This window comes from Mus musculus, chromosome 11, assembly GCF_000001635.26.
Source record: "Mus musculus strain C57BL/6J chromosome 11, GRCm38.p6 C57BL/6J".
NCBI classification, from domain to species: Eukaryota; Metazoa; Chordata; class Mammalia; order Rodentia; family Muridae; genus Mus; species Mus musculus.
The window spans coordinates 3,512,258-3,581,817 of record NC_000077.6 but is presented as its reverse complement, the minus strand read 5'-3'; the positions used below and the strand labels follow the sequence as shown (position 1 = coordinate 3,581,817).

Below are 69,560 nucleotides of genomic sequence, written 5' to 3'. Positions count from 1 at the left end.
ATTAAAACAAAAACAAAACAAAACCTTATGTGTTTGGTTAGCCCAATAGGTACTACATTAGTCTCATAAAAAAAACTTATCCTTTGGGGGGGGTAGTATTTGGGGGGTAGTATTTGGGAGGGCAGTACTTGGGGGGTAATATTTGGAGGGTAGTGCTTGGGAAGGTAGTATTTGGGGGATAGTTTTTGAGAGGGTAGTATTTGGGAGGGTAGTATTTGGGGGAGTAGAATTTGGGAAAATTGAAAGTGACTCATCTGTGAAGCCTGGAGCTCTGGGTTTCCATTCCTGGGCTTTGTCCTCAAAACTGCAAAAATAAATAAATAAAATGTTGTATAAACGTTGCTCTTGTCATTTTCCCTAAACAATATAATTTGACAACTATTTGCACAACACCTGCACTGTTTTAGGTAGAATCAGAAATGATCGCAGTGTTGAGAACAACGTGTGTAGGTAGTTTGCAAATACACATCTCTGTACCTGAGGGACTTTGGTGCCCACAGGTTTTGTTATCCATGTGGTTTGGAGGGATCCTGGAACTAGACTCTCATAGATGAGAGACAACCATATTTGCTGTGCTACTTCCCTCTGGGGAAACTGAGGTACAGGGAGACCCACTGACTCCTGGGGCTACATGAAAGTAGAGGGTCCCTGAACATCAGGCCCAGGGTTCTGACTCACGTGCCTCAGTTTGCCCATATGTAAGTACACTGTAGCTGTCTTCAGACACTCCAGAAGAGGGCATCAGATCTCTTTACAGATGGTTGTGAGCCACCATGTGGTTGCTGGGATTTGAACTCAGGACCTTTGGAAGAGCAGTCAGTGCTCTTAACCACTGTGCCATCTCTCCAGCCCTGCCCATAGATTTTTCAAATGGACTCTTCACCCAGCGGCAGCTTCTTAGAGAGCTGGGTGTGACAGCACTGGGTGGATAAAAGGCCACTGGGGGGACACCCTGTCCTCTTAGCTGCCTCCTGTGACCTCCTACAGCTTGGCCTCGGCCTTGAGCAGCCCATACAAATCAACTCAGCCACAGAAAAAGGTTGGTTTGATGTTGCTCTTCTTTGACCGTTATTTGTTGCTGTTGATTTTGAGAAACAGTTAGATCTCAGGATTAACGGATTTTCTTCCCTAGAAATTTTTATACCATGGAAAAAAAAGTTCCCTTTTCCCCTGAGCTGTATTTCCCATGTATTAAAGCTCAGACTCATCTGGAAATTGTGAAGGCCCCTTTAAAAGACAACAGTCCTACTGAAAGGCCCATTCACCCAGAGGGACAGACTAGGTGACTCAGGACTAAGTAAGATACTTGTGGCTTAGAAAGTGTCACGTAGAAAGATGCTGTCATCTGGGTTACGTGATAGAAGAGCATCAAGAAAGGCCTTAAAGGGACAGTGCCCTGGGAGCTAAGTATAGTGGGGTAAAGGGTCAGGACCCATGTCCATGCCTGGGGCAAGAGGAGGAGGCAGAGCCTACGGCTGAGCCTCTCACCTTCCTCCACATTTCTGCAGTCTGATTTTAATCTGAGGCAAACAAAAAATCCCAAGTTGAAAAAAAATCCTGGGTTCAGTCTGTACATGGAAAAAATAAAACCCAGCGAGCAGCAGAAGGAGAAGACGGCCTTGGTGGTGGTGTGGGTTTCCCTTCCAAGTGCCAGAGACCTGAGCCTGGTCCCCAGCACACAGGGGAAGGTCTAGATTTGTTTCTCAGAACATTTGAATCCCATCTCAGCCACTCACAGGCTGTGCAGCCTCAAAAGAGTTCCCGTACATCTCTGAACATCCTTATAGGAATAGTGAAGGGTTAGAATAAAGGTGTGCTCTCATCCCTTCCAGAGCTCCTATGATTAAAAATGCCTGCGGACTTACTTGTTAAAGAACTACTAAGTATTCATCTGGGACTCCAGTCCATCCCACTCCAGTCTACAAACAATACTATCTGATACCAGGTAGAAGTTGTCTTCCATTACTATTTAAAAGTTTGATTAAATTTAGAAAAAGAAGAGATGCCAGATGGTGGGCGGTGGCTCATGCCTTTAATCCCAACACTGAGGAGGCAGAGGCAGACAGATCTCTGACTTTGAAGCCAGTATAATCTACAGAGCAAGTTTCAGGACAGCCAAGACTACTAAACTGAGAAACCCCATCTCAAAATTAATTAATAATTAGTATTGAAATTAATTAACTAATTACTTAATTATTAAAACAAGAAAAGTAAAAGAGATTTACTTTGGCTGCCCTGTGGTAGTTGGTGGTGTCAATTTGTCAGGGTCTAGACAGCAGGCTTCCAGAGACACTCACAAGAGGTTATCTAGATTAAGGCTAGGCTCTGAGAACGTCTGTGAGGGATTGTCTTGATTATAAGAATTGATACGCCGGGCGTGGTGGCGCACGCCTTTAATCCCAGCACTTGGGAGGCAGAGGCAGGAGTATTTCTGAGTTCGAGGCCAGCCTGGTCTACAAAGTGAGTTACAGGACAGCCAGGACTATACAGAGAAACCCTGTCTTGAAAAAAAAAATTGATACAGTCTGACACATCTAAAGCACAGGCAGGACCGTTGCCTGGGCAGCAAGCAAATCCTGGACTGTGTAAAATGGAGAAAACAATCTAGGCACAGGCAGGCATTGCTTTCTTCTTCCAAGCTGCGGCTGCAATGTGCCCAGCTACTTCAAGCTCTTGCCTCTTCTACCTTAAACTGCTTTTGCCAGAGTGTTTTATCACTGCAACAAAAAAGCAACTGTCCTTGTTAGGTTTTTTTTTTGTTTTTTGTTTTGTTTTGTTTTTTTTTTTCGAGACAGAGTTTCTCTGTGTAGCCCTGGCTGTCCTGGAACTCACTCTGTAGACCAGGCTGGCCTTGAACTCAGAAATACGCCTGCCTCTGCCTCCCAAGTGCTGGGATTAAAGGCGTGCGCCACCATGCCCTGCTTAATGTCCCCTTCAAGAGCACTTCCACAATGGCCCAAAGACCTCCTAATGGTACCACCATTTTTAAATTTTTTATTGATTCTTTCTGAGTTTCACATCATGTACCCCAACTCCACTCATCTCCTTATCCCTTCATATCTGCCCTTGCACCCTCCCCCTCCAAAAATAAAAATATAAATATAAAAAACCCAAACCAAACAAACAAACAAACCCATGGAAGCTGCAGCTCAGTATGTCACAGTGTGTCACGCAGTATACCATTTTGCTCAAACAGCTTTCCTTGCAAATGTGCATTGCAATGAATCCTTGGTCTGGTTCAAGGATTCTGCTACACTATCAATCCTGGATCCTCCCCAGGACTCTTCCGGACATCCTGCTGTCACCCTGTGTCATGGAGATCCTGCAGCTTTGGGTCTGCGAGGGGGGGGGGGGAACGGGACACGACAGCCCTTTCGCGTACTCCAGGAGTTCATAAAAGGGTGTAGATGTTGGGGTGAGCCTATTCAGAACCCTGGATCTGGACCTGAGTCGAAGCTGAGTTGGTCAGCCCTGCAGCTCTCCTGTGCCCACGCCACCAGGGCCAGCTCTACTATGCTGCCCAGGCAAGGTGTGGGGCTACCTCTCTGGCTCTCTGAACCAGCTCAACCTGCCTGCTACAGGTGTGGGTGAGTGGGTAGAGGCATCTCTCTGGCACTCAAGCCATTGTATGACAGATGGGGGGTGGTAACCCCCACTACTTAAAGGTACCCACCACCTCCCAATTGTGCCACAGGACCAAGTCCTTAACACACAAGCCTTCGGAGAATGTTTACCATCCAAACCCAAGTACTGGGGCATGTTCAGAGTAAAATGCATCTCAGTGGTAGTCTTTGCTCAACATACATGAGTTGGGTTCAATCTCCGGCCACCCTGCATATCAACCATGGAGGGACCTGGCTCGAGCCCCAGCTTTGCCTTTTCATAGCTCTGTGACACTGGACAAGTGAGTTCCTTGTCCCAGCCTCAGATCTTTCAGGTGTAGGAAGGAGATATAACTTTACCTCCCATTTTTACAGACTCCCTCTTCAGTGCAGGGGATGGAAACCAGCACAAGGGGGTCCACATGCTAGAGGAGTGTTCTACTAGCTGCACTTCTCCTGGTCTCTGGGAGAGGTTAATGATACCCTACAGATAGGGCCTCAGTGTTTAGGTCATGACTGTGGCTCCTTTAGTTCCAAAGAATTTGCTGTCTGGGGGAGCCCCGGCATTTGGCACCAACAGCTAGTGATGTTCCCCAATGCCCTCCCCTAGGTTGCCCTGGGTTTCCCATGGCACTCACACCCAACAGTCATGGTAATGATCTCACATGACTGTGAAGCTTCAGTTGCATAGTAATAGTGGCTCAGTTCCAGCAGTTCACCTCCAGCGGCTCACCTATGGGTCACCTCCAGCGGCTCACCTATGGGTCACCTCCAGCGGCTCACCTCCAGCGGCTCACCTATGGGTCACCTCCAGCGGCTCACCTATGGGTCACCTCCAGTGGCTCACCTATGGGTCACCTCCAGTGGCTCACCTCCAGCGGCTCACCTATGGGTCACCTCCAGTGGCTCACCTATGGGTCACCTCCAGCGGCTCACCTATGGGTCACCTCCAGCGGCTCACCTATGGGTCACCTCCAGCGGCTCACCTATGGGTCACCTCCAGCGGCTCACCTATGGGTCACCTCCAGCGGCTCACCTATGGGTCACCTCCAGCGGCTCACCTATGGGTCACCTCCAGCGGCTCACCTATGGGTCACCTCCAGCGGCTCACCTATGGGTCACCTCCAGCGGCTCACCTATGGGTCACCTCCAGCGGCTCACCTATGGGTCACCTCCAGCGGCTCACCTATGGGTCACCTCCAGGGGCTCACCTATGGGTCACCTCCAGTGGCTCACCTATGGGTCACCTCCAGTGGCTCACCTATGGGTCACCTCCAGTGGCTCACCTATGGGTCACCTCCAGTGGCTCACCTATGGGTCACCTCCAGTGGCTCACCTATGGGTCACCTCCAGTGGCTCACCTATGGCTCACCTCCAGGGGCTCACCTATGGCTCACCTCCAGGGGCTCACCTATGGGTCACCTCCAGGGGCTCACCTATGGGTCACCTCCAGTGGCTCACCTATGGGTCACCTCCAGGGGTTCTCCTATACTGGCTCACCTAAAGGACATTTCCCTTTTCTGCTGTAAGAGAAGCTCAGCTGAGCTGAGGATGGCGGTTCACATCTACAACCCTCATCCTTTGCAGAAGGAATGAGAGTGTTGTATCTGTGGGACCTCAATTCTGGAGGCTGAGACAAAAAGGATGGCATGAGTTTGAGGCCAGCCTGGGATACAGTCTGAGGCCCTGTCTTAAAACAAAACGAATTTGGATGGCTGTAATGGCCACATCACATTACTAACTTGTGGAAAGTCATTGTTATTGGACTCTACTCTCATAATGTGCTTTATAACGTGTGACATACACCTCAAAGCATTGTCTATGAAAAGATGAAGTTGATATGGAAAAAACAGAAAATTAAAAAATAAAATAAAATGAATGAAAACCCTTCACACAGACCTGAATGTATAATGATAGATCTGCCCAGGATTCCTCCCCACATTCTTGACACCTGATAATTATGGTTTTTTTGTTTTTGTTTTTGTTTTTGTTTTTTTGTTTTTTTTCCAGACAGGGTTTCTCTGTGTAGCCCTGGCTGTCCTGGAACTCACTTTGTAGACCAGGCTGGCCTCGAACTCAGAAATCCGCCTGCCTCTGCCTCCCAATTAAAGGCGTGTGCCACCATGCCCGGTTGATAATTATGTTTTTAAAGGCAGGGTCTTAGACTACCTAACAAGACCTGTCTCAAGAATGTATAGATTCTGGTGATGTAGGCCAGAATTAGAGCCCTAAAGACAAAGACCCCAGTTCTGTTCTTAGCAGCCCAGGACAAAATACAAAATACGGGAGAGTCACAGCAGCTTGTGGAGATCAGAAGACAACTTCGTGGAGTTGGGTTTTTCCCCATTGGCACATGGGTTACAGGGTGGCCAGAATGGAAGAGCAGAAGCCCTATCGACCACTGAGCCATCCCATCACCTGCCCCCACCCTCTTTTACGGTTATTAGATCAGTGGGTCTAGGGAGTTGGCATTTAAAGCAGTAAATTGGATCTGTCTAAATTAGAAAGACTTAGGAAATAATCTTGTTCAATCCCTCTGCTCTTATGAATGGGGAAACTGAGGCCCTGGGGGTGGGGGTGGGGGTGGAGCTCAGTGGACCCCAGGCCTAAGACTGAAGTCCAGGCCTAGCCAAAGCTCCCAGCTCCACCCCCACACTGCGCTCTGAACAAATTGTTTCATGTCTCCAGGAAAGGGGAGTTTATAAATTTGGCCACATTTTGGAACAACAGAGCCATAAATGGCCATGACTGAGGGAGGCTGGGACGTACCTGACCTTTGAGGCTGGGGAATGGGGGCAGGGAGAACTGAGCAGGCAAGGCTCCACCACAGCCCAACTCCTTCACCAAGGGAAAAGAAAAGCAGAGAGAATGGAGGTGGGGGGAGGCTGTGTGGAGTCAGAAGCACGGAGGAGCCAAGGAGCTGAGTTCCAGAGCTCTCTCTGCTGCTTCTCAGAGCCTCCACAGTTCCCAAACCAACAGAGAAGAAAAGTTACAAGAGTATTAAAAAAACAAACAAACAAACAAAAAATTTTCAGGCAGGAGACATGGCTCAGCTGTTAAAAGCTAAGCTTGCAACATAGACAGACAGACAGACAGACAGACAGACAGACAGACAGACAGAGAAATAGCCATTTTCAAGTTACAATCAGATTCTCCCCAGAACTGTTACAAGCAGCTGTGCTTTCCAGAAACAACCAGTACTAGCCTGGAGAGCAGTGGCCAGTACCGTTGAACTTCAACCGGCTCCCAAGAATCAAGATTCGCTGCTCTGACCTGGGATAACAAGCCCAGACCACCTAGCCTGGCATACAAGGCTTCCATCCACACATCCTCTTGAATAACTGCTTTCCCTGCAGCTGTTGCTCATGTCTGCCCCTCCATTGCTACAGACAGGGAGTGTCCTTCCTGCTCCCCACCCAAGAGCAGACCCTAAATTCTACTCTGCAGTTCTCTTCCAGTCTCACAGACGGACACACGTCTGTCTTTATGAAGCTTCTGGGTGTCTGCCCACCCAGACTGCATCAACATTTCCTCTGAGATCCGCAATCCTGGCTAACTGAACTTCGACCCTGATAGTCAGTTCACTGTTCACCGGCATGCAGTGAAGCCAGGATTTTCTGAGACAGTTTGGTTTGTGTTTTGGTTGTGGATTTTTGTTGTTGGTCATGATGGTGCTGAAGGTGGAGGGTTGTGTTTGTTTTGAGGTTGGTTTTTTTTTGGGGGGGGGTGTTGTTGTTTGGTTTAGTTTGTGTTTTCGAGACAGGTTCTAACTCTGAAGCTCAGGCTAGCCTTGAACTCTCTAAATAGTACAGGCTACCCTCTAACTCAGATTCTCCTGCCTCTGTCTCTCAAGTGTTAATATGACAACTATGCACTACCTGACTCTTATTTTGTTTAGAGACAGAGTCTCATTTTGTAGTCCAGACTAGCCTCAATCTCATAATCCTCCTGCCTCAGCCTTCCGAGTCATGGGTATATTACAGACATATACCACCACACCTGGCTCTTCTGAGTCGTTTTGGTCTGAATGTAAGCATTGAACAAGTCAGCCAACAAATGTACACTGAGAACCTACTATGTGCAGACACACCAGATCATTCCATGGGTAGTAAAGAAAGTGAGATTATGTGGCACCGTTCCATATGAAGCAGTTGTGTCAGCCCCTTGTAGGAGGTGGCACTTGAGCTGGGATCGGGCTGCTTGCAGAGCCCAGAGAGGGGGACTTGACTTGGATTTAAGAAACTCTGCGGCCAGACTTAGCGATGCAGTCCTGTGGTCCCAGCTCCAGGAGGCAAGAGGGGGAGCCTGAGCTGAAGGCCTGGAAGAGAGTCCCAGGCCACCAGAGCTGTATTCCAAGACTTTGCCTCAAAAAAGGAGGTTTCTCTGTAGGGAGTGCCATGGTGGTTGCAGTACAGAGAACAATGACCAGCGTAGGTGACAGGATCAGAAAGAGTGGCTAGAGAGATGAGACCAGACCTTATGAATACAGAAGCCACGGTGGGGGGCTTTCGCTTGAACCAGACTGATTCTCTGAGTCTTACCTGTCTACACACACATACACACACACACACACACACACACACACACACACACACACACACACACCACATACCACACAAAGCCTTCAGAGACCCCCGAGTTTAGCTAACACCCAAAGAATGTTTATTTATCTTTTTAAAGGCTATGTTTTCCCACTGACTCTTCAATCTTGAGTTTCTAGCAGCTGGAATCCACCCCAGGGAGCAAGTTAGCTGGGACAAACAGCCTTCCGGCCCCTGTCATTGTCCTCTGGCTCACAGCTCGTGCCTGTTGGAGGCTCATTTCCTGTGGCCTCAGCTGGGGCAGTCAGGGCGAGGTGTGGGGGCTAGATCTTCCCACGGATGCAGCTGGGTCAGCCTACTTCCCGGGAGGCCACTTCACTGGGGGAGGGAAGTGAGGGAGAAGCCGTCCCTCCCATCGCTCAGGCCAGCAGCTGGCCTAGCAGGTTTGTTCCAGGGTCGAGCCCACAAGAAGCGCTCACTGCACTGAGAAGGCAGGGTTTGCCTGGCCTGACAGACACATAGCCCACCAGAAGCCTAGGCTGCCTGGCTTCAAAACTTACCAAAGTTCAGGCCACCTGATCTGAGAGTGAGTCGAGGCTGGGCTGTAACTGAGGGGACAAATGTCCTTCCCACTTCAGATGAATGTGGTGGCCTGACCTCTAAGGCAGAAGGCTCTAGGCATGGGGACCAAGAATCCATATATTTATGACATACACACATTTTCTGCTGTCTCTAGACTTGACCCCTTCTGGTTTCTCTCAGTGACTTTACTGAGGGATCTCCCAACCCCCAGGGCAAATTTATCACCTTTCCATCAGGATTCCATACAGCAGGTTCTTCCTACTGCCTCCCTCAGAATCTTTGAATCGTTTCCCTGCTCCAGGGCCTTTGCTTATAAGGATCCCTCCCTGGGTCACAAAGGCAGAGTGCCCAAGGTACCCTGTGCTTCCCTCTTTACGACAATGGCAGCAAGCAGTGATGTTTGCATGGTAATGTGTGTGGTGGTGTCTTCTCTCAACAGTCTGTCAGAGATGCTCCGAGACTGCCATAGAACCGGAAGAGTCAAGCCAGGAAGCACCACACACCCTTGAAGTTTTCATCTCATTTCGATGCCTGGAATCAGTCCCGAGGCCCTTCCCAACCGCAAGGCATGTTGGGAAGTAGAACCTAGATGTGTGTGAAGAATACTGATATTCAGTCCTAGGGACAATGTGGACTCCCCTAGAAGGAAAAGGTAATGGAGCCCTGGCAGGGAAAAAATATTCTTGCCTGACCCGGCACATGACCTCTGTACCGGACCTGAGGAATAAGAGGCATTTTCCCTGGGCCCGGAGCCTCCATTTCCTGTAAATGTAAAAAGAATTAGTGGCCAGCCCCTGGAGCCAAATGGCCTTTATCTCCCTGATAATCACCTCTACCTATCAGAGGCTGTCTTGATACACAGGATGGCTTGACTGCCCCACAACTGCAAGTGTTGGGATGAAGGATGAAGACCTCTATAGATGCTCTGACCTCCTTGGCCAGCTTATGGCTCTGACAGCTCCCTAGTGTAGGTGAGCACAGGGCCCTGAGCGACAGCCATCACTGTTTACTCTACTTCTGCTTGTTTGGTTTAGTTTGGTTTTGGTTTGGAGGGTGGTTCTCTGTGTAGCCCTGACTGTCCTGGAACTCACATTGTAGACCAGGCTAGCCTGCCATTTAAGAGATCCTCCTGCCTCTGCCTCCTCAGTGCTGGGATTAAAAGCACACACCACCACACCCTGCTTGCTGTACTCCTTACATGAAACCCACTTTCTTACAAGAAAGCCGTGGGGTCACCTCCAGGAGATGACTTGCTCATGCAGATCTTTGAACACTAGGATACTAGGAGTGCACCTCAGTGCAGCTCAGTCATCAGAGTGTGGTATGTCGAGTCTCTAACTCACTATGTAGTCAAAGATGACCTTGACTTTGTGGGTGTGTGTCTGTGTGTGTCACTGCCTGAGCACAGTTAGGTGTGGGTTCTCTCTGTCCACCATGTGGGTCCCGGGAATCAAACTGGGGTCATCAGGCTTTGGGAGGGTCACCACCCTCTGCTTCGTTTATTTTTTAAAGATTTTATTTAATTGTACATATATGAATGTATTTGTTTGTATGTGCACAAGAGTGCGGGTGCCCATGGAGGCCAGAAGAGGGCATCAGATCCCCAGGAGCTGGAGTTACTGTGGTCAAAAGCTGCCTGATGTGGGTGCTGGAAACCAAACTTTTGTCCTCTGGTGTTGGGGGTTGGTCTGATTCTGCGATGTATTCAAATGCAAAACACTGGCCCCCAAGATCTGGTTGCCCCCCCCCCACATTTGCAGATAGTCATGTACACCAAGTGATGCTATGTAAACCTTGCTCCCCAATTTAAAACTACTGGTGGAATAAAACTGGCAACAGAAAATTACTGGGGAGAATAGAAAGAGGTGAAGTTTGAGCTAGCAGGCTGGAGGGTCCCAGGTAAGGATCATAAGAGGAAGAAAGGAGGGAGAGAGGAGAAGATGAGCAAATAAGAAGTCTCCATTAGTAACATTGTTATAGCAAGTAACAAGGCACAAATGGCTGGGATGTAAATCAGTATAGCTCTAAAACCTGCCCAATCTAGGTTTACAGCTTGTGAATAAAATACCTGGATTATGTGTCTTCTATATGGGATAGACACACTGAGCCATCTCTCCAGTCCATTCTTAACTTTTTGAGACATGGTTTCTCTCTTACCCTAGACTAGCTAGTAAGACCGGGGGATTTGTCTCTGTCTGCCCAGCACTGGGGTTAAGTAGACATCACTGTGCTTGGCTTATTTTATGTGGGCACTGGGGATCTTGACTCTCATGATTCTGCCTCCTAAGTGTTGAGATTATGGGCATGACCCTGTGTGTGCTGCTGGGGACAGAACTCTTGTGCATGCTAGACAGGCACTCTAGCCAGTGAGCTCCATCTCTAGCCTCAGTCATCCTTAACATTTCTGAACATCAACGACTGTTCAGAAACACATAAAGCATGTGTCCTGGTGGAAGCTCGTGGCCAAGGCACTACCAACTCACCCAGGAGAAAGTTTCACACACTCGGGAAAGGACGCCGTAGGACTTATCTGCTTCTCCCGTCTTTCCCCCACACAGGAAATCCTGGACAGGTCCTGAGCAGAAGGAGCTCCCAGGAGCCAAGCCTCAGGAACCACCTCCCCATGAACTGAAACATCTGGGCACTTTGAAGGAGCCGAGGAAAATTTCTCAGTGCCTAGAGATGGGGAAGGCTCAGTGTTCAGCTCACAGGCCCTGCTGAGCTGTCCTGTCTTAGGTTCTCTCCATTATCCCAGATAGAATGAACGCTTTGGGGTACCCTTTGTTAAGTTTCAAACCCCACCAAGAAGCTGTAGTATCTATCTAACATATCAAATTGGACTTGATTTTCCCAGCATCCCTCAGCCCCTACCCGTTATAAGGTATGGCTTGCACACCACACCTCTACCCTGAATCCTCCTGCCCAGGGGCTAGGCTGCCCTTCCCCCCAAAGCTCTTCCCTCCATAATCCAGACATTTTGGTTAGTCGCCCCTACTGGTACCTTTGGCTTCTTGGCTGTTTCATTCGGCTCCCTCTCCCCTTCTCCCTTTCCCTTTCCTTCTCCCCACACACCCCAGTCAGTCTAGCCACATCCACTCTGGGCTCTCCCAGATGTGCCTGCCTCTGGCTATGCTCTCACTTTTACCTGCAATAAACTTCCTCCTCCACCCTACCCAAGAGCAGCCATGTCCCTTTCTTTCCTTTATATTTCTTTTTTTCAATCACCTTTGAATCCTTACCCCCTCCTCCACATCACATAGCACACAGTTTCACTTTGAAAGTGAAAATTTTCAAGGGATTCAGGAATCCAAAGTCATCAAGGCGTGCAGGAAGCCAGTGTTAGTAGCCATTAAGAATTGTCCTATGGTTCAAGCCTGAGCACTACAAAATCCGCTAGAAACAACAGTGAGCATTTCATTTTTCTCAAGCCTCTTTCAGGTCAGATATCCAGAGATAGCTTGGTATTTCTGGGTCATACCATCTATTAGTTGATTTGTGCCCAGATATTAACTTAGAAAGGTGACTGGATGACAAAACAGAAAGGTCAAATGACATTGAAAGACAAGTTTACTGTAGGCTTGGCATGGCATGCAGGGAACTGAGGGAAGTACAGGAAGCAAAAAGAGCCTCAGGAGGAGTAGGCCTCAGGAGGTGTAGGCCCCAGCCCTTATTGAGGGACTCTCAGGAAGGCAGTACAGGGTAAATCGTTTAGGACTGGCCTGACTGGATCTTTTCAGTGAGTTTGGACCATAAAGGGCTCTTCCTAGTTGTTGAGATTAGTGGAGAACAGACTGTAATTAGCTGTAAAAGAGATGAGGGAAGGTGGACACAGCATTGCAGGCCTGCAATCCAGCGTTCAGACAGCAGAGACAGAAGCTATATGGATTTGAGAATGGTAGCTCACATTTAAAATCCTAACAGTGGAGAGTCTGAGGCAGGAGGATTGCTATGAGTTCAAAGATAATCTGAGCTACAGATTGAGACTCTGTCTCAAAAGGAGGAGGAAGAGGGAGGAAAGGAAGGAAGGAAGAAAGGAAGGAAAGAAGGAAGGAAGGAAGGAAGGAAGGAAGGAAGGAAGGGAAGGAAGGAAGAAAGAAGGGGAAGAAAGAAAGAAAGAAAGAAAGAAAGAAAGAAAGAAAGAAAGAAAGAAAGAAAGAAAGAAAGAAGGAAGGGTGGGTAGGGAAGTTTACTAAGGGTTGGTTTATTACCAGCCTGGGCAACACAGCGACACTCTGTTAAAAATTAAGTTTTAAAAAAAAGTAAATTTAGAAGATTAATGTACTCAAATCCAGCACATGGCCATGACCTCAGCATTTGGAAAGCTCATAAATTTAATTTAGGAAGATGATAAATTTAAGATTAGCCTGGGCTTCATAGCACATTCTAAGTAAGCCTGAGCTATGTGGTATATCTGTATCTCAAGAGAGAAAAAGGAAGAGACAGAAAGAAAGGAAGGAGCGAGAGAAGGTGAGGGAAGGAGATAGAGGGGGAGGGAGGAGAGGGAAGGAGATAGAAGGGGAGGGAGGGAGGGAAGAAGGAGAGGGAAGGAGATAGAGGGGAAAGGAGGAGAGGGAAGGAGATAGAAGGGGAGAGAGGGAGGGAAGAAGGAGAGGGAGGGAGATAGAGGGGGAGGGAGGGAGGGAGGGAGGGAGGGAAGAAGGAGAGGGAAGGCGATAGAGGGGGAAGGAGGAGAGGGAAGGAAATAGAGGGGGAGGAGGCAGGGAGGGAAGAAGGAGGAAGCAGCAGTAGAAACAAATGACAGATTGCCAGATCATGGTAAAGTCAGAATGTTGGTCCATGATGCAGTCACCAAAAAGCCACTTCTGCAGTGGCCCAACTCTTATGCTAGGCAAGTCAGGGCTGGTTGTTGGTGGGTGGTTCTTTACTTCATAAGCCTCACTCAGTATCCTTACAGCATGGTGGCTGACAACCAACTTGTACGCCTCCCCTAGTGTGAATAAGAGAGTTGTGTGCTACTCTCAGAAGTCACTCTGTGAAGTGAGTCAGAGTCCAGCCTACATCCAAGGCAGGGGAGGAGGCTCTGTCACTGTCTGAAAGGAAAGATGTCAACAAACTTTAAAACCACTAGATCCTCCCTGATGACAGGGAGTATGCAAAGGCCAAGGAAACAGAATTGTAGCTTAAGCCTAGTGTGATTCAACACCTGGGGCACAGCAGCAAGCCAGAAAGAAGGAGGTGGCTGAGGACGTCCCACACTGGCCAGTGATCAACAGGAAAGAGAAGTGGTTGACAGACAAGTGTTCACCTGATATTCCACCAGACATATGATCCATGATTGTGAATCTGAAGCCACATTTAACTCTATATTTTTAAAACACTGTATTTTTAGATACGTGTGTGTGTGTGTGTGTGTGTGTGTGTGTGTGTGTGTGTGTGTGTGTCTATCTGGGTGGGGGTATGTGCACTTCACTTGAGTACAGGTGATCTCAGAGACTGGGGCACTGTATCTCCTGGAGTCAAGGTTACAGGCAGCTGTGAGCACCTGACATGGATCCTAGGAACCAAATTCAAGGCCTCTGCAAGAGCAGTACTTATTCTCATCCAGAGCCATCTCTCCAGTCCCTTAATTCTTATCTTTCTTTATTGGCTAAGTCTATTACCCCTGAGTGGATTATTGTCCTTCAGTGGTCATGACTGGGTTTCTTAGGAAAGGTCTGGGGAGATAGAGAGAACAGTCTCAAAGCCTCAAGGGTCAGAATCTAGGGTCAGAGAAGGAGAGGTGACATCATGTTTGGGTCAACTGAGATTTTTTTGGTCCCATTCACTCTTCTTTACTGCCACATTCACTCAGCATCCACTAGCGCCAGCCCTGCCATAACGACCATCTGGTCTACCTCCATTCACTGCTGCTGTTACCGCCCAGTGGTAGAGTGTATGCCTAGGAGTCTCTGGGTTCCATCCTAGTACTACAAATATATACATAAGTTAAAACAAACAGACAAGACTAGAGATGTAGCTGAGTCAGTAGAGTGCTTTCTCAGCATACTTGAAGCCCTCGGTTTGATTCCCAGTTGCATAAAGCAGACATGATACCACACCTATAATCCCTTACTCAAGAGACATGAGGATGAGAACATAGGTGGATCAGAAGTGCTGGGTTACCCTCAGCTACATAAGGAATTTAAAGCCAGCCTGAGCAGCATGAAACCCTGGGGAAAAAAAAAACTGCTTTTTCCATAATCTGTTTACTCTGCTTAAAAAGAAATTAATAATCATTGCACAGGCAAAACATTGTAAGCAGAAAATTCTCTCTCTTCAACTCCCTGAGGGTCATAATGCAAATGTCTCTGAGCCATATGGGAATGTGTGCATCCTTGGGGAGGGGTGTCCTTCCCCTCTCTGAACCTCCCATTCCTCACCAGCTAAGCACAGGTTTAGCTAAGCTGTGGACAAGAGCCCTTTTACTTGAGCTATGTGTTTTCCTCCCAAAAGGGAAAAAAAACCAAGAGAATATAAAGGCCTGGGTGATTCCCCCCATCCCATCTCCCAGCCAAGCCCAGATGAAAATGTCCAGTGTGATACAGATTTAATATAAACAGTGGTGCATTAATACTTACAAATACCCCAAAAGGAGTCCTAGATGGGTTATTCTTAGCCCTTAAAACACACACACACATTCGAACACACACTCCACATCACCCCCACTGGCTAAGTTTCTCCAGTTGGGTTTTTATAAGAAGACAGAGTTCCTGTTAACAGTGCTAACTGAACACCTTCAGCTTGAGGCAGAGGGCAGATGGTAAGACCCTCCTGGCTGGGCATGATGTCACCACAGTCCTGTGTTTCTCATGACCCAACAATGTGAGTGTTTGCATTGCACGCTGGAGTCGGTGATGCAAGCACACTGGTAAACAGGCCCCAGACAGGCAGGCCTTGTTGCTAGCCCTGGGCTGCAGAAGTCTGGCCAGGGCCCAGCTTCAACTTAACTCCTTCCTGGACCAACTCACTGATGAGCCATTGAGGTTTGTCTAAGGAACCTCCTCTCCCCAGGCCCTGCCCGGCTTCCAGACTCAGGCCTTAGTGGTGACAAGACTTGAATGAGGACTCACCCGGCCCTGTTTCTTACTCACTCCTACCTTCTGCTCACCCTGTAGGTCTTGAGTATGTGATACCCCCATACCCTGCACTGAGCCTCTGCTTCTCTTGGTCACCATGGGGGAAGGAACCAGGTCCTTAACCTTTCTTTTTTTGTTTTGTTTTGTTTTTTTCGAGACAGGGTTTCTCTGTGTAGCCCTGGCTGTCCTGGAACTCACTTTGTAGACCAGGCTGGCCTTGAACTCAGAAATCCGCCTGCCTCTGCCTCCCGAGTGCTGGGATTAAAGGCGTGCGCCACCACGCCCAGCTAACCTTTCTTTATACACCCACCATCCTGAATGAGCCAGGAGCTTCCCTATACACTCAAGGGATGCTCATCTGATGCAAAAGCCTGGCCTGAACCAGCTGAGGCCTCTTAAGAGTCATCATACTCTTAGAGCATGGTGGTACTTGTGTGGCCCCAGCTACTCAGGAGGCTGAGGCAGAAAGAACTTGTGTTTAAAATTAGCTGGGCAGCATAGTGAGATGCAGTCTCACAAAAAACAAAAACAAAAACAAAAACAAAAAACCAAACAAACAAACAAAAACCACACCACCAACAATCACTTCTACAGAGCGTACCAGGTCACTTTTATTTTGTTTCATGTAATCATCATTATTACATTTAATTGTGTGCACATGCACATGTACACATGTGCACATGTGAGTGCACAGGCCATGGTGCATGTGTATTAGTTGTGCAGTTGTCAGAGGACAACTTGCAGAAGTCAGTTGGGTCCTGGGAATCGTACTCAGATCATTAGGCCAACACTTAGCCGCAGTCACCTTGCTGTCCATTTCATTGTTATTGTTGAGACAGGCTCTTGCTATGTATCCCAAACTGGACTCAAATTCCCAAGTACTGGCATTGTAGGCCTGTATAACCTTGCCTAAAACACCCCCATCCCACCCCCGCCCCCATCACTTTTTAAAACCCAGAAGAGTTTCTTGAACTTTGAAATCCATCCAGCCCGAGAATGTTGATCAGGGTTGCTAGGCCCCAGGCTTCTGTCTCAGGAACAGGATAAGCCTTACAAGTGGCTGCCTCCCACCGGCATGTCTGCCCACCAAAGATGGAGAGCTGTCTTTCTCTGTGTTCTCTCCCAGCAGCCAGTCCCACTGAGGGTCTCCATACCCTGTAAAGGCTGTGGTGCTCGAGATGATGGGAAACTGAGGCCTGAGTCTCCAGACTGGTTTCCCTGGATCTTTTCCAACATGTGGAGCTCTGACTTCCCCAAAAAAGGTAGCTGTTCACATTTCTCTGCAGAGTTCTCTGTGGGCTGCTCACAGGCAGCTCCGTGACCCCCTCCGACATTCCAGAGCAGCCTCCTCCCGGCTGGCTGGTTTTTTAGGCATTGATGAGTTTTCTTTGGCTGAGAGCTCAGCTGATATAAAACGGAGCCCAGTGCATTAACGCTGGGGGTAGGAAAGAGATGGCCCGAGGGGAAAGCTGGGATGGAGGTTGTCAGATGAATCTGATGCCTGCCTGGAACCTCCAGATCCATTTTTGTTTGTTTGTAGTTTTTGTTTTTGTTTTGGGGGAGGGGGTGTTTGTTGTTGCTGACACAGCATTTCGTGTAGCTCAGACGGACCTCTCTTTTGCAATGTAGCCAGGGATAACCTTGAACTCAACTCCTGATCCTTCTGCTCCTGCTTCCCAAAGGCTAGGTTGACCGGTGTGGGCCACTGACACCAGCAGATTTGTCTTTTATTGGTGTCAGGGATTGAAATGAAGACCTTGTTCATGCCCCGAAAGCTCTTTCTCACTGATGTACACGCAGCCCTTCCTTTCACACCATTCCAGGACTGGAAGTGTGTCCATCAGGCCCTGCCTTAATCTTAACACTGGAGAGTTATCAAGACCCATGTGGAATGCCAGGAGGCCCCTGTGGTCTGACATACCCTTGACGACTGTGGGACTCCCTAACTCTCTCTTAGAGACCGCAGAAAGTACAGCAGAGCTGTGGCCATGAACACACTGAGCCACGCAGTAGCACTAGGTTACAGAATATTGTCCTAATGAGTATGGCTGGAACACAGAGGTGTGATAGTGCTACCTGATGCTATGCTCTAGAACCGATGCACTTGGTTTGATAAACACCTCATTGTCAGGTACCCACTGGGTTCCAGGGACAGCAGAAAGCAGTCACAAGTTCTGCTTCACAGCACCCTCTGACATGTCTTTAGTAGACACTAGCATTAGCCCCACTTTCCAGAGGAGCAAAATGGCTCTGCAACCGCTTCACATGCCATTAGCAGAAGTGGGATCTGGCAGCTCTAAGCACTTCCTGCTAGACCTCAGGAGGCACTAACACAGAGAGCCTGCTCAGTTCCTTCAAGCAATCAGTGCCAAGCTCAGTCGGGCTGCCACCTACTCTAACAGATGACCTTGAGTTTGTACTGAGCTCTAGACTCTCCCATGTGAACCATGGGAGAGTCTTCTGGGCTTGCCATCACCACAGGGACACTAAGAACCTTGGAAAGTACAAGCTTTGAACTAAGACCCTGGGCTCGGGGAAGCAGGGAAAGGATGGAGCTGCATGGAGAAGGGAGGGCGAGGGAGGGCCTGGAAAGGCCCTTAGTAAAGGGGACAACCTGCAAGCCAAATGCTGAAGGCAGGTGTGTCCCTGCTCCAGCCTGCAGCCTGCCCCTCAACATGATGTCCCCTCCACTGGTACCTGAGAAATTCCACCTAGCTGTAAGAGCCTGTAAGATAAGGAGTGGTGGTGGCCCGCTTCTTTTAGCTCCTTTTCTTTGGGAGGCAGAGGCAGGTAGATGTATATGAGTTCCAGACCAGCCTGGTCTATGGGGTAAATCCCAGGCTAGTCAAGGCTATGAAAAAATGTATAATCCCCTAATCCCTCTCAGCAGAAGCCCTCACCATCCAACCTACTTCCCAAAGCCCAGCCTCCCGCCATCCCTCACTGCCCACTGTATTTAACACACACATTTATGAGAAGAAGGTGAAGTTGAACCTGACCACAATTGTTCCTAGCACTTAGACAGTGAAGAAAGAAAGATCTGGAGTCTAAAGCCGGCCTCAGCCACACAGCAAGTTCAAGACCAGTCTGGGCTGCTACATGACACTGTTTCAAAACCAAGATACTTCACTGGATAAAGGCACTGGTCAGAAGTTTGACAACCTGAGTTCAATGCCTGGGAGCCACACAGTGGGAAGAGAGAAGTGCCTTTTGCAAGTTTTCTTCTAACCTTCGTACTCACAGTATGACATGGGACACTCGCCTGCACGCACGTGCACACACACACACCCCAGCACGTGCATACACACACAAGTGCAAAAATAGTAAAAACTTGAGAAAACAAAAAGTAAATAATTAGTTTGTGAGGAGCACACTAAGACTGTTATATGTGTGGATGTTGGTGGAAATTTTATCTTTTGGCACTTGGCCTTCAATATCAGAAGTTTCTAATCTAGAATATATGAAGTCCCTGGAATACGTGGGCAGTCACTGAGCGGGTAAATGGGTAGTGAGCTGGGTGGGTGAATAAGTGGTTCATTGTACAAATGAAGAAGAGTGAGGGATGGAGGAAGGGAGGGACGGAATGACTTCCTTCTGGTCCCAGGATCATGAAGGCTCATGCAGGGCACTGGAGGAGGAATAAGGAAAGACTCTCCAAGCAAATGGAGTACATAAGAGAGGCTTGGAGTTGAAAATTACTGCAACATGGTTGACAGACCCAACTTGCCGAGAAATATCCTGAGGAGAGGTTATCTGAATGGAGTCTCTCTCGGAGTCTCCTGGAAAACAGCCAAGAGGGTGAGTAGTGATTAGGGACCCACTGCCCAGTGAGCAGGCAGCAGCAGGCCCAGCCTGGGGATCTGGCCTTGAAGAACTAGGACTGGCTATATTTGGCTTCCAAGGGATTGAGAGGCTACTCTCTGGCTCTGTTGCCCACGTACAGGAGTAAGACCACCCACAGCTCCTGAGTCAGTGGGCCAGAAAGAGAGGCCCCACAGTGCTTCAGCCTTGGGGTCTAGTGTCAGAGTGAGGTGCGTTCAGGCCTGGGTGTAGCTCAGTGCACTTGTCCAGCATTACCACAGCACCAAAAAGTTAAAAAAGGATGTGGGTCATATCCTACCCAATTGCTGATGACTGTATGACCCAGGACTACAGCATCCCTTCTTCGAAACCCCATTTTATCTCCAAAATAAAATAACACAAGAAAAGTATGTGCTGTTAGTGACATTAGTGTGCAGCAGACTATGTTAAGAACCTACTTGCATTGTCTTGTACAAGTCACCGAGCTAGGGAATACATTTGTTTATTTGTTGGTTTATCGAGACAGGGTCTCACTCTCTCTTGCTAGCCTCCTCCACCACGTAGAGCAGGTTAGATTCAAACTCACAGATACCTACCTGCTTTTGGTTCCTGAGTGCTGAGGTTAAAGGGGTGTGCCTGCACAATGGGGCCTTTCCTTTCCTTAAAGTCAAGGATTTGTGTATCTCAGGCCCCTTGTAGCCGAGGATCACTTTGAACTGCCAATCTTCCTGCTCACAAGCGCTAGAGACAGAATCCAGGGTCTTGTGTGCGGTAGGAAAGGACTCTACCAACAAGCCACACCTCCGGTTCCACTGTCTGGCTTGCTTTGTTTTAGACAAGGTCTCATATAGCCCAGTCTGGCCTCAAATTCACTACCTAGCCAAAAATGACCTTGAATTTCTGATTCGCCTTTTTTCACTTCTCAAATGCTGAGAGCATAGGCAACTATCACCTGTCCCATTATTGTCCCCATAAAACAAAACATATAAGACCTATGCCTCACAGCGATGTCACAGCTATTTTAACTCCAAGCCCTTGTTCGTGGAATACACTCTGAAGAGCTTCTCTCTCTCTCTCTCTCTCTCTCTCTCTCTCTGTCTCTTTCTCTCTCTCTCTCTCTCTCTGCAATTTTTATACATCCTTCAGTGCCCATTCTGAAACAATCAAAGAGATATTGCATGACTACAGAAATCCGTAGAATAGATTTCCAGATGAAAAAATTAGGAAACAATGATGTAGACAAGAGACAGGACTGGGAAACTTTGCAGCTTCCACTCTCTCCCACCACCAAGCCCCCTCCCCTTTAGAAACCCTTACTATGTAGCCCTGGCTAGCCTGGAACTAGCTATGTAGATGCTGGCCTCAAACCCACAGATCCACCTACCTGCCTTTGCCTCCCAAAAACCTGTATTAGAAGTGTGAATGTATGTGCACCATGACCCACAATTCTCCTCCTTCCTTCCTTCCTTCCTTCCTTCCTTCCTTCCTTCCTTCCTTCCTTCCTTCCTTCCTTCCTTCCTCCCTTCCTCCCTTCCTCCCTCCCTCCCTCCCTCCCTCCCTCCCTCCCTCCCTTCCTTCCTTCCTTTTTTTTTTCCAAGACAGGGTTTCTCTATATAGCCATGTGGAACTCTCTCTGTAGACCAGGCTGGCCTTGAACTCAAAGATTTGCCTGCCTCTGCCTCCCAAGAGCTTGGATTAAAAGTGTGAGCCACCATGCCTGCCGTTCACGTTTTAAAACTTCACGCTGCCCCTTCAAGCATCCTGGACAGTTCTTGTGAGTCATACTTGGCACATGTTATACAAACTTCCCGTTTCCATGCTGTTGCCAAAGCCTTTTACAGCTCTTCGGGACAACCTTGAGCCAAATGTAGGGTAGCAGGATGTGTCAGTGCATGTCTATAGCACTCAGGAAGTTGAGGCAGAAAGATTTGGGGCTCTACAGCAGCCTGGGCTACATGTTGAGATCCTGACTCAAAAGCAAATACTTCTAACTCATGATAGCACATGCCTAAATCGAAGATCTTGGAGGTAAAGATAGGAGAATGAGGAGCTCAAGGCCAGTCTTAGCTGCATGAGAACTTGTCTCTCTCTCTCTCTCTCTCTCTCACACACACACACACACACACACACACACACACACACACACACACACACCAAGGGATGGAAAGATGGCTTACTGATTAAGAACACTGACTGCTCTTCCAGAGAACCCATGTTCAATTTCCAGCACCCCCAAGGCAGCTTGCAATTGTCTAGTAATTCCAGTTCCAGAGGATCTGACACCCTCACACAGACACACAGACAGAACATCAGTGTACATAAAAATAAATAAATAAAATAAATAAATAGATAAACGGGGCTGGGAAGGTGCCTCAGTGGGTGAACCACTTAATATGCAAGCATGAGGACTTGAATTCATAGCCCTAGCACTAGTGTAAAAGGTCAGTATAGCACACCCCAAGTGCATGTACACATGCTCGCACTCACACACACACATGAATAAGTAGGCTAGCTAGTCATCTTTCTTTCACAGAAAGGGAAACTGCTTGGGAAAATGAGTTAAGCTGCTTAAGAACTTAACATTCAACCAGAGAAGAACCCATGGTAAACCATGGGGCTGTGTGGCTCACATTTCGGGAGCTCTTTCCCCACTGAAGGCTTCACCTCTCCCCTCACCCCTACACAGATGACCAAGATAGAGGAAAATGTTAATCTGAAGTCTACTTGGACGGTCAGAGTGCTGGGATGTGCCACTCTCAGGTAGAGCGCTAGCCCTTAACGAGTTAGCATGCATAGTCCCTTAGCTTCTGTTCCCAGCAACGGAAAAGAAAAAAAGTGGAGGTCAAATGGTCAAGCAAGGACAGCATCTTTCTTTTGGACATTTTTCAAATAAGTGAATTAGGTCTGCTTTGAAAACTCATGAAAGATTTGGGTAAATGAACAAGCTGGAACCATTCTGAAACAAATCATGTCCGCATGACAGTCAGGAGGCCAGAGCATCTCTCTAAGCCCATTAGCGCATGTTACTCATCTCCTGGTCACATCTACCCACCAGGCACTGGGCCCCAGAGGCAGTACCTCCGACTCTGAGATGTCCCCTTCTAGAAAGCTTCCTTCTCAAACGGGACAGACACCAAGAGAAAGGAGAAAAATAAAGACCGCTTGTTACCTTTACCGCCATCTCATGAAACACACTAGCAGAAAAACTACCTGGCAAATAATTCACTACATGGTCTCAGTTTTGTCGCTGGGCAGAGGCAGGAAGAACATGGTCTAGGATGGGGCATCTGACAGTCCCTCAGTGAGGGAGAGAAATAGATGCTTATGTTCTCTGTCTTTGGGTTGAGAGCCACAGAAAATTCTTCTGGCTACCTTAAGTGTAAAACAGCAAGAGCCAGCTGCTGAGAGGAAGTTTTAGTAGTGTTCATTGGAGTCTGGTGCTGTGTAGCAGGTAGAGGCATCAATCACTCACTCTGGCAAGGACAGAAAACCTCAAAATATGTAAAACAGCCAAGCATGGTGGCTCAGTCCTGTAATCTCAGAACCTGGGCAGTAGAGGCAGGAGGAACCTAAGCCAGCCAGGGCTCCATCAGACCCTGTTTCAGAATTCATTAATTATGATGATAATTAAATAAAAATAAATTGAGGGTTTTTTTTTTTTGGTTTGTTTGTTTGTTTGTTTGTTAGAAACAGAGGGGCCAGGCTGTGTGTAACTGTGTTTACTGTTCACCTAGCATATAAAGTTCTGGATTCAATTCTTACCACCAGGGGGATAAGCAAATCAGGCCTCTCTCTCTCTCTGTCTCTGTCTCTCTCTCTCTCTCCCCACTGTCTCTCAAATTCTTTTGTTAGTGGTCCTTTACCTATAGACCTATAGAATAGGGTATATTTCTCATTTAGGAGGAAACTCCAGTGCCAAACGTCTTCTATATTTTTTATCTTATGGCTTCAGCAACCAGAGATCTCACCAACCAAGAGTTTTTCAGTTCCAGCAAGAGAGAAAGCAAACTTGGAAGGTATGTGTTAGACCCAGCTGAGTCACAAGTCTCCCTTTGACCCAACCAACTCTGAGGCTTATCACAACAGACAGCTGGGCCTATGACAGGGCTCGCTGAGTAAAGGTGCCTAATGTCAAACTTGGTGACAGGTCTTCAATCTCTGTGATCCACATGGTGAAAAGAGAGAACACACGCACGTGTGTGAGTACATACATAAATAAGTAAATAAATAAATGTAATAAAAATGTTTCAAAAAAGACCCTGGAGGTTAAGAGTCAGAAGATAGAAGAGGCAGAGCTAAGCAGGAGAGCTGAGTTCACACTGCTCTGATGTCTGATGTGGAGACAACAAGTGCTGAAAGAGGCATTCAGGAGAAGTGTTGTGTGGGTCCAGGGAGGAAGCCAGCAAGTCTGCAGAAATCAGGGCAGCTTTTTGAAAGTGAAAAGTATTTGAACTAGGCTTTGAAACTGAGATCAATGGACTTAGGGACCAGCCCCAGTAGGTGGGAAAGCGGTAGCTGAAGATCTATATCAGTGTCTGACCTCGTCAAGATCTGTCTAGTGGTTGTTTTTAACTGAAATGGAATTTATATATAAGAAAAGGTAGACATGATATCTCATGCCTGTAATCATTGCACTCTGAAGGGGGAGGCAGAAGGATTGCCTTGAGTTTGAAGTCAGCCAGGGTTACATAATCAGTCCTATGGCAGCCTGAGTAATAGAATAAGACTCTCTCAACAACAATAATAACACTAACAACAGAAACACAGGACAAAAAAGCTCATTTTGGTTGGGTGTGGTGAAGCATACTTGAAATTGTTATCTCAGGAGGAGAAAGAAGGAAGAGGATCATTATTAGTTCCAGGCCAGCCTAAGCTACATAAGGTCCTTGTCTGTGGACACCCAGCAGTCCAAACAGCCTGCAGCTTCCGCGGGACCGATGCCGTGTCCCTGCCTCCTAGGCTACCTTCGCTCTCCTGTGTTCTCCTTCTACCATGTAAGGTCCAGGGATCAAACTCAGGCTTTCGGGCTTGATGGCAAGAGCCTTTACCTACTGGACTATCCCACCTGCCCTGTTTATCTACATTTGAGATAAGGTCTTACTCTATAGCCCAGACTGGACTCAGACTCATGGTGATCTTCCTGCCTCAGCCTGCCAGGATCACAAGCATGAGCCATCACAGTGGGCCATAATCTTCTTGGGGTTCTCTCATTTTCATTCAGACTGCATCTCGAATTCCACATTGCACTTGCTGATGTCTTGCTTGCCTGCTCCAATCCGAAACAGTTCCTCTCATTTTGTTTATGATTTCAACCCTTACTGCTCTACTTAAATGACTGACATTTTTCTTCCTTGTGTTTAGACCAAACCTTTGCTCTTCTGGGAAGAACATCAGAGAAGTGATCGCATGCCCCTCTTAGTGCATTAGATCAAGAGCTACTATCTGTCGGTACGATTTATTACTGGTCATGTGAACGTTGATCACTTGGTTCAAAGGAGGGTCAACTGGCTTTCTCCTTTGCAAGGCACTGCTTTGTAATTAGTGTCCTGGGGGAGATTCTGAATACCAGGCATAGATGTACATTTCTCATCGTGCACAGTTTTTAAAACACGTTACCAAACAGCATACTTTCTGCTTTTATTCTACAAACATCACCTGCTTGTCTAGTGTGGAGTGAGCTCTGACCTATGTACATGCATGGCGTGATTATGTGTAGCTCTGTGATCTTTGTGGGCCTTACAGACCTTATTGTAAGTGGGGATTGTCGTACCCTTGGTGGTTTGAATGAGACTGTCCCCTGTGATGGCTAGTTTTATGTCAACTTGACACAAGCTACAGTCATCTGAAAGGAGGGAACCTCAATTGAGAAAATGTCTCCATAAGATTGGGCTTCAGGAAGAAAAAAAAAAAAGTATTGGACTTGCAGGTAGGTGTTTTTGTTTTTTTTTTAAATTGGTGATTGATGGGGGAGGACCCAGATCATGGTGGATGGTGCCATCCCTGGTCTGGTGGTCCTGGATTCTATAAGAAAACAGGCTGAGCAAGCCATGGGAAGCAAGCCAGTGCGTAGCAGCCCTCCATGGCCGCTGTATCAGCTCCTGCCTGCAGGTTCCTGCCTTTCTTCAATGATGAACTGTGATGTGGATGTGGAAGGTTAAGCCAAATAAACCCTTTCCTCCCACGCTGCTTTAATCATAGTGTTTCATCACGGCAGTGGTAGCTCTAACTAAGACATCCTCATAGGCCTTGGCGTTGAACACTTGGATGGCAGTTGGTGGCACTGTTTGGGAAGGCCTAGGAGGTGTGGCTTTGAGGTAGAAGTATGTCAGTGGGGGTGGCTTGGAGGTTTCAAAGCTGCTCAGCATCCCCAGTTCTCTGTTCTCATGATTCGCCATGTGAGCCCTCTGCATCCTGCTCTGCCATCATGGACTCCAGTCTTCTGGAATCATAAGCCCAAAGTCTTTTTTTATATATATAAATCGCCTTGGTTGTGGTGGTTTTTTTTTTTTTTTAACAGTAAGAGAAATGTAATGAATATAACATCATGGGCTGGAGAGGTGGCTCAGCAGTTAAGAGCACCAACTGCTCTTCCAAAGGTCCTGAGTTCAAATCCCAGCAACCACATGGTGGCTCACAACCATCTGTAACAAGATCTGACATCCTCTTCTGGAGTGTCTGAAGACAGCTATAGTGTACTTAGATAGATAGATAGATAGATAGATAGATAGATAGATAGATAGATAGATAGATAGTACAACACCTTACTATTCCGTGTTGCTGATGCTGAAGTGGGGCCGTTGCTTATAAAGCTGGCCAGGGTCCTGTGGCCCCAGCTCTGACCTGAACAGCTCTGACCTGCACCTATCTGGTCTGTTTGCATCCTGCCTTTGCTCATGCCCCCGAGCATCTGCCTGTCCTCACCAACATGATTTCCTCCTCCTCCTGGCCAAACCTTACCTGTGATATCATTTTATAAGTTTGGGAGACACAAGGAGAGTCCTGTCGAGACTAGTTCCTCTGGAGCCATGTCAGCAATTACTCAGTATGCCTTGAGGTGCTGAGTGACACCTGGGACCTGTGGGTGGCAGTAAGTGAGGGAAGCAGACATTGCCTTCCTCCAACAGTGTTCCAGGTCTGAGAAAGGAAACTGCTACACAACGTAGAGTATTCAAGATAGGTGTATCTCCTGCTGCTGAAGATACGAAGGTCATGAGCTCAAGACCAGCCTTGGCTATATTAAGACTATTTCTCAGGTAGAGAGAGACAGAGACATGGTTATCTGATATGTGTGTACTTAAAATTACAACACAAAATGATACATTTACTCTGATCCAGCCTTCTACTCTGACTTAACTCTTTGAAGCATGGTTTTATTTTATACAGGGTTTCACATAGTCCAGGTTGGTCATGAACTCTCTCTGCAGCTGAGGGTGACCTTGAACCAAGCACGCCTGCCTCTACCTTCAGGGACTCCAGTGTGTGCTACCACACTTGAGAGACATTTTTTTAAAGCCAAGAAAGGGCAGGTGAGAGGGTTCAAAATGTAAAAGTCCTGCTCAGCCCCACGTCCTGCGATGAGCCCCAGAGCCCATGGCAAGAGAGAACCGACTTCTAAAAGTGGTGCTCTGACCTCCACCGACAGCCTCCCTGCTCGCGCTGTCTCTTGTCTCTCTGTCTTTGTCTCTCTTTGTGTGTCTCACCAGTAATAACAAATAAATTAATTTTAAAATAATAAAGTAAGCTTAAAACCAAAACATGATGGAGGTACAGGAAGATGAGATCCCTCACCACACTGAGTGCAAAGTCACTCTCGGGTTTGACTTTCAGAGCTGGCCCTTCCACCAATCGCTGCTTCCTTTCGGCTTTTTATTCAAGACTGTAATGATCAAACATGATAAAGGTGAGAGGTACTTTGGAACTCCTACCGGGCCAAGAAATGTCAGCTATTCCTACCCTGAGGCCAAAGACCTGAGATCTAGGTCCTGTCTACTCACAGCTCAGAAAGCATCAACTCAGTGGCCCTGTCTCCAGTATCAACTCAGCTAAGCCACTCAACAATATACAGGAAGTTCTCCCTCCAACCAGGCTCAACATCCCTTGGCAAGTCAGAGGACTGGGTTTCTCAGGCTGGTCTCCTAGGAAGGAAAAGATAGTTATAGGCTGTGCTTCTGCCCTGCTAGCACCTGAACAATAATTGGTGATAGCAGCCAAAGGCTTTTATTGCCCTCCCCAGGTGGACCCTAAAAACCTGCAGGAGTCTAAAGCCACAGCCTTCTTAGAAGGCAGAAGAATTTTTGGCCTTAAACTCCCTGGGTAGCCAAGGCTAGCCGTTTGATCTCAACACTGGAGAAGTAGAAGGAGGAATGTCTCTAGCTTGAACTCAGCCTGGTCTACATAATAAATTTGAGGAGAACGTGGGCTATATATATAGAGTGTGTGTGTGTGTGTGTGTGTGTGTGTGTGTGTGCACATGTGCACACATGTGTAATGAGTGTATGTGTGTCCAAGAAAGAGAGAAAAAGAGACAGAGAAAAATCCCACCTGTTTCTTAAGAAATCCCCACTTCTTTTTTTTTCTTTTTCTTTTCAACTTTGTTGTTTGTTTGTTTGTTTGTTTGTTTGCTTGTTTGTTTTTTGAGACAGGGTTTCTCTGTGTAGCCCTGGCTGTCCTGGAACTCACTCTGTAGACCAGGCTGGCCTTGAATTCAGAAATTCGCCTGCCTCTGCCTCCCAAGTGCTGGGATTAAAGGCGTGCGCCACCACTGCCTGGCTCAGAAATCCCCATTTCTTGTTTTTTTTTTTTTAAAGATTTATTTATTTATTTATTTATTTATTTATTTATTTATTTATTGTATATGAGAGTACACTGTAGCTGTCTTCAGACACAGCAGAAGAGGGCATCGGATCCCATTACAGATGGTTGTGAGCCACCACGTGGTTGCTGAGATTTGAACTCAAGACCAATGGAAGAGCAGTCAGTGATCTTAACCACTGAGCCATCTCTCCAGCTCTGAAATTCCCATTTCTTAATCCCAAACTGTAAACTTTTATGTCCATATGAATCCTCAAAGAACCTTAGCAATGCACAACTGCCTTTCCTTACCTGTGGTGAGTAGCTTTCCACCACAAATCATGGATCTATCCAACTTTGTGATTCTTAGGATTTTTCCCTGTAAATTACAGTATATAATACACAATAAAAGGGTTATAGCAGTAATAATAAAAATTAAAGTTATGGAAATAGACTGCAATAAAATTGCCAGCATTACCACTCTTGTGTTTTGGAGCCATTACCAAGAAAAATAAGAATTATTTTGATCCCAGCACTCAGGAGGCAGAGGCAGGCAGATCTCTGAGTTTGTGGCCAACCTGGTCTTTATAGTGAGTTCCAGGCCCAGCCAGAGCTACATTGTGAGATCTTATCTGGAAAAAGATAAAATAAGAGAAGTACTTGAACAGAGTTGTAACTGGGCTAGAGAGAACACTGTCTATAAATAGCTTGGCCCAAAAACATAAGGACCTAAATCGAGTCCCCAGCACCCACATAAAGAGCTGTTGGCTTGAGTTTTTAATCACAGTGCTGGGAAGACTGAACCTGGAGGATCCCTGGGGCCCACGGGCCAACCTGGTCTAAGCCTCAGCTTCCAGTAAGAGGCCCTAGCTCAGAAAACAGTAAGAACCACACCTGAAGTTGATCTCTGGCCTCCTTACTCATGTATGCACATACATATGAACATGCATGCACATGAACATGCATACACACATACACAATTTTTTAAAATTAAAGAACAGTGACAATATAACAGATGATCTGATAGCAAAAGCTACCGGGAGACTAATGGGAAAGTATCCCATGTATCGTGGGGCTGAACAAAGATGATTTACACTCAGGGAAGGATGGCCAGAGATCTTAGTAGCCACTCAGAATGATGCACAAACACAAAGTGGGTTTTTCTTCTTATGGTATTTTGCATAGGGGCAACTTAAAGGCAGGGAAAAAAAAAGATAAAATACTACATGGATCCTGACTCAGGACGCTTGCATGAGGTCTGTGAGACGATATGATGTCAGAGCCAGCTGTGGTACAGCATTCTTGATGCCAGCGCTCTGGAGGTAGATGCGGGCCAGATCTCTGTGACTTAGGGGCCAACCTGGTCAACCAGCCAGGGTTATATAGAGAATGTCAAAAGATGAGAGAGAGAGAGAGAGAGAGAGAGAGAGAGAGAGAGAGAGAGAGAGAGAGAGATAATATTAGAATACCATGTCATTGTTTGTGAGCTCAGAGCTAAGCACCACCACATATCACTTGGGAAGTGAGTTTGCATCAGAGGGGTATTCTATTTCCTTTCCTATCTCCTGCCTGAGAATCAGAGAGCCCAGCTGCAGGTTCTTGCTGTGAACCACCTCATACTCAAAAAGGTCTAATAAAATAAGTCTTTCTCCCCTGCTACATAGGCTCTAAGTTTCTTCCTAGACCACTACGTCACTGTCTGTCTCTGGCACTGGGGTCTGAACTCTCCTTGGAGTCTGTGCCATGCTGTTATCTCCCTGTCTGTTCATGGCATTGGTAACTCTTCTAATAAATGCCACAATCCCAAGTAATCTGTCCCAGTGTCCTTTTCAGTCACCTGCCCCATTTGTTTTAGTTAGGGCTTTATTGCTTTATTGTTGTGAAGACACACCATGACTGCGGCAACTCTTTTTTTTTTTTTTTTTTTTTTTTTTTTTTTTTTTTGGCTTTTTTGAGACAGGGTTTCTCTGTGTAGCCCTGGCTGTCCTGGAACTCACTTTGTAGACCAGGCTAGCCTCGAACTCAGAAATCCACCAGCCTCTGCCTCCCAAGTGCTGGGATTAAAGGTGGGCGCCACCACCGCCCAGCCCTTGGCAACTCTTACGAAGGAAAACATTTCATTGAGGCTGGCTTACAATTTCAGAGGTTTAGCTCATTATTGTCATGGTGGGAAACACGGCAGATTACAAGCAGACACGGTGCTGAAAATGAAGCTGACAGTTCTACAACTGGATCAGCAGGCAGCAGAAGGAGTCCATGTGCCACACTGGGAATAGCTTGTGCATAAGAGGCCTTGCAGCTGGGAACTGAACGTGGGCCCTCTGGAAGAGCAGTATAGGCTCTTAACTTGACCCCTCTTTTTATTTTGGAAGTATTACCTTTTTATGTTTTATTTAGTCAGTTTTGGTGTGTGTGTGTGTGTGTGTGTGTGTGTGTGTGTGTGTGTGTGTGTGTACCACATGCATGCAGGTACACACAGAAGCCAGAAGAGAGCCTCAAATTCCCTGGAGGTACAGACAACTGTGAGCTACCATGTGGAAACCAACCCTGATGCTCTGTAAGAGCAGCAAGTGTGCTGGGTGATGGTGGCTCACGCCTGAAATCACAGCATTCAGGAAGTAGAGGCAGGTGGATCTCTGCGAGTTTGAGGCCAGCTTGGTCTACAGAGAGAGTTCCACAACAGCCAGGTTTACACAGAGAAATCCTGTCTCAAACAAACAAAAACAACAGACCAGCAAGTGCTTCTAACCATTGCTGTCTCTCCAACCCTAATTACCATTTTTGTTCGGTTGGGTTTTTTGTCTTGGTTTGTTCTTTTTGTTTTGTTTTGTTTTTTGTTTGTTTGTTTGTTTGTTTTGTTTGTTTTGTTTTGTTTTGTTTTGTATGGTTTGGGTTTAAGGCAGGACTAGTGTTGCTGTTACTATGCAGGGATCTTGATTGCCTTTGTCTTCTTCAATTAAAGAACTGAGAGATAGGGAATTCTCAGACATGGCAGGCAGCAACAGGTAACAAGCGTTAGTCAAGGTGGAGAAGTGTATATACCACAGAACAAGACTCACAAAGACTTCTTGTGATGCAGAGATGGGGCTCAGAATTCAAAATTCCTATTTTCCCTGGATGCCTAGGGGGTTTCAGTGTTTTAGTGGCCTGGGACAGATCTTCTTTCCCTAATTTTGGATTGTTCAGTTTAAAGAAAGGGGAGCTGATAGGCCCACAACAGCTTCACATAGACATGTTCAGGACTGTTGGAGAATCTATCTGAGCACCCGGAAGTATCAGCCATTAGCGGAGCCCCGCTGGCTGCAGAAAAATCCTGACAGGCCATTGTCTCAGCTCAGGAAGATGAGGTAGAACCTGGAACTTTCCATTGTTATCAACTATCCACGGCCCCTTTTCCTCTCTATCTGCCTGCCAGAGATCTGTCTGTCTCCTAGTCCCCCCTTGCCCAGCTGACTCTCAAATTCCCTATGAACTCTTGACCTTCCTGTTTCACCTCCCAAATTCTGGGATTGCAGGCACTGTGCCCAGCTTGAATTTTTGCAATTTGGATGCCACTTCTAATGACGTCCTTCCAATAAAGATCCATGTTTGCACAGGGTAGAACAGGGAAGTGTCTGGTATTTATGAACAAAAGTGAACTCACACTCAAGAGGCAGAGATCTCTGAGTTCAAGGCCAGCCTGGTCCACACTGTGAATTCCAGGACAGCCAGGGATACATATCAAGACCCTCCTGTCTCTTTAAAACAAAACAACAACAACAGAAGTGTTTGTTTGTTACTGTTGGCACCGAAATGGCATACCTATGACTTTGCCCATGGTAGCTAGGCAACCACCCTGCCCTAGAACTGTATCTCCAATTCAGAAGCTCCTTTTTTTGGTGGGGGTGGGTGGGGTGGAATGGGGGGTTTCTCTGTATAACTCTGGCTGTCCTGGAATTCACTGTGTAAGACCAGGCTGCCCTTGAACTCAGAAATCCACCTGCCTCCGCCTCCGCCTCTGCTGGGATTACAGGTGTGCGCCACCACTGCCTGGCCAGAGCTCCTTTAACACCAAAAGATACCAGGGCCCTTGAGAGTAGGGCAGGATGAGCTCCTCACTTGTGCCCAGTTCCTTTCTTCCACCCTCTGCAGACTTCTTAGATACACTTGCTTCTTAAAGAGGTCCAACCCTTTTAGGAGACTGAAGGGCATTTAAGTCTCCTTCAGTAAGACAAGGGCTTCCCAGAGGTTATCCTGGGGGGGGGGGGGGAGGGTCTGCTCAAAGCCTCCTGTGGTGGTTGAATAAGAATGGCCTCCATGGGCGCATATATTTGAATGCTTAGCCATCAGGGAGTGGTTACAAGGTCCCATCCCACTTCCAGGTTTAAAAATGGACCAAAATCCCACCAATCCTTGGGCCCACTCCAAACTCAGATGCAAATCTCACTAATCACCCTGGAAAACTCCTCTAAAAACCCTATATAAGCCTGTCTCCTGCCCAGTCCCCTGCTGCTTGAGGAGAGGCAGGCTTCTTTTTGTATCTCCCCCAATAAGTCTGTTGTCTGAGGTTTGTTGTGTGGTGTGACTTTGTGGTATTCCTTGGCTCCCAGCTGCCAAGATACCTTTCCCCTTAGAGTTGAAACACTCTCTTAGTGGAAGCCTTTCCCCTCAACAGCTGTACACTTACAGGCACTGAGGGGCGTGGCCTTTTTGGAGAAAGTGCTGGTGTCACTGCTGGTGTCACTGCTGGTGGGTCCAAGGTTTCTAAAGCCCACATCAGGCCCAGGGTCTTCTCTCTCCATCTTTGGATAACAATTAAATCTGCTCTGATAATAACTGCTGTTAATGGAACTCGGGCTGTATATACTAATTTTCATGATATTCAGGCAGATGCTATGGAAAGGTCTTTCGTTTTATTTATTTTATGAGTGTTTGAGTGTTTGCCTGCATGTGTACCACGTGAATGCATGGTACCTAATCCCCGGAACTGGAGTTACAGTTATGAGCCGCCTTCATGCAGGTGCTGGAAGCCACACCAGTATCCTCTACAAGAACAAATGCTCTTAACTGCTGAGCCATCTCTCCAGACCCTGGGGAGACCTCAGGTGACACTGCAGTTGAGACCTGAATGATGATAAATCAGGAGAGTACAGGGATGAAAAAAAGTCAGGCTAAGAAAATAGTAAACGCCTGCTGGGAAGAAGCCTCTAATCTGGTGTGCGGAGCAGCTGTCACCACTCTCATCCCTAGGGATTTGAAAAACACCCCTACATACACTGCTGGCAGAGAGACTAAGGATAGGGCTTGCTTTGTCTGGCCACGCCCACAAACGAGGCGTGGTTTATCGACTTTGGGAGCTCTGATTGGTCCATGGCAACAACAAATTCAACTGTGCATCTGGAATTAAGGCAGAAAACCCCCAAGCAGCTGATGTTAGAGGGAAATTGCCCACTGTACAATCTTTTTTTTTTTTTTCTCTTTTTGTGGTTTTTCGAGACAGGGTTTCTCTGTATAGCCCTGGCTGTCCTGGAACTCACTCTGTAGACCAGGCTGGCCTAGAACTCAGAAATTTGCCTGCCTCTGCCTCCCAAGTGCTGGGATTAAAGGCGTGTGCCACCATGGCCTGGCAATCTAAATCCAGCCTGAGACTGCAAAAATAAGGGTTGTTATGTGAAAGACCTTGATTTTATTATAATTATTATTATTGTTGTTGTTGTTGTTTATGGTGGAGGAGTACTGCTTCTGCTGTAGGGCTGGTAAATGCCTAGGGGGAGGGAACAGGGAGAGGAAGAGCCAGAAGGATGCTTTGTGAGCCTATTTTGTGGCACACCTTGCCCTGGCAGATATGTGCCCGGGGAAGAACATACCACCACAGGCATATATTGGTCTACTATATATGGCTCAAAACAAGGTTGGGAGACACCCTCTCTTTGAACAGTGAAAATGCACCTTCCACCAGGGCTGGACGAGCCAACCTCAGGAGAGGAATTCCATATCCAGTGTGCGTCCCTGTATCTTTAGATGCTCTTGGGTTAGTTCATCATGTCTCCAGGCTTCAACACACAGGCTGTGTTGACATCAATTTACATCCAGTGAAGGAAGGTTTTGAAGAGCCTTGAATGTCAGTGGTTAGAGTTTGGGAGAAATCTGATAGGGAGCCGGAGCTGGTCAGCATGCAGAGAGGCACATGTGCCACCCCACCCTGTGTGGTTTAGTGCAGACAATTAAGGCTTATGCAAATCAGATCTAATCAGATCTAGCTCAGAAACTTCCCATGGCTTCCAGCAGCCTGTGCAGCAAACTCTTTTTTTCTTCCTTCCTTTTTTGTTTTGTTTTGTTTTGTTTGACACAGGATGTCTCTGTGTAGCACTGACTGTCCTGGAACTCTGTAGACCAGGCTGGCCTCGAACTCACAGAGATCCAGCTACCTCTGCTTCCAGACTGTGCCTATCACAGGCCCAACACAGAGGTTAGCTCTCTGCTCCACCGTCTTGGAATTCTTAATATCTTTATTTAATTATGTTTATTCATTTAGTGTGTGTTCACATAATGCGTGGAAAGGGGTCAGAGGAAAATTTGTAGGAGCCGGTTCTCTTCTTCTACCAGAAGAACTCTGAGACTCAGAACTCCAGCCATTAGTCGTGGCAGCGAGTGTGTCAGCCATCCTGCTGGTCCAGATTCTTAGTAACTCTGAACTATGATCACCGTGTTTTGTAGGCAGCACTGCCTACAGGGACTCTTCTGTTTAGCCACTGTTGCTCTCAGCTTTCTCACCCAACTCCACTTCTCTCTCACCCTTCAGACTCAGAGAAAATAAAGCTAGTGTCTTTGGGTTTTGATTGCTGTCATGAAACACTAGGAGCAAAAAGCATGATGGGAAGGAAAGGGTTTATTCAGCTTACACTTCCACAGCACTGTTCAAAAGAACTCCAGACAGAAACTCAAACAGAGCAGGAACTTGGAGGCAGAAACTGATGCAGAGGTCATGGAAGGTGCTGCTGACTGGCTTGCCCCCCACAGCTTGTTCAGCCTGCTTTCTTATAGAGCCCAGGACCACCAGGCCAGGTATTACACCACTCCCAATGGGCTGGGCCCTCCCACGTCAAGCACTAGTTAAGAAAATGCCCCACAGGCTTGCCCACAGCCCAGCCTTTAGGAAGGCATTTTCTTAATTGAGGTTCCAGCCTCTCATATAACTCCAGCTTGGGTCAAGTTGACATAAAGCCAGCCAGTACAAGTAGGATCCTGTTCTTGCCTTAGAGATAAAGAGTGCCAAGTAAAAAGGGAGCAAATGAAAGCAAAAGGAAGGGGCCCTTTGCCCCTGTCCACTTCCCTGGGCTTGCTTCAGAGTGTGACTCTCACAATGTCAGCTTCCTCTGAGACAGTGTGGCATCCAGTTTCCAAATGGCTCAGTCAGTGGCTGAAAAGCCCTTCTGATGGAGACAGCAGGTGCTTCCCTTGCTCAGAGGAGGCTGGAGACCTCCTGGTGAGAAGAAAATCTTGTTTTCTGACCTAAAGAAGACCAACCCCTGGATACACCTGTAGATATGATAAGAAAAGAGAGAGGAATAAGCGCTTGAAGGAATAAGTATCCCACATAGTGAAATTCGTTTTTAAACACGGCAAAGGCCCCCTCAATGCAGGGGCTAGCCCACTGACACTGCAGCGCCTGCCCTGTGGGACTCCACCCCTTTCCATCTCCCACTCCCCCGGCGGGCGGCGGACTCTGAGCCTCTCTCCCTGGAAGATGCAGCAGCTGCCAGACCCTTCCTCTTACCTTGCTTTCCTGACTCAAAACTCAAGTGGCAAGCTCCCTGTTCTTCTTTCCTTCACCTTCCTCTGCTCAGCAGCCATGGAGGGCTACAGTTTGACTCCCCTCTGGTTTTCTGTCTTAAACACCAGTAGATTGCCATCGTTTCCTTCCGAGTCCATTTTAAATTATTTTGTTTACAAGACTAAGAGCTGGCGAAAGAGTCCCTGTGTCCCCCGGTTACAGCTGGACGTTTGCACAGGCTGTCCCCGGCACGCCCTCACCCCTGGCTTCTTGTTTAGTGTCATTGTTTGTTTGTTTGTTTGTTTGTTTAAGGGCTTTCTCTGTTTCACTCTAGGTCTGGGCTGTCTGGTCTGTCTTGCCCTCTCCAATGCTGAGGTTAAAAACAAAAGCCGCCATTTCTGACTTCAAGAAAATTCTTTTTAGCCTCTAGACTTGAGCAAATTTTCTGAGCCTCATAATTCTATTTAATAAAATTGGCAAGAAGCAGGAAGGTAGTGGGACACCCCTTTAATCTCAGCACTGAAGAGGCAGAAGCAATTGGATCTCTGAATTTGATGCCAGCCTGGTCTACACAGTGAGTTTCAGGACAGCCAAGGCTACCCAGAAAAACCCTGTCTCAAAATAAAATAAAGCCAAACAACAACAACAACAAAACTCAACTAACTAAATGGCAAGGACCATTAGTGTCATGGCTGCCACCATCTCCCATGGCAACGTTCTACCACCCAAGTCTCTGTTCTGAGTCCTGAATCCACCTGTGTCAGAACTTGCTTATGGATTTGGTATGCAGATACCCTAGGCACGCACGACCAGGTTAATGGCTACACAGAGAAACTGATAGACTGTGAAAAGCTGGGAGACCCTGCTGAATGATTCATGTATAGCTCTCAGAAAAGAACTTGATCCCAATACTGGTGAAAACACTGGCCCCTGGGGCTAGAGAAAAGGCTCCGTGTTTTAGAGCACTTGTTCTTCCAGAGGACTGGGGTTCTAGTCCCAGCTCCTCCATTGACAGCTCACAACCATCGGTAACTGCAGTTCCAGGGAATCTGATGCCCTCTTCTGGCCTCCTGGGGCACTGCATGCACATGGTGCACAGACATATGTGCAGACAAACCATTAACACACAATTTTAAAATAGGAAAAATAAGAAGTAAAAATAAAGTACTGGCCTCTAAGTTCCAAGGTCCAACTGAGTGCAGCCTGAGAATGATGCGGATCCCATATCACAAGCGAGCAAGAGTGGTCCAAGAGGGCAGCGAGGACACACATGTAACTGCTTCCTTTCCTGCTTCCGCCTCACAGAATGGGCGCCCTTGTGCTCCTGAACCAGGCTTAACTGGAGCAGGACAGTGGATGGCCCTGATCAGTGACCATGAGTTCCGATCTTTGGAGTTCTTTCAGTGGATGAAAAGAACCAGAACTGGAACTGTATAATGCAAGGTCTTAATGGAACCTAGACCTTTCTGCAGGCCCAAGCCACCCTCTCTTTGCACTGTAGATAAGCTCTTTATGCGAATATTTTTCATAATTAACTTGGCAGATGAAAGAAGGGTCACTATTTGGGGGCCAATGTGAGAACTGGAAAAAGACACACACAAGGTAAGCACACCATTGAAAGTAACTGCTGGAGCTGTGTGCACTTCATAGTGTGAGCCCAGGTGTGGTCCCCAGTGTGGGGAGGAGGAAGGGGAAGAGGGGGAGGAGGAGGGGGAGGAAAAGAAGAGGAGGAGGAGACATAGAATATAAAAGAGGAGGAAGAAGAGAAAGAGAAATAAATGGCCTGCTATCCCCAAGGTGGGCTAATAGCTAACAGCATTATCAGCACCTCCTTCTATGGAGTAGAGAGCAGACACGGGCTACTTGTCAAAGCCACGCAGCAAGAGGCAAGGGCCTCATTACTTGTTGTATTTCAGAAGCTAAGGCATTGACTTCTGAAGCATCCTGGGTCCCTACTCTCTGTCTGCATTATAGCTATGTAACCTTGGGCAAGTCCCTCTTCTCTCTGATCCTGGCTGCAGGCAATACCCTTGCTACTACTTAGAACAGTGCCCAGAGGGACACAGCACACAATCAGAGGACTAAGCAACTGCTGGCTGCCAAATTTAGTTGGAGGGGGTGCAAAATGCTTAACTGTGGCTCTCATTTACTCTGTCCATCAAAAGGGTTTGTAATAGCTTGATCTCATCACGAGGAATAAGTGAGTTACTGTTGATTTTTTCATAAGCACGCTATATTTTTAAGGCTATTTGAGGCCATCGAGAGATGATGGGGGGCCCAGCCCCCCACTGGCTATAGATCCAAACACTGCCTCGTCTGCCATTTGGCTATTATTAGGCCCAAAGTCCTCATCTCAAATCCAGATGGGGAGTAAGAGGAGCAGTCAGGGCCTAGGCTGGGAACGCGGCTGGGAGGCTGCATGTGGGTTTGGGCCCCACCCTGCCTGCAGCTGGTCCAGCAGCCACGTCTACACTTGGCTCTGAGGTTGGTGCTAAACCCTCCCTCCCACCACTGCCGCCTCCTCTGGGAAGGTTCTGCAGTCTTAGCACTTTCCTGCCAGCCCCAAAAAGGCCTGGCCTGCACAGAGGCTTTGAGTCTATGCTGCTTGCCTTGGGGGCCTTGGAGGAAGCAATTTGCTCTCCTATCTACAGCTCTTTATGTATCCAGGAAGGAATCCTGGGTCTGCTGAAGGAAAAAGGCCCACACATCTGGGCTAAAATGCAAACTCTGCCATCAACTCACTATGTCAACTTGGATAAGAATTACCCTGTCTCTGAACTTCAGTTGTTTTTACTTATGTAAATTGGGTATATCCCAGTACCTACTTGACAGCTGAGTATAAACAGCAGGTGCTCAATATGTGCCATACACACAGTAGGTGATCAATATGTACCAGGTTTGGTGTTATTTTTCATGCTTAGGTGTATCGAACCCTGAGAAAGAAAGACGGGATTTAAGATTTGTGTGATTTGAGGCCTGCCCCTTGTCCTCTCTGGGACTCAAGGTATCTGTACCATGAAACAGACATCTAGGGCTCCTGCATTCACTAGTAGTCAGAGAACTGGTTTTAAAAATCTGACAAAGTATCAGATGGGCCAAGCTCCCACAGGGCAGCTGTTCAGTGATCAGGATCAAGGGTCTGTGTCTGAGTTGTGGGTGAGGAGTCAGATGCCGTAGCCTCACTGAGACTGCCTCATCTCTGCAGAGGTGACATCTCACTGGACTCAAGGGTCCTTATGCTGGAACTGCTACATGTGTACTGGGAACCAGGGTCCAAATCATACTACGGATACATCTTTCTCCCAGCACTCGGGACCCCTTAAAAGTCCCCAGGGGTCCAGGTTAGCCCACACGAGCCCTCCCCTTTGTCCCTGGGACTGTACTTCTGGTGCCCCCTCTTCCCAGTAGCTGTTCTGTAGTCTTTTCTCTCTCCTCCAAGGATGGCAGTCGGTCAAGCATAGTTGCCCAGAGACACAACAGCTGGATGACATGTGACAGACTTGCCAAACTGGTTTGAGAAGCAGGTCATCAATGTTGCTCCTCAAGCTGCTGGCTGTGACCATGGGGGCCTCAGCTCTACCAACAGGGGGGAAGGGCCCACCCAGTCCCATCTCAGAACCATGGCCTCATTTGCTAGACTGCTCCTGTCTGGTCTCACAGCTAGCATCTGCCGCCTGCTGCTCCTGCTGCTCCTTTCCTCTACACTCTGCTCTCAGTGGGTTTTAGAATATAGGTACCATCTCTCCTCCTGCCTTGCCTGCACCATCAGCCATCAAGCCACTTCTCACTCCCTGATTCTTTCTGTTGCCCATCGGCCTCCTCGATCACTTCACACTCCAAGGGTCAGGCCTCAGTCGGCCTTGTAACCACTTACAGGCATCTCCTAAGGCTAAGCTCTTTCTGAAAGGTTTTCTGTTGTACAGCTTGGGAGGGATGCTTAGAAATGCCCAGATCACCACCGAACGCATTGATCTCCACTGTGCAGAGAAGGAAACTGAGTCTCCGAGAAGTCCGAGGCCATGCATAGGGCAGAAACAGCATCAAGAAAGCATCACGTTTCTTGCCACTCGCTTGGCCCCGGGTGCAGGCTCCGCCCCAGATGCAGGCTTGGCTCCAGGTGCAGGCTCGGGCCCTGTCTGGGGCAGAAGAAGCCGGAATGGCTCAGGGAACCAGGCTGCCAGCTTGGTAAAACCATCATTTTTGGACTTGAGCTTTGGAGCAAAATATTGCCCTTGGCCCACGAGATGTGTCTGCCCCTCCCCCCAACTCTGCCAGGAACGGGGTTGGATGTGGAAGAATCCAGAGCTTTCCTCTTATAGCCCTTTGGAGGCCTGGAAGCCAGTCGGTCGGTCAGTTCTGCAGCTTTTACAGATGAGCAGACAGAAACTCAAGCCTCCCAGGTCCTCCCAAATTCATTCATCCTTCTCATCTGGCTGTTCCCAGATAATACCACCCCTGTTTCTTATTCTACCCACATTCTGCTCACCTCCTTTTCTTACCCACAAGCCTCTCAGATTTTACTCTTCTGAAAAATGTCTTTCCATCTGATGACTTTCTTTGTACTCATCTTCAATGATGTTTAGCATCCACCTCCGAGGAGCCCTCCAGGATTTCTTCCATCTTAGAAATAACAAGGGGAGGAAAGGTGCTCTGGTTCTAGGCAAAATTCTGCGATAATAGTGCCATTACCACCTTGGGTTTCAACTTCCTTCTTGTAGAATCCGACTGTCTTGCACAGTTGTTATCTTGGCAATCTGACTTTCAGTGCCTGCTGTACATTCACGGGACGTTTTCTCTTCCCTGCCTACATTATAAAGTTCTCACCACTTGCACGGGGTCGCCCTTTGATGCCTAGATCACCATCACCACCACTACCAGATACCTTTTTACATGGCACCATCCCTGGCAAGAAGGAAAAAAAAAAAAAAAAAAAAGGCAAGGTAGGTCAGTCTGGAGACGGGCCAGGGCCTGACAAGCGGTAGGGTGAGGGCGCACAGCGCTAAATAGACAATCCCGGAAACAGGCACCCACCTCGGCCATTCATTGATCTCAGCCAGCGCGAGCAGGCGGTTCACTGGAGCAATCGGCTTCCCACTCAGGTAGGGAAGACTAGGAAACCTCCACAGCCGGCGTCTTCGTCGGTTTGGCGCATTTCTTCTGCCTCCCCCGCAAGGGGCTTCCTTCTCTAGGTCTTATTTTCCAATATATAAGGTGAGAGGACCACCTCTTGGGGCTGTGGGAGGAAACAAAAAGACTTTAAATGGACACAGGTCCTCTCTTTGGGTGTGTAAAGGTTGGTCTTGGAGAAATCTGAGTTGGAGCTCTCTGAGAGACTACAGGAGCCAGCTCAGCCCTACCTCAGTTCCACATTATAGTGTTAGCAGAGATTAGAATCCCTGCTAGGTGGGATGAACCTCGACTCCATTACCCATAGGCTTTTGTCTCATCTGTATAAGGGAACAGTCAAATCTCATTAAGTTGTTATGGATATTATAATCTGATACACAACACACAACACACACACACACACACACAAGAAATACGTTGGTGCTTTTATGGTTTTTATTTGATTTACAGTTTTTATTTATCAAGCTGGACTCCAGACTTTATCTGCCCAGGCTCCACCCTACTTTTTTCTTAGGCAAGACCAGTAGGGCGGCTCCACAGCCTCCAGGATGACAGGGAAGCTTTCCCTCCAGGGTCTGAGCTCTTGGGTCTCCTGGTTGACTCTTTGTATTGTCTCCTTGGGATCTTCAGTTTCCCCCATTTGTTGAGTTGCGAGGTTCATACTCCCTATTTAGAACTTCGGGGGTCTCAGAGGCAGACTTTAAAGAATTTGGGAGAGCATGCTACATATATGAGCAAGGAAGGTACGATATGATTGATCCTGCTCCATCTCAGATGTCCTGGGCGACTCAATAATTGTCAAAATGCTGCTGGTCACCCAGTCTCCTTACCCTGAGGTGGCACAGACCAGGTGTCCCGAAAGCGCCCTTTGAGCGTTGAGTTGACTGGGCAGTCTGTGTACTAAGGCGCCTAGTGGGTGGAGTCCGGAGAAAGGATGTGGTCTCAAGAACAAAAAGGAGGGCAGGGAGGGGCTGTCAGGACCGCTCAGGGCTTACAGGATCCCAAGATACTTATTTGCCCGGTTTGTGGCACATTCCGGACTTTGGCTTAGAGCCTGTATCCTGGTGAAGCCCACCCGAGGATGTCTAGGACCTCGCAACAGCAGTCCCCAAAACTACAATACCCAACATGCCTGTACAGTGAGGGGCTGGAGTCTTTTGGGGGCGGGTCCTAAAAAATTGAATTTTCCCAATGGGACCAGAGCAGGGGCGTGTCTCAACAGAGAATTGGCTGGGACAGCTTGGCAGGGCGGAGCCAGCCATCTGGCTGGCGCCGCGGGACAGGCGTCTGCAGCAGAGTCCAGGGTACGTTGCTGAACCGGCCTGGGCTCCTGGGCTGCGGCTCCTCCCGTCGGTCTGCCGGTCTCTACTGCATCTACCGGGTCCCGACCAAACTAACACGAAACTGCGCCGGAACGGCGGGCCGGACTGAGAGGTGGGTATGAGGATCTCGGGTCTACTCTAGGAGTCCGGATGAGTCCGGGGAAGGGGGTGTGAAACCTGGATGTCTGGACAGGGATTCTGAAACTCCCAGGTCCGGGAACCCTAGCCAAATCACGAGAACTCCAAAGACACATGGTTGAAGTTCTGAGACCCTGGGGAAAGAGTCTTGAAGAGACTCTATGGACTTGGAAGAGGCTTCTCGATCCCCAGAGACACTAATCTATAGGGAGCTGATACCTCGAGGAATCTTTCCCAGATCCTGACCCATCTCTCGCAGGGCCTTAACAATCCCCAGGACTGAAAACTCTGTAGCATGAAGCCATGAGAATGGTGGCAAGCAGTGGCAGGAATTTCTGAGCAGACAGTCCCGAGTATCACCTAGGTTTGGAACTAACAACACCCTTACCCAACATGAAGAAGCATAGCATGTCCACAATACTTAAGATTGGGCACTGGGGAGGGGTAGTTACCCCAGACAGAGTATCTAGACTAGGAGGTAAAGACTCTAGCAGTGCCTTCCAACTCCAACTAGTGCGCACTGGGACTCCCCCAGACCCATTCACCGGATGGGGTGACTCACACCAAGTGACTGTTGTAGAGAGGGAGTGGATGATTTCGGGATGAATCAATGGAGGTGGGGGGTCCAGAGGCCATTTCAGTCACCACATTAGCAAAACATCCAGGTGTGCTAGACCATGGAACCACAAATTCCAGAGACACTGGGGACTCCAGGAAGGAGTGATTTGGGCTAGAGACTGGCACCAGATTTAGGAATCCATTTTGACGGTCAGTGGTTGAACAAGAAACAAACAGCCTGGAGTCTTGGGCAGCATCTTGGAAGGGGACTTCAGAAGGCAGAAGTCACCAAGATTTGTGTTAGGTTCTTTCTGCCCTTTGAGTCTGAGTTTTTCTGACCCCCTGTGATGAATCTTTGACCATCTCCCATCCTCTCAGTTTGCCTGAAGTCCAGAGGTTGGGTGGGTCAGCTTCCCAAGGCCCTTCCAGTTGGAAAGTGAACTGTGAGTGAATTCTGAGTGTGTGAATGGACAGGGAGAGAGGGACACCTGGCTCCCCAAGGTCAGGTCTGCTGACATCAGGGAGGAAAGGAGTCAAAACTGAAGGCTGGCTCCAAGAACTGCCAGACACAGGTAGCTCCCATACCTGTGGGAATGACAGTCTTAGTAAGAATTGGATATGGGCTCAGCCCACAGCCAGACGCCCAGCTTGTGGAGGTGGGTGGAGGGGCAGGCTCGGTGGCCCCTAGAGGTGAGTGGGTATGGCAGGTAACTAGAGACTGGCGTGTACCCCCTGGTGGTAAGCATGGCTTGGTGGGCCTTGCTGAGTCCTCTTCTCCATCTAGGTACAGGCCCTTCTTGTGTGGGGCTTAGTCAGGATGTCAACTTAGACCACAGGGCAGACTGGCAGCCAAGCTGGTAAGGCTGAAACAGAAACACCTATTCTTGGTTTGGTGAGGTTTTTTTTTTTTTTTTTTCTTCAGCAAAATACCCTGGGGCAGAGGACAGTTCCCAGCCAGGAGCCACATGTCAGGGTAGGACAGGAAAGACATGAACGCTTATGGGCTAAAGAGGGCAACAGAGGCATAAACCCCAGGGGACCGAGATTTCTACAAAATCTTCAGCAACCTAACTCATGTCTGCCTTTTGCAGAATTCTGAGTGCCACCAGGACCTGGCGGGAGCTGACATACTGAAGGAATTAGGGGCCAGCAAGATGGCAGACGAGGCTTTAGCTGGGCTGGATGAAGGAGCCCTCCGAAAACTGGTAATAAGTAGCTCTATTACTGTACTGTGGGGTGGCCAACCCAGGGATGTAGGCCACTTCTTATGTACTTCTCAGTACATAAGGAGGGGGAGGGGTTTGGAGGAGAGGCTCAGGGAACAGCGCCAGGTTGGTTCCATTTGGCTGCTCCAGAGGCTCTTGTGGCATGTTCCTGTCCATGTCAGGTGCTGAGACCTGGTACCTACCCACCCCCAACTGTCATCTCTTGTTTAAACAGTAACTGCTGGGACTCACCCATGGGCTGCTATAGGTGTGGGAAGGCTGGATCTGCCTCTTCCTAGCAGCATGGGCACTGCCCACTCCTGTAGGCCTGCCCAGTGATAATGGGCAGCAATGAGTAACAAACCAGAGAACAACTGCTGGGTGCTGAGCACAGTATCTGACAGGTCACAGATGCAGCACCCGCATACTGCCCCTCTGTGTGGGGAAACCACATACCCAAACGCTCCAGGCTAAAAGCTTTATTAGGGTCCAAACTCCGGGGGTGGGGGGAAGTCTTGGGATACCCAGAGTCATGGGAAAGGCTAGAAGAACCTGTAGAGAGATAGAATGTGGGTCCTAATGGGTTCTGTGATGTCTTGTCTGTCATTTTCTACTTTAAGCTTTGGCTTCTTGTAAAAGAAAAGGGGTGGTGTGGGGGGTGTGATACAAAATATAGGTTGCCAGCGTTAGAAAGGGGTGAATTGGTATGGACCTGACTTTGGGATAGAGACTGGGTTGGTCCACTCCACTCAAGGTCTTCCTCCTCCCATACACAGAGGCAGTGGGCCAACACAGCAGAGCAGTAATATGCGTCCACCAGCAAGGCCCTGCTGTAGGCCGTGGGGAGAGGGGCCACAGCCCCACCAACCAGACCCTGCTCTCTGTCAAGGGCAAAAAATTATATAGACTTTACTTTCCTTACAAGTGACCCATACCACCACCAATCCTTTCCCCTAGAGGCAGAGGCTTGAGCCACTTGGTCTAATTGCCTTGACCTCTCCTATGAGGTTGGCCTGTGTGTCCTGGGGCAAGAACCTTAACCTCATCCTGCACCACTGCCAAGGGCAGCCACTCCAGGCTCTCTGCTGCCAGGAGATGGGATTGGGTCTCCAAAGATGCCCACCGGTCACCTTCGCCGTCCCTCAAGTCAGAGTCTTCATGTTTTCCATAGGAAAAGCCACGCTGAGTGTTCACGCACTCCCATCAGACCCCATTCATGCAAGGTTTGGAAGCTGGGAAACGTGCTGTTAGAGGAGAAACAGAAGCAGTAGTTGCCGGACGTGCTTCCTCCCAGCCCCGGGCCTGGGAGCAAAGGACAAGGGAGACCCAACCCTGTCTCGTCTCCACGGCCCCAGGCCCACTCCAGCCCCGGGCTTCACCGCGCCCGTGCGCGCCATTGCTGTGCCTGGAGCTGTGAGGGTCCCACCCTCCGGCTTCGTGGCAGGAACGGTCCCGGGCCCGGCTCCTCCCCGTGGGGCCCGGCCTTATATGGGAAAGCTGTGCCCAGCTGACTGGGGGAGCCGCAGTTGCTTCCGGTCCCGCTCCCGCACATTCCTGAGGACGGGGTGGTGGGCTGCACGGGACAGGGGCACCTAAGGACAGGCACGCTGCCTGTGCCCCCTGCCACGTGTTTGCACGTCTGCCACCTCCCGTCCGGGTGACCTAGGGAAGCAGCTTAGGTGCTGTGAACCTCCCTTCCTTTGCAGATGGGACGTTAAAGCCGGCGGTGGCGGAGGGTTTCCTGCCTGGCTCCTAGCTGGGACGCCCGGCTGGAGACTGGGTGGGTGGGGCGTGAGTGAGCCCTGTGCTGGTGGCTGCAGCCTGCGGGCTTTTAGCGCCCCCTGGCGAGGCATTTCCCCAATTGCTATCAACACAGGGGGCAGCTCTGGTCTGGGACTGAGGGAGGAACTACAGGAGAATCACTTTTTGTGCAGGAGGGAGAGCCTGAAACTAGGAACGTTGGGTTGAATAGATGCCCCCCAGCAGCCGGAGTAGAAAGCACCCGAGCCTCAGTCCCCTCCCCCTCCATCCTCCCACCGGAGGAGGAAGCACCCTCTTTCCTCCCAGGAGAATTTCACTAGGCAGTTTCGGAAACCATCCCCTTCCCCCTGGCGGACAATAGTTCTTTGTATTTCCTTCCCTCCCTCCCGCAGTCCCCTCCACACACAGTGGGGGTGACCGAGAGGGTGAGGAACTCTAGACACAGTAGAAACACTGTGGTCTGACCTTTGGTGTTTGAGAGGGCGTGGAACACAGGACACAGCAGGGACACTTGTCAGAGCTTTGCCCACAGTCCCAAAAGGAAGGATGCCAGGGAGTGGCCAGCAGAGTGAGGCCCAGCCACCCCCTTCCACTTAGAGAATTCATTAGGAGGATCCAAATTTCCAAATGGAGACACTGAGGTACCCAGGGGTTGTAGAAATGGCCAAGTTCCTATCTTGTATTTTTTTTCCTGGGGGTTGGAAATGAGGACCCATGAGACAAAGTCATTGTATCTCTGGATCTTGACCCTCCGGACCAGTCTGGACCAGCTGTCTCCTCAGGCCACCGATCTCCACATGTTCTGTGAGAAGTGAGCATAGATCTCTTGGTTGTAATAAGGTTTCCTTTGACTTTGACATTTCTAGAGCAGGCTAAAGGGGGCTCTGGTACAGGACCTCAAAGTTCCCCACCATGACAGAGAGCCCTCAACACCACAGCTATCTTGTCTCAGGCAAGCCATAAACAAGACACTCAATTCCCTCTTATCAGATAAAAATGATGTATCAAAGTAATGTATCAAGAGTAGGTCTGGATGGGACCATCAGTTAATTAAGAGCCTTAGCTCCTCTTCCGAAAGTCCCAGCACTTGGTAACTCTGGCTCCAGAGACCTGATGCCCTCTTCTGGCCTCCACAGTCACCCATGTGCACATGGCATCCACTCATACAGATACATGCAAACACATGAATAAAACTAAACCTTGAAGGGAGGACGGTAGAAGCTGGCTGAGATGGTGTGTCCGTCCCTTAACTCCAAGCATTTGGAAGGCAGAGGCAGGCAGGTCTCTGGGTTCTAGGCCAGCATGGTCTACAGAGCAAGTTCCAGAACAGCCTGGGCTACACAGAGAAACCCTGTCTCAAAAAACCAAGCAAGTGGCAAATGGGATTTAGTGCTGGGTCTGACACTTTGGGTCACTCACTAGGGGTCTAGCCCTTCCCACCCTAGGTCTTGACTTCTTCCATGGTGGCTAGGACTAGGCCATAGTCAGTAAAAGGGGAAAGGTAACTCACTGCCAAGCAGGGAGCTAGGCTACTGCCTCAGATTCCCTGTCTCACATCTTTCCCGGCAGGGCCCTGCTACTCTGACTAGGTAGATCACCTAGTCAGACTTCAGCTACCTGAATCACCCTTCTCGTTCCTTGGACTCTTGTCGGTAGCTCAGAGAAGAAGGGTGACTACACTCTTCCTGCTGTGGCTCCCTGGTCTAAAGGGTTAATGAAAGCCCCCGGAGAGCAGATGTCAAGTCCCACAAAGGAGTGCCTGGCTGCTTGGCACCTGGCTTGGGTCGGTGGCTACAGGCTGTGCACTCACAGAAGGGGGCCCTCGGCATCACACTGCACAGTGGGCTTCTCAGGATCTTTGGTGTCATGAGCGAGGTTGCCCCTAAAAACCCTGAGTGGGAGGCAGGCACGTGGAAGGCTTAGGGTAGAGAGACTGGAGACAAGCCATCCATTGTGCCCCTGGCAGAGCTGTGGGCAGTTGGTGCCAGTCCTTTGCCCCTGACAGAATGCCCACCCCTTACTCCCACCTACATTGCAGCTGGAGGTCACTGCAGATCTGGCAGAACGGCGGCGGATCCGCTCAGCCATCCGGGAGCTGCAGCGACAGGAGCTGGAACGAGAAGAGGAGGCTCTGGCGTCCAAACGTTTCCGTGCTGAGCGGCAAGACAACAAGGAGAACTGGCTACAGTGAGTGGCAGAGGGGGCTTGGGTTTTCGAGTGCAGATGTGCCAAGGATCAGCTCATACTGAGGCAGGTGTGTCTGTGAGCCGTGAGCATTGGAATGCACAGGGCTATGTGTGGGTAGGGAGCCAGTACCAGCTGTGGCTGTGCAGAGTGCGTAACTTGTGCCTGTGTCCAAGGATGTGTAGATGGATGGATGGATAGATGGATGCCAGGCATGTGTGGATGGATGCATGCATGCATGCATGCCAGGCATGTGTAGATGCAAGGATGGATGGATAGATGGATGAATGGATGGATGGATGGACGGATGCCAGGCATGCATGGATGGATGGATGGATGGATGGATGGATGGATGGATAGAGATATTGATATATATTGATATTGATGCTTGCTCAGAGGTTCTACATAGATAGCTCCATGTCTCTCTGCCAGTGTTCAGGCCTCAGACCCTGACCCTTTCCTTGAGCCCACATCCTCCAGACCCTGTCATTCAATGGTGGTCACACTCACTATGTCTCTGCAGCTCTCAACAGCGAGAAGCTGAACAGCAGGCCGCCCTCGCACGATTGGCAGGGAGACTGGAGTCCATGAATGATGTCGAGGAGTTGACCACACTGGTAAGGCTCAGGGCAGGCAAGGGATGGGTGAAGACCTACCTGGATTCCGGCATGCAACCCCTGTGGCCCTCCTGTCACCCACAGCTTCGGAGTGCCGGTGAATATGAGGAGCGCAAGCTGATCAGAGCTGCCATCCGCCGAGTGCGAGCTCAGGAGATTAAGGGTAGGTGCCTGCCCTCTGTAGACTCACCCTTGCCCTGCATCTCATATCTCACATCACTTCCTGACACTTGCCTTGCCCTGTCCTTCCAGCTGCCACCTTGGCTGGGAGACTGTGCAGTAGACTTCCCAGTAGTGGCCCCCGAGAGGACAGCAGGAGGCAGGCAGCACACACATTGGACCCTGGTAAGGTAAGGAGTATGGGCGTGAAGGGAGGACCACCCAGTGGCTGATGCCTCCTGATGCCAGTAATTCAGGGCATAGTACCTGTGTGCCTTTGCTCTGCCGTCATTTGACTGGGAGCTGGCCCCTGGCCAGTGTTTGAGGAAACCCCAGGGCTCATTTGTTATACTTAGGCAATTCCAGCTGTATGCCTTCCACTTCAGACCTTCAACTCTGGTTTTTCTCTCAAAGCTAGCCTTCAAGTTGTTGTTCCTTTGCCCATGCTATTCTCATGTTTACACTGGCGTCTCTTACCTCCACCCCTACCCCTACCCCTACCCGTACCCCTACCCCTACCCCCACCCCCCAGCCTGTGCTCAGCAGTCAGAAGGATCATCTCCTGGAAATGCAAATCTAGTCCTGGTACCGCCCTTGCTTAAACATATCCCATGCTGTCCTTACCTTCCAGACAGCTGCCATCCTTACCTTGGCTCTCCAGGGAGTGCCTGTCAGGCCCCTCTAAGTAGTGTTCAGTGTCCTCTCTATTCTTCAGATAGCATGAGACTTTAAGAACATACCATTTCCACGGATGGCCAGCAGAGTACGCTATCTGCCTAGTTCTGCACAACTGTACTGTCTGATTAGCTAGATTGAAGCTAGAGTTCCGGGTTGGAGGGTCCTTTAGGAATGGGAGTCCCCAGCAAATTTCCTGTTATGGCCAATCACTGGCATTAGACTCTGGTCCTTGTTAAACCACCTTTGGCACTGACCAGCCTTCCTTATGCAGGTGTGCCCGCGGGAAGCCATGCCCAGCCCCTCTGCTTTGCATGGCCTGCTCTATCAGCTTGGTCCTCTGTGGGTGGGGGTAGCATTCAGAGTCAGAGAAACCTTGGTTGCGTCCTGTGTGTCTTCTGCAGGTGCCAGAGCCAGAGCAGCAGGAACAGCAGACAGAAGTACTCGAGCCAACCCCAACCCCAGAGGACACCAGCCAGGATGTGACCACAGTGACACTCCTGCTGAGGGCCCCGCCTGGGGGCAGGCCCAGCTCACCTGCTTCCCCCCACAATTCACCCACCAGTGCCTCTCCAGAGCCTCTGCTGGAGCCTGCTGGAGCCCAGTGTCCTGCTGTGGAGGCTCCAGTCAGCTCTGAGCCACTTCCACACCCTTCAGAAGCTCCTAGCCCTGAGCCCCCCATGTCGCCGGTACCGTCCAGCTCTCGGGGGCGGGTCATCAGCAAGGTGAGTTGGGCGAGAGGTGGGGATGCCAGACAGGTGAGTTCCTTGGCCTGAGAGCCCCTTCCTATGTGGTGTTTCTCTTTGCAGCCCCTGCCTGGCCCCACAGAGCCCTCAGATACCTTGGACTCCATCAGAGGCTTCTCCAACACTAAGAGAGCAGGTGAGGAGCCCTGTTACAGGTTACCACAGGCTTCTGCCTTCTCCTGTCCTGTCCCATCTCCCCTTTCCCTGCCTGTAGGTTGGGTTCTGATGCTTCTCTAGCCTTCTCAGGGCCAGGCAGTCCCTGACACTGCCCGCCACAGCCCCTGAGGTGTTCCGCCCCTGGCCAGGCCCACTCCTGCCACCCATGGCCAGAGGCCTTCCTACAGCCTTGAAAGGCAACAGACCTCAGGCACATTCTTCTCCCCAATAAGGGAGTGCACCCATCACCCAGCTGGATCTATGGGCAGTACTGGCAGCGGGGGTGGGGGTGGGGGGGTGTCCCTTAGTCTCATCAGTAGGGAGAATCTGGATACCTTTCTCTGGCCCTAACTTACTTCTGGCCCCTAAGAGTGCCCACGTCACCCCGGGGTCAGTGCAGGAGAGAAAGGAGGTCCTTGTAGGAGAGTTACAACTGAGTGGGCAGGCCTCGGCAGTGGGTGTGGTAAGGAGGCTACGGAGGTGTTGAGGAGAGGTGAGTGGCGTGAACACCATCCCACCATCCACTTTCCTTTCCTCTCCCCCCATCCCCCTTATGGCTACCACATACTTACCAACCTGCCAGACCCGTCTGAAACGAAATCCTGCCAACGTTCACTATCTGTGCTCAGTCCCCGACAACCAACCCCAAATCGAGGTACTGTTTGTTTTTTTTTTTACCATCCCTAGGTTCTGAGCAGTCCCTATCCCACCCAGCCACTGACAGCTTTCTTGTCTCCTCCAGAGCCAACCTCACTTGCAGGACCGTCCCAGTTCCGTCGAGTTGGCTCTGTGAGAGACAGAGTCCAAAAGTTCACATCTGATTCTCCCGTGGTTGCCAGGCTCCAGGATGGCCCACCCCGAACAGCCCTTGCTTCACCGACCCCCACAAGGCTCCCGGGCCCTTCCCTCATCAGCACCACCCCTGCCTCCTCCTCCTCCAGCAACTCCTCCTCTCCGAGTCCCAGTGACACTTCCTCCCACAAGAAGCAGAGAGAACTTGCTCATTCCCTGGCCGAGCTTCAGAGCTGCCCTCAAGAGGAGGGCCCTGGGGGGCGGGGCTTGGCTCTCAGGTCCCTTGAAAACAGAGCAGGGGGGCCCAAGCCCTGCTCAGAAGAGCCCAGTACCCCACCGCCCGTGGCCGTTGGCACTGGGGAGCCAGGGGGCAGTATGAAGACTACGTTTACCATTGAGATCAAGGATGGCCGTGGTCAGGCCTCCACAGGCCGGGTGCTGCTGCCCACAGGCAACCAGAGAGCAGGTAGGTTTCTCACTGCTGGGGTGGAGTGCTTGCACCCCCAACTCCTGATTCTGCTGGTGCGGCAGGTGCTGCGGCCAGTGTCCAGGGTGTGGCTCACCATGACTGGCACTGCCTACATTCCACCTGGCCCCAACAGCATCCCTCTCCCCTCCAGAATTGACTTTGGGATTGCGGGCACCCCCAACCCTTCTCAGCACCAGCAGTGGGGGCAAGAACACCATCACCCACATCAGCAACCCTGGGACTGTGACCCGACTGGGCAGTGTCACTCACGTCACTACCTTCAGCCATGCCTCCCCTGGTAACCGAGGAGGCTGCAACTTTAAGGTGAGCCTCTCCACAATCCACCAGCCTCACTGTTCACCATCTCCAGGGACAGCTTACGGGTGTAGGCGGGCATTCTCTATGGTGCATACAAAGAAACTGAGGCCAGAGAGACTAATAGTCCATCCACAGTTGGTGACATGGCTAAGACTGATCTAAGACTGATCCATGCTATGTTACCCAGAGGTGTGGCTGAGGTCATTCTTCCCATATGCTGATCTTTTGTTGTTTAGTTTTGTTTGATGTCGAGTCTCTTGTATCCTGGGTTGGCATCGAACTAAGTATATAGCCAGAGCTGACCTTGGACTCCGTGATCGTCCAGCCTCTACTTCCTGGGTGCTGGCATTGCAGACGTGAGCCACTGTGCCTGGATCCACTTGCTAATCTTTGATCCTGGCACCTAAGTTGAGCAGCTCACTCTTAATGAACAAGTGTGAATGCTGCAGCTCATGGACAGTGTAGTAGGGGCTTTGGCCCTCTTCCTACGGCAGTCTCTGCCATATATACCCCCGTCCCCACCCCACACTGAACATCAGCCCCAACGTGTGGATCAGATCCCACGCTAATCCAAGCTCAGCCTAGTCCATTAGGAGATTGTTGATTAGCATCTTTGCCATGGAGGCGGGGCAGAGCCACTGATGAAGACAGGCAGGCAGGGGGCACTGGGCAAGCGAGGCATCAGCCTAGCAGGTGCCATGGGAAATGAATCCGAGGCATTCCTTCTATTATTCATTCCCAAGCTCAGGATCAACTGGTTGGGAGCTCAGCTGGGAAAGAGATTCCCTGTGGGCTGCCCAGGTAATGTCCTTTGTGCTGTATGAAAGACGGAATGGGACTTTGACTGAGGTGAGGTGGTCAGATGGTCCGCTTTGGGCCTTCAGAGGGGTAACAGGATGAGAATGTGAACAAGATCAGTCTTTTGGCAACAAAGCAGGACCCAGTAGGTTGGGGTGGCTGTCGTGAGGGGCCCTTGTGGTGAATGGAGACGTGGCTCTGGCCCTAACTCACCCGTCTCCCCATCTGAGGCGAACAGATGTGTCTGTAATGCACTTGTGCAGAGTCCAGGGTTGGATTTGGGCACACTGGCTGGGCTAGAGGACATGTCTGTCAGGGACAAGCCCCCATTCCAACAGAGAGCTTAAAGTCCCATCTTCCTGGGCCTCCATTGTCTTGACTTGTTCAAGGCTTTCTAAAATAATGGGGCACGAGAGCAGATATATGCAGGAGTCCAGCAAATAGAAGTGTCACAGCTGATATACCTGGACTAAGCAGTCCATGCCCTGCTCCTTCCATTTCTCCACCTATCGGGCTCTGGCCTCAGTAATCCTTGAGCCATGCAACAGGCTGTCCCCCTGTCTGAACAGGCTACCCATCCCCCTCCATCCCCTCCGCAGAGGAGCCCAGAATAGGTTTCTATTTGAGCAGTTGCTCCAGCTGGCTGGTGGCAGGCTGGGAGGCCAGCAGGGGCGGGGCAGGCTCACTGCCCTTGCCTTCGCCCTCAGACCAGCTGCGAAGCTGCCAGCATAGACAGCAGCAGCCCCTGCTACTGTCCCACCATCGTACCCCAAAGAGTCCCCACTAGCAGTATGCCCGGAGTGCCAGGGCCTGGGCCTGAGATGGCTGCAGCCTTTGAAGAACAGTTGAGCCAGGCATTACAAGAACTGCAGACGGTGGCTGAAGCAGGCCGGTCAGCGGTGACCCAGGCAGCCGATGCAGCTCTGGCCACTGTAGAGCCAGTGGCTCAGGCAGCCGAAGAGCTTCGAGCAGAGACGGCAGCTCTGAGCCGGCGGCTCGATGCACTGACCAGGCAGGTGGAGGTGCTGAGCTTACGGCTGGGTGTTCCACTTGTGCCCGACCTGGAGTCTGAGCTAGAGCCCAGCGAGCTGTTGCTGGCTGCTGCCGACCCCGAGGCCCTCTTCCAGGCAGCTGAGGATGCTGGGACCCCCGTGGCCCACCCGCCTGCCTTTAGCACCCGCCGCAGCTCTTCTGGGGGCCCCTCTCGAAGGAGCAGTCTCGTAAGTCAGCCCGTGGGAGGGAATTGATTTGAGCCCGGCTCTGCTGAATGTCTGTCGATGTACCAGCACTGCCTCGGCCTCAGTTTACTTCACTGTACAGACTGGTACAGTGTATAGTGAGGTACCTCTAAGGCTGTCCCTCTAAGATTGGGACAAGAAAGTGCCAGGCTCTTGCCCTGGCAGCTGTCCTGCAGCCTCAACCAGGCCAAGCCTCTCCAAAACAGCTGCCACTTTGGCTCTCCTTACCCTCCTGACAGGCAGAGGCCGTGGGGGTGGGGTGGGAAGGTGCTATAATATCTGAGCTGGGCCTTGGCTTCAGGGGCCAAGGCAGGAGGGAGATCCCCTGGGGGAGATAGGCCAGAGCAGGATGCTCCTTAGACAGTGGGTCTCAACAAGGAAGGGAAGTTGGATAGCCCTTCGAGGGGTCTTGGCTTGGGTAGCCCCAGTCACACACCTTATTAGGATCTGGTCCAGTGCCTTGGCAATCAAGACTTGGGATCTGCTGCCTAGGAGGAAACTAGAAATGAAAGATCAGAAAGAACTCAGCCTCAGGATTGAAACCACTGTGCTCAGCCTGCAGGCCACATGGCACTCACAGAGGACCTGTGGGAGAGTCATTCAGCTGCTCTAGCCTCAGTTTCCCCTATCCCTAACAGAGACAATAAAATCCTTAGTGCTTATACAGATACTATTTTCTACTGCATGGAAGCCACTGTTGCTGCTGCTGCCAATTTGTATTAGGATGATTCTGGATATGTGAGAAACTCTATTCTTCCGGTTTCACTACGGTAGGCCTGAAACTAACATGGCCAACCTATATTAGCAGGCCTGGCAGGCTGCTGGCGTTATCTTTAATGCTATGCCAGCAGCTCCAGGATCTAATCCTCTTCTACCCAGGTTTCACCCACATCCCTGTGTAAACCCTACACCCTCTCCACACTCTGTAGATGGAGCCAGATCCTGCAGAGCCCCCCTCCACCACAGTGGAAGCAGCTAATGGCGCAGAGCAGGCTCGAGTGGACAAAGGCCCAGAGGGGCGGAGTCCCCTGAGTGCAGAGGAGCTGACGGCCATTGAGGACGAAGGAGTCCTGGACAAGATGGTATGTTAGTTAGCTCTGGTAGGCTGGGGGCTGGCAGAGGGTCGGGATTGGCAGGCCCCTGGTATGCAGCAACCGCTCTGTCTACAGCTGGACCAGACTACGAACTTTGAGGAGAGGAAGCTCATCCGGGCTGCACTGCGTGAGCTCCGACAAAGAAAGAGAGGTAGAGAGCCAGCTGCCCTCCTAGGTGTAGCCACTCCATTCCTCAGCTGCTGCCCTCATTCCGGAGTCCTCCTGTGGACACTCCAGCCGAGTAGTTGTCCACTCACATCGCCTCCCCTCAAGCCGGGTGCTCCCTGGTCTCCTTGCCCTGTGTTGGCCCCCTCAGCCTTTCTCACCCTACATCTAACTGCTATCTACTGTCCAGTGTGGCTTGCTTGAATCCAGATATTCCTCCCAGCTGCTCGTCCTCCTGCTGAGACCCTGTTAGTCTTTGTCCCTGGGTGTGGCTACATCCCCTTTTCCTACAGCTTCTTAGCTCTTCTGTCCCTTGTGCCTCTGGATTTACTTCTGAAACAGTTGTTCTCTGAGAACAGTGACTCCCCAGCTGGCAGTCAGACGCCTGCTCAGCCTTGACATGCACTCTCCCACTGGGTTGCATGTGTCCTGATGTCACTTTTCGTCACCTGCTTGCTTTCTCTGCAGACCCAGTTAACTTTCCTCCCCAGCCTCTCTCCAGTGTCCTTTGCCTGGGTCTGACCGCTTCTCTTGATACCTCCACCCACTCTCTGGGTTTAGGTGCTCCTTCTTCCAGTTGTTCCTGTCCTTCTAGTTTGAAGGTCCAGTTCTCAGCTGCTCTGTCCACCCAGCTCTCTTCCCTTGGGACTCACCTTCTTATTCCCATAGAAACCTGTCTTGGATCCAGACGCCCCTTTGACAGCAAGTGTTCTATGTCCCCTCTTCTGTCTGCCTACTCTATCACCCTCAACACACACTCAGCTCTGGGCCAAGTTGTGGTTGTTCCCCCCACATCCATCCCTAGAGAGGCACTGGGTTCCTGTGTCATTGGTGTTTCTAACGAGCTGCCTCCACTCCATCCCGTGTGCCCCTTGTGTCTATGCATGTGTGTTGTGTGGCGCTGGGCTGCCCTCCTGGACGTGCATGGGGCATCCCCGGCTCAGACCAGAGGGACAAGGAACGAGAACGGAGGCTACGGGAGGCACGGGCCCGGCCGGGCGAGAGCCGAAGCAATGTGGCCACGGAGACCACCACCAGGCACAGCCAGCGGGCGGCTGATGGCTCTACTGTCGGCACAGTTACCAAAACCGAGCGCCTCGTTCACTCCAGTAAGGGGCTGAGCAGGGTTTGGGGCTTGTGGTAAGCTCAGTTGTGAGCCCCTGTTCCTTTCACACACTTCTTTGCCCCATTTCCTGTCCTTCCAGATGATGGCACTCAGACGGCCCGCACCACCACAGTGGAGTCCAGTTTCATGAGGCGCTTGGAGAGTAAGGCCACCTGCTCCCTCCTGTGCCTGCCTGCCTGCTCACCTCCTTAAACACTCTGTGTCTTCCACTGATCCTTCACTTTCTCTTCTCCACTGTGGCTATCATCATCCCTCCTCATGCCCAGCCCAGGCCCTCACCTCACTCCCTTTTCCACAGATGGCAGCAGCAGCAGCAGCACCACCACCACCACGGTCCAAACCAAGAGTTTTTCCTCTTCCTCTTCCTCGTCCTCGTCCAAAAAGATGGGCAGGTGAGCATGGGGCAGTGCCTCTGGGGACCTCACTGCATACCTATTCTGCAGAAAGGCAGACTGACAGACTGAGAGAATGAGCGTGCAGTTGTGATCTCTTTGGATCCTCAGCCGCACCACAGGATTGGGGTGGAAGATGCTTGTGGAGACCAGACACATGCTGAGCGTCTCACACTGAGCGGCTCACGCTGAGAGTCTCACACTGAGCCTTAGACCCACCTGCCACTGCTTGCTGGCACTCCCGACATCTGCAAACCATTTCTGGGTCACAAAGCAGGGTGCTGATTTGAGGCACTTGTGAAGGGATGGTTCCACCCCAAGGTACAGAGGATAGCAGGCAGAAAGCCAATCACTGGAAGTTCCAGGAGCTCTCAATAACCTGTATGCAAATTCCAGCCCTGCAGCTGTGTCCGCTGAAATCCTATAAAGAGACCTTAATTTCCTCACCATCACTGGAAATAGTGTGGGTTCCTCTCACCCTTGTGAAGTTTATTTCCTTACATATTTATTCCTTATTTCCTTACATATTTATTCATCTTGTTGGGATCTTCTGTTTTGTTTTGTTTGAATTAATGGGTATTAGGACCTAGGGCTTCATGTGTGCTAAGCAAGCTCTGCACTGCTGAGCTATGTGTCTTTTTTCCACTTTTTTCCACTTCTGAGGAGAGATCTCTCCCTAAATTGCTGCTTGTTAGTATTAAACTCCCTCTGTGGTCCAGCAGGCTTGAACTTGCCTCAGCTACCTAAGTATCTGGGATTCTAGGCCTACATTTATTTATTTGTTTGTGTGTTTGTTTTTGTAGTTTTGCAGGGTGGGGAGAGAGGTACGTGGTGGAGTCTCACTCTATGTCCCAGGCTGGTTTTGAACTTGTGATCCTGCAGCCTTAACCTCCAGAGTTTTGGGATTACAAGGACCCCACCAACACATCGAAGTTCCTTGTAGTTTTTAAGTAGTGGAGTAGGAAGACTGCGGTGTAGCTTGTTGTGGAGCATTTGGTTAGCACACAGGAGACTCTGGATTCCTTCCCCAGCACTAGAAGTAATCAAAGAACACAGGAAAGCCTTCAGAGGCCTGAGCTACTGCTGTTCCTATTTTGTGCTCGTTTTATTACTTTGTTTTGCTTTGTTTTGTTTAGGTCCTAAGGATCGAACCTAGGGCCTTGTGCTTCCTAGACAAGTTCTTTATCACTGAGCTACCTTTCATTTTATTATTGAGTCAGGAGGTTCTCGAACCTGCTGTCTTTCTGGTTCAGCTTCCCTAGTAGTTGGGGTTACCAGCCTGGGCCACAAGGCCTGGAACTTGGCAATACAATACACCCCTGTAGAAAAGTCCTGGAGACCAAGCCTGGTCAAGCAAGCATAGCTGCCGACATCCTGTATCTGTGCCTCAGTCTATGTACTCCTCTGTAAGACAGGCGTGACAAGGACACCCTCAATCCTCCCTAATGTCTTTTTTTATGTGTTAGTGGAAGTCCCTAGTGGTGTTTGATGCAGTATAAGACCTCTTCTAAACACTGCCCCGGAGCAGCCCCGGAGGACCCCATGCAGCTGTAGCTCTGTTCCTCCACAAGTTTCAGTGTTTCTAACACCAACAACATCAAGCTAAGCATCCTGGTCTGCTGCCAAGAGAGAGGACCCACTCTTCCTTCAACCATAACATTCATTTTGTCACCCTCCACTCCAGTATCTTCGACCGAGAGGACCAGACCAGCTCACGTCCTGGCAGCCTGGCAGCCCTTGAAAGACGCCAGGCAGAGAAGAAGAAAGAGTTAATGAAGGCACAGAGTCTGCCCAAGACTTCAGCATCCCAAGCACGCAAGGCCATGATTGAGAAGCTAGAGAAAGAAGGCTCTGCAGGGTCAGTGGTAGAGGGTAGAGAGGTGGTCTGGGTGTTGGGGATAGGGCCTGAAGCTCAGTGGTTGGAGCCAGAGAGATGGGAGATGCAAGGTACCAATGTGACAGAAAGGTTGAATGTCATGGTAGACCAGACCAGGGGTCCAAAGGGTATGCTGGCCCACTAGTGGCATCTTGTGACCCTCTTCCCCACACCACAGTGGTCCTGGCACACCCCGTACAGCTGTACAGCGTTCTACCAGCTTCGGAGTCCCCAACGCCAATAGCATCAAGCAGATGTTGCTGGACTGGTGCCGAGCCAAGACCCGCGGCTACGAGGTGAGCCCAGTGGAACGCCTCAGTTTGGTGCCCTCTTCTGAGAATTATTCGGCAGCTATCACAGCTCTGACAGGAAGCATGAAAAACATTCTCAGATGGGAAGGCGAAGTCTCAGGGAGACCCCACGGCCTGCTTTGGCTCCTTTGGGTTGGTGGGCATGATTCAGAGTCAGAGCCTCAGTGTTCCACCCAGTAAACTTCTGCAAGGGAGGGAGTGACTGGAACATGACCATAGCCTCAGTTGAGTGGCATTGGGCTTCTCAGAAGTCCTCCCCCCCCCCCCCAAAAAAAATCACGGCTTAGGGGGTTAATGAGGCCAGTTGGAAGAAGCTCATGTTTTAACTACTCACCTACTATCTAGCCTTGAACAGACAAGGTCTCCCTGAGCCCAATTGCCCTAGGACTGCGATGCCAAAATGTGGGGGAGGGGTGGACAGCAACCATGGGAAAGTTGCTCCCAGCGTCCTGACTGGTGTGCTTCTGCCTCCCAAAGCACGTGGACATCCAGAACTTCTCCTCCAGCTGGAGTGATGGGATGGCCTTCTGTGCCCTGGTGCACAATTTCTTCCCTGAGGCTTTTGACTATGGGCAGCTGAGCCCACAAAACCGACGCCAGAACTTTGAAATGGCCTTCTCATCCGCTGAGTAAGTATGGGTCCCGTTCTCCCCGTGTCAGCCGGGCTCAGCAGCCCTGAGACCCCGTGGAAGTGGCCAGTTGTACAGTGGGTCTGCAGACGAGACCCCCTTCCCCAGAGAGCTTCCATCCTCCTCCACCCACCTGTTGCTGAGTGTGCCGGGTGCCTACCGGAAGGAAGGAGCGTCATGCCCGCCTACCAGCCCAGGCTAAAACCCATCAGGTGGCCCTGTCCATAACCTCTCCCTCCTCCATCTGCCCTTGTTCCTCCTCTCTCCATTTCTCTGTCCTGCTCTCCTCCCACCATTACCAGAGCTTCCTGCTCCCACGGGATCCCAGCTGGAGATTCCAAAAGGAGGCTCCTGGCCCAGGCACCGTGCCCGAGTGACCTATATACGCCTATATAGGACATCGAAAGCCCTCCACTTTGGAATCGTTGCCCCTTCTGCACACTGCACCCAGGCACCCTCCTCCTCCGTCTCTTTCTTTCCTTCCCTTCCCTTTCTGGTTCCCTCCAGGATTTCTCCTCCTCCTCCCCCACTCCTCTCACGCCTCCCTCACCCCCTCTCCCTGGGGCACAGCCCTCCTCTCCAACCTCGGCACCAGTGCCGTTGACCCCCCTACCCCCGCGTTCCCGCTTGCCCAAAGAGTTCTCTGCACCTGTGACTGGTTTGGCCCCCCACCCTTGTCTGCACCGCGCACCATTAGTGATGGGTAGTGAGCGGCACGTCCTCCACTGGGAGGGGGCATGCGGGAGGCTGGCAGACTGCGGCACCGAGAGCATTAACTGAACTCATGTCTCTGTATGTGTATGTGTGTGTGTCTCTGTCCTCCCTTCTCTCTTGGCCTCTCTTCCCTCCTTCCTCCACCGGGCCCCTTCCCTGCCCCTTCCTGGCCCCTCCCCTCCCCAGGACCCATGCGGACTGCCCGCAGCTCCTGGATACAGAGGACATGGTGCGGCTTCGAGAGCCAGACTGGAAGTGCGTGTACACGTACATCCAGGAGTTCTACCGCTGTCTGGTCCAGAAGGGGCTGGTAAAAACCAAAAAGTCCTAACCCCTGCTTGGGGCCCCACGGTGAGAAATGTCGCCTCTCCCACCTGTCTCATTTCACCGGAATCTGCTCATCAATGCATTGAGAGGGATAAGGGGAGAAAGTGTGAACAGCAGGAGAGGCTTAGAAAGCCCAGAGGAGACCGGCAAGACCCTCGGTGACACGAGGGTATGGTGACAGGGAGGAAGACTGACAGGGAGCCCAGGAGACCCCAGGCTCAGCCCAGGATGGCAAGCTATAAAAAGGAGAAAACTAATCTAGGGTCTGAACAGTTCAGACTGAGGGAGGAAAAGGAGCAGCAGGCACAGGAACAGACCCAGCAAGGCCAGAGATAAGAGATGGAGAAGGCAGCTTAGCCTGGAAGAAAAGAACCTGACGAGGTTGAAGGGAGGGAGCACAGTTTGAGTTTGAGCATCGTTGTGAGAACCCAGGAGCCAAAGGTTATCCAGAACGGGAGAGCTGTGCTCAGACTAGGACTCCAAAACAATCCTTGGGAGAAACTTGAGATGCTAAAGATGGAACGGCATCAGAAGTAGAGGACCCAAAGGGACAGCGTGGTGCATGCTTGCAGCCCCAGCACGCAGGGGTCTAAAGCTAAAGAATCACAATGTGAGGTCAACCTGGAAACAGCAAAACCCTGTCTTAAAACAAACCAACACACTAGAAAGGCAGGCTCCCTGATCTGGGTTGAAAAAGAAAGAGAGGGTCAAGACGCCACTCAAACTCAGAATGTGACACATGGGGAGCTGGTGGCGTCTTTCTCTAAAGTGAGGAGCCTGGGAACAGGACCAGTTCAACAGGAAGATGTTTCTGGCTGGATTTCCCCAAGCCATATGGCTTTTCTCTCTGCTCACATCACCTCGGGGCCACAGTGAAGAATTCTGATCTGACCTGGTTTTCCTATTAGAGATAAGGAGCTAAGAGAGCAGAGTGAGGTCAGGGTCTCCATTTACTTGTTCTTTTTCCAGACCCACCGCTATAATCCCACCGATTTGTAGACAGAGGTAGGTGGGAGGTGAGGGTAGGATCACAGAAGAGGGAGGAGTCTCATCCAGCATCCGTGAGCACAGGTAGAAAGATAAGATAGAGGTCCAAAGGGAGAAAGGAATTGCTGGAGGAAATGTGACTCTGCATGGATGGAGTCAGCAAGGATGCACAGGGTGCTCTCCTGGGTCAGGGGCCCTGGGAGAAGGAACACATGTGCGCACACACTCAGAGGTTCAGGTGTGAAAAACAGGCTTGGTACTGTCTCTAGGTCATATATGGACTTAGCTCCTGCTCAGCAGGCTACTGGAAAGAGAAAAGCTTTGCTTAGGGTAGCTCTGGCCCAGTAGGAAAGTGTGACTCAGCTACGTGCTGTTGCTTTAGTTGCCTGGTGTTTGGCTTGTCACTTGGGTAGCCTGAACCATATACCCCAGTATAAACAATGGCTTTATAAGGTCTCCAGGGAAGGCACCACGGGCTGGAGGGAGCTCCAGACTTGGGAGGGAGGCTGGGATCCCTGTACAGATAGCTACAGTTGGAAGATGCTCCAGAGAGAATCTGCCTCTTCACCATGGTACAGCTGGATAAACAACCCCAAATGTGGGGTGAGGATGACCTGAAGGGCACATAGCCTGTCAACAGTAGTGCCAGGTACCTGTCACTTATTCTGAGTACTTCCAAGGTCTCCAATGAGGTTGGGAATGTCTAATGGGGGTGGAGTGGGGCTATAGTAGGGTCACAGAAGAGTCTTACCCAGCATCCATGAGTGATCTGTTAAAACAGAGACTGAGAAAACTTTCTGCTTCCCAACATCACCAGAGGCTGAGATAGGAGTCTCACAGGTTCAAGGCTTGCCTGGACTACAGAATGATTTCAAGACTAGCCCCAGCAATTTATTGTGACCCTAATCTCAAAAAGCAGAGAGCCAGGATGGTAACTCAGTGGGAGAGAGCTTGCGCTTCAAGCATGAGGCCTTGGATTTAACCTCCAGTACCACAAAATGCAAAAAATAGTCATAGCTGAGCTGGGAGTAGACCCCAGTCCAACCACAATCCTGGCTATGACCATGAAGGTACTAGAAGGGAAGTGGTCTTGGGTTATCTATCTCATGCCTAGGAGCAGCAGTAATCTGCTTGTTTTCCCTGCCAAAGTAAGCTTTGAGCAGTGGTGATGAGGAGCCAGTATAAACTGGAGACAACCAGTCTTAGTTAGGGACAGGAGGGAAACAGGCTGAGCTTGTCCCCCATCTTAAAGCTGTAGGGGTAAGGTTCCCGCAGAAGGGGAAGGGGAGCTCCAGGCAGTTGCCGACACCCACGGCTGAGGGCCTGTGTCTCATACCAGGTTCTACCTGGCTATAAACAAACCGCTGAGTTGGTTTCCTGAATCAAGTGTAGCACTCAGGGATAATCGGAAGAGTTGTTGCACCATGAGCTCAGGGTAGGGTACAGACAACCCAGCTGATATGACTAGGGTCCTCATCTGCCTTCCTATCTCTACCCAATGCAGATGATAGGGTTTAAAAAAACCACTCCAGGACTACTCCCCTAGGAGGAAGTGGGTCACTGGGGAATCCTGATGGTAGAATAACACTAGCCAAAGGGGAAGGCTCCCAGGGGTTGAATGGCCCAGCTGAGACTCTACCAACAAGGATACACCTGTGCATGAACAGGAGGTGGGCTCTCCAGAGAGCGGTTGGGTTCTAGAGCCAGAACCTGCCTGTCTAGGGTGAGGCATGGCTCACTCCCCAACCCCTCAAATTCTACCTGCTTAGCCTATGGGCAGGATGGCCCCTGGGTTTGGTTGTGGGTTTCCCTTCCTGGAAAGCCTTTCCGATCGATGGACAGACAGTCTGGAGTTTGTGAAAAGACGAGCAGGCTGCGATAACGACCTCGGGGTAGAGGGACACAGCGAGAAGCAGGCTGGCACTGACAACTCCTGTTGCCCCCCCCCCCCACACTTGCAGGATGCTGGTGGACTGTGTACCCTTGGTGGAGGTGGAGGACATGATGATCATGGGCAAAAAGCCCGACCCCAAGTGCGTCTTCACCTATGTGCAATCGCTGTACAACCACCTGCGGCGCCATGAGCTGCGTTTGCGCGGCAAGAATGTCTAGCCACTCTGCTCACACCGCCTGCGCTGCGGGCTGCTGTCCCCACGCCCCCAGCACCGGCACCTCCCAGTGCGCCTGCCCACTGCTGCCCCGTCTGTCAAAACACCTCTCCCCTTTGTACACACGCAGCGTTTTGATAAATTATTGGTTTTCAACGATCCTGACTTTTCTCTGCTGTCTTGGGGAGATGGCATTAGACTGTGAATTATCCCCAAGTGTCCCCCCCATTCCTGTAGCTAGGTAGTGGGAGGAGTCACCCGAGGATGTCAGGAACTCCTATTTGATCTCCCACACCATCTACTCGCTGCAAATAAGAAGAGACTCCGCGTGAAGGAAGAAGATTTAGTAGAGCTGGGGAGAGGAAAGGGAGGATTGAGATTCCCCCCACACACCCCATTTCCGTTGCTTTGGAGACTGGCGTCGGCCCTCAGCAAGGGAGATGCTCCCGGGATACTGAGCGCTTCATTCTGTCTCCGGGGCGCTGGCAGGGGGGGGTCCCAGCTCCACTGTGGCTCGGGGCTACAGGTCGTCGTGTTCTGAAGCTTCCTCGGGGGGCTTAGCGGGCGCCCACAGGTACTCGGGGGGCACCTGAGCTTCCGGCGCCGACTTGCGGTAGAAGCCGAGCTCCTGTACCAGCGCATTGATCTCGTCCCGGGTCATTTGGCTGAGTGGGATTCGCTAAGATGGAGAAAGGGCGGGATCAGCACTTAGCCACTGTCCTGGAGCCCACCCCCACCCCACCCCCCGCCAATGCCTCACCTCTAGTTCCTGGTAATTTCGGCTTAACAGCACGAGTTCGGGGTCTGCCCCAGGGAGGTGCTTCATCACCAGGTTGTGGCTGCAGGAGATGTTAAAGAGGTGGGAGGGGGAGCAGAGGCAGAGAGATGTGACCCCCCCCACCCTTTAGCTGATCACTTACAAGAAGCCTAGGTGGGGACCCAATCCTCATCACTGTGAGATTAGGGTTCAAAGAAATAAAGGGCCCTTCTCTCCACTAGTAAGCTCTCTTCCCTCCTTAATTCTAGACTTCCTCAGAATCCTCCGAAGAGTTAATATCAGCCTCTTTGGTAGACGAACATCATTTTCTATCTTTGAAAAATATCGAGGCTTCTCCCAGGTGCCTTCCCTATCCCCTCCCCCCACAACAGGAAAAGGATACTACAGTTGAATGTCCTCGGTGACAAAGGCCTTCACCTGGGGAGGAACCATAGCATTAGAGCACAGGGCCTCAGACCCTATAGACATGGACGATGAGGCCCAGTCAGGTCATATACCAAGACAGGTCCAGTCTCCTGCCTCACAGTACAGGGATTCCCACCAGGCCCCCAGTCAGTGACCAGTGCTCCTTATTCCCTAAGAGGGACTCCCTTCCTTCAAACTCACCTCCTTTAGGCGATTCAACTGTCATCCTCCACAGGTCTGGAGAGAGAGAGAAATGGGATAATAAACCAGGAGTCCTTCACAGGCTAGCTATACAGCCAAGACTATGCCGTCCTTTACACTGAATTGGGTCAGGCAGTGAGCGTAAAGAGAAGCATCAAGGTGTGGCAGTAAAGTCCTGTGAGCAAGAAGACCTCTGTACAGGTTGGGAAGCTCAGGCCTAGAGCCACAGGTAAAGAATGAGGGAGAGAAACCAGCCATGGGTCCCTGTCTGCATGTTATTGATAGCTGACCAATGCCCAGGAGACATGGGTTACGGCATTCTCCCTGTTGTCGGTAGAATTCTAACCCTGGCCTTTGGCCCTTGAGACGAAAGTCAGACTAGAAGGGAACAGCTCAGAACTACCCTAAGGGCCCTGTTAGAGGCACCTGCCATCTGGTCCCTACCCCACCCCATGCAGAGGCAGCCCTGCCAGCCACCTGTGGTTCAGCTTCAGGAACCATCTGGCTGATCTTCCCTAACTTGGGAGTATGGATGGTCCTTCTCTATTCCTGATGGGAGGCCGCAGCCCAACAGGAAGTCCAGACCTCCCTATTTCAGGCCTCCCTTACACTTCCTTTTGTTAATTTTTTTTTAAATTAAAAATAAACCAGCTAAGGCCCATGAAGAGTCTGCAAACATAGGAATCACTTAGGAAGACTCCAGGGGAGTCCTTTGGCCGGCAGGTGGTGGTGGTCCAGGGTGGCTGTGGACTGTTGGTATCTCATTTCCCTATCCTCTCCTCCAGCTCCAGCAGAGTACAGTGAGGGGAGGAGCTTAGGTCTTTTCTCCCCACCAGAAGAAAAGAGATTCTGGAATGCCAGGCACTAAGTCTGGGTGGGGGGAGAAATAATGGGGAAAGGTGAGGTTATCCTTAGAGAAGGTGGGTTCTAAGGGGCCAGTTTTCAAAAAATTATAGCCAGAGACCCACGGTAGGGCCAAGCCTGGAGCAGAGGCAAGGGTTCAGAGTGCCAGGCCACAAGGACGAGACTTCTTACTTCCACAGTAGATGCTGTTCATCATGCGGCTGGGAAATAAAAGGAATGATTCCCGGGCCGTGCAGGAGGGAAAGGGGGGGGGGGTGTTTCGGGAATTCTGGTATTCCTGAGGCCGGACTATATTCTTGGGATAAGGGGCAGCAAGGTTGTGGAACTGTCGTACTAAGGTTGGGAAAAGGCGCACTCACCTCCACCCGCCCCCTGGCCAGGCCTCGAAGACGGTTCCAATCCGGTCGGTAGTTGGTGGTGGAGGTGGCTGGAGCCACAAGGGCTGCAAGAAGCAGCAGCAGCGACGGCGGCGACAGTAGGATGCTCATCTGTGCCTGGCAGGAGACGTTCCGCAGGCTGCACCCAAACTCGGCCGCTGCGCCACGTCTGGCCCGCAAGCTGGCCCCGCCCAAGCCAAAAGCTCCGCCCAGCCATAAACCACGCCCCCAGAGCTAGAAACAGCCCCACTGACATCCCACCCAAATCGGGTGGTTGCCTCCCACTAACCCCCATCCCTGTCTCAGCTACTCTCTGGTCCTCCAGACTTCATGTTCCCAGTTCTCACAATCTCCATATTGCATTTGCCCACTAAGTGTGAAACGCTCCCGCAGGATGCCAGGAGACAGCACTACTTCGCGTCACCAGAGGGCGCAGGAGGTTCGCAGATGGACACAAGGATTTCTGGGTCAGAGAGTTAAGATAAGGAAGCAGGAACCTAGGAGATCTCCTTTATACGCTTTTGATGTCTTTGAACGAAATTCCGATCAAAGCTTCAATTCCCCAAAGCACACGTTGTAAGCGAGGACCATTACCTACGCCCCGCTCAAGAAAGCTCAGAGGGTAAAAGCGCTTGTTATGACAGCCTGACTCCTGAGTTTTATCCCTGAAACCTAAAAAAAAGTGAAAGAAAAACAGCAATTCCCACAAGTTGTGCTCTGTCCTCCACAGGCGTCCCCAACCGCTCACCATGGCATGTCCGTGCCTGTACAGGCACACGCGGTGCACACACACATATAATAATAATAATAAATATAAATTCTTACAAAGGAATACTACCTATCCTTTTTTACCTAGAAAAGGCTGGGAGGGTTAATATACACAATGCATCTCATTAGAACAGTATCTGGTCAGAGATGGTACACACCAATCTCCTACTGTCCTTGAACTCAAAGCAATACTCTTCACTCAACCTCCTGAGGGCAGGGTGATTAGGACAGACTCTGGCTGTGTTACCTTCCATTATTAGCTCTTCCCCTTCCTCATCACAACGGCCCCCTCCAGCAATGAACTCCGTTTTGCAGATTAGGAACTGTTTCAGAAATGTAAAATAGGCCAATTCATAGATCTGGATTTGAGCCCCAAACACCTCTGTGGATCATCTCCCTGGACCAAGGAGGAAACAGGTGGCACTCCATGTCCTCATGCCTTCAGCAGACACAGCAAGTACAATCAGTTTTTTGTCACCCTGGATTTAACCAGTCTCAAGTTGGAAATATTAGGAAGTAAAAACTGCCTCTGTACTGAACATGTACAGACTCTTTTCTTGTTGTTATTCCAACCAATAGAGCATTACAACTATTTATAGCATCTGTATTGTATTAGGTGTTATAAATTATCTAGAAATGATAGAAAGTACAAGATCAGGCCACACGGGCTTTAGGAAAATACTAAGCCATTTTATCTATGGATTTGAGCATCCTCATATTTCGAGTTTTGGTATGGAAGTGTGCCCTGGAACCAATCCCTGGCAGACAGCAAGAACACGCTGTGCCCTTTCCCACAGGATTCAGAGAACCTTGTCAACACTGAGCCAACGCTGCTTGTGATCCAAGGTATTTTTACCTTTCTGGGCTTATTCCACCACTTTTAAAATGCGCATTAAAAATGGGGCGGGGAGAACCATCAGCAGATAGTTCCATGACTATAGGCACTTGCTGCCAAGTCTGATGCCCTAAGTTCAAGTCCCAGAACCCATGACAAAAGGAAAGAAGAGACTCCCACAGATTGTCCTCTGACCGTCGCATGTTTCTAATATCAAGCACTCACAGACAGACAGACAGACACACACAAATGAATAAATAAACAAATATAAAAATATTGGTGAGATAACTTAACATGTAGAATCAATTGTTGTATAAGCATGAAGACTGAGTCTGGATTCCTACACCAGTGTGAAAAGCCAGCCATGATAATACAAGCCTGTAATCCTGGCCCTTAAGAGACAGGGCACGAGGATCAGAATTCAAAGCCATCCTCAGAGGGGCTGGAAAGATGGCTCAGCAGTTAAGAGGACCGGTTGTTCTTCCAGGGGGCCCACGTTTGATTCTTAGCACCCACATGGAAGCTAACAACTGTCTGTAGTTCTCATTCTAGGGAATCTGATGCCTTCTCCTGGCCTCTACAAGCACCGGGGGAATGCATGTACTGTTCAGACATGCTTGCAAGCAAAATCTCCATGGACATTGTCTTAGTCAGGGCTTCTATTCCTGCACAAACATGACCAAGAAGCAAGTTGGCGAGGAAAGGGTTTATTCGGCTTACACTTCCATACTACTGTTCATCACCAAAGGAAGTCAGGACTGGAACTCAAGCAGGTCAGGAAGCAGGAGCTGATGCAGAGGCCATGGAGGGATGCTACTTACTGGCTTGCTTCCCCTGGCTTGCTCAGCCTGCTCTCTTATAGAACCCAAGTCTACCAGCCCAGAGATGGGAGATGGTCCCACCCACAAGGGGCCTTTCCCCCTTGATCACTAATTGAGAAAATGCCTTACAGCTGGATCTCGTGAATGCATTTCCTCAACTGAAGCTCCTTTCTCTGTGATAACTCCAGCCTGTGTCAGGTTGACACAAAACTAGCCAGTACAGACATAAAACACAAATAAAAAATTTAAAAAGTAATCTTCCGTTTCATAGTGAGTTTAAGACCAGCCTAAACCTATGAGAACCCAACTCAAAAATAACACACACACACACACACACACACACACACACACGGGCTAGAGAGGCAGCTCTGGCA

At 50.0% G+C, this 69,560-nt stretch overlaps 2 protein-coding genes and 3 long non-coding RNA genes across 25 annotated transcripts; 3 read left to right on the top strand and 2 right to left on the bottom strand.

Annotated features, from left to right (window-relative positions):
- The first annotated feature begins 8,579 nt into the window (after nt 1-8,579).
- Gm39567 lies at nt 8,580-11,965 on the top strand. Its single transcript, XR_872226.1, has 3 exons — nt 8,580-8,729; nt 9,165-9,377; nt 11,284-11,965. It is a non-coding gene; the product is annotated as a predicted gene, 39567 (long non-coding RNA).
- A 3,643-nt stretch (nt 11,966-15,608) lies between these two features.
- Nucleotides 15,609-25,224, top strand: Gm34488. Its single transcript, XR_381009.3, has 4 exons — nt 15,609-15,708; nt 16,931-17,063; nt 23,555-23,618; nt 24,964-25,224. It is a non-coding gene; the product is annotated as a predicted gene, 34488 (long non-coding RNA).
- Nucleotides 25,225-35,257: 10,033 nt separating this feature from the next.
- On the bottom strand, nt 35,258-51,454 carry Gm11946. Of its 11 annotated transcripts, none has more exons than XR_001780145.2 (6): nt 48,951-49,040; nt 45,208-48,366; nt 42,103-45,047; nt 41,177-41,378; nt 40,632-41,047; nt 35,258-35,910 (listed from the first exon to the last, which is right to left on the bottom strand). It is a non-coding gene; the product is annotated as a predicted gene 11946 (long non-coding RNA). The 11 variants fall into 11 exon arrangements; XR_003949626.1 differs by having other exon boundaries at nt 35,896-35,910; nt 40,632-40,765; XR_001780150.1 differs by lacking the exons at nt 35,258-35,910; nt 40,632-41,047; nt 41,177-41,378 and having other exon boundaries at nt 44,960-45,047; nt 45,619-48,366.
- On the top strand, nt 42,526-64,296 carry Smtn (smoothelin). Of its 11 annotated transcripts, none has more exons than NM_001284429.1 (22): nt 42,526-42,706; nt 44,382-44,495; nt 48,295-48,443; nt 48,964-49,057; nt 49,142-49,220; nt 49,310-49,407; nt 49,749-49,801; nt 50,296-50,616; nt 50,701-50,773; nt 51,377-51,448; nt 51,536-52,051; nt 52,206-52,378; nt 55,338-55,490; nt 55,578-55,653; nt 56,612-56,776; nt 56,873-56,935; nt 57,092-57,185; nt 58,870-59,043; nt 59,240-59,357; nt 59,850-60,001; nt 60,902-61,066; nt 63,991-64,296. In NM_001284429.1, exons 8-21 carry the CDS (start codon nt 50,572-50,574, stop codon nt 61,044-61,046), a joined length of 2,019 nt encoding a protein of 672 aa, NP_001271358.1. In that variant the 5' UTR covers nt 42,526-42,706; nt 44,382-44,495; nt 48,295-48,443; nt 48,964-49,057; nt 49,142-49,220; nt 49,310-49,407; nt 49,749-49,801; nt 50,296-50,571; the 3' UTR covers nt 61,047-61,066; nt 63,991-64,296. The 11 variants fall into 11 exon arrangements, with proteins under 11 accessions (NP_001271358.1, NP_001152756.1, NP_001271357.1 ...); NM_001159284.1 differs by lacking the exon at nt 49,749-49,801 and adding an exon at nt 44,213-44,263; NM_001284428.1 differs by lacking the exon at nt 49,749-49,801 and adding an exon at nt 44,075-44,182.
- A 170-nt stretch (nt 64,297-64,466) lies between these two features.
- On the bottom strand, nt 64,467-67,134 carry Selenom (selenoprotein M). Its single transcript, NM_053267.3, has 5 exons — nt 66,745-67,134; nt 65,522-65,557; nt 65,298-65,332; nt 64,898-64,976; nt 64,467-64,816 (listed from the first exon to the last, which is right to left on the bottom strand). Exons 1-5 carry the CDS (start codon nt 66,871-66,873, stop codon nt 64,658-64,660), a joined length of 438 nt encoding a protein of 145 aa, NP_444497.1. The 5' UTR covers nt 66,874-67,134; the 3' UTR covers nt 64,467-64,657.
- Nucleotides 67,135-69,560: the final 2,426 nt, after the last annotated feature.

Excerpts from the sequence above, each read along its gene's own strand:
- Smtn (XM_006514724.3), top strand. The coding sequence starts at position 44,445 with ATGGCAGACGAGGCTTTAGCTGGGCTGGATGAAGGAGCCCTCCGAAAA. Across the intron at positions 50,617-50,700 it reads GGGGGCGGGTCATCAGCAAG|CCCCTGCCTGGCCCCACAGA; the intron begins GTGAGTTGGGCG and ends TTCTCTTTGCAG. Across the intron at positions 59,358-59,849 it reads CCAAGACCCGCGGCTACGAG|CACGTGGACATCCAGAACTT; the intron begins GTGAGCCCAGTG and ends TGCCTCCCAAAG.